The 72089-nt window shown below is 38.2% G+C and overlaps 1 pseudogene; it reads left to right on the top strand.

Annotated features, from left to right (window-relative positions):
* Positions 1-44632: 44632 nt before the first annotated feature.
* On the top strand, positions 44633-45612 carry LOC149159005 (uncharacterized; annotated as a pseudogene).
* The last annotated feature ends 26477 nt before the right edge of the window (positions 45613-72089 follow it).

Here is a 72089-nt window from a genome sequence, read left to right as displayed (position 1 = left end):
AGGTAGAACAGATGGATGTGAAGACAACATTTCTTCACAAGGATCTGGAAGAGGAAATCTACATGAAGCAACCCGAAGGCTTTACAGTTGAGGGTAAGAAAGAACTGGTATGCAAGTTAAAGAAGTCTCTGTATAGGTTAAAACAGTCACCAAGGATGTGGTATCATAAATTTGATACATTTATATAGGGACTTGGCTTCACCAAAAGCAAAGTAGATCAATGTGTGTATTTTAAATTAATTGGTGACCATGTTATTTATCTGGTCTTGTATGTGGATGATATTTTGTTGGTTGGAAATGACAAAGAAATTATCCAGGATTTGAAGACCCAATTGTCCTCCAAATTCGACATGAAAGATCTTGGTGCTACAAACTATATTTTGGGCATGGAAATTAAAAGATATCGGGCAAAGAGGAAGCTCTGGTTAAACCAGAGGAAGTATGTCGAGACAATACTGTAGAGGTTTAATAGGCAGGATAGTAAACCGGTGACGGTTCCTATTCCTGTAGGTGTGAGGTTATCTGCTGAACAATGTCCCAAGACACAAGAAGAGGAAGAGGACATGTCTCGTGTTCCTTATGCAAGTTCAATCAGTAGCCTGATGTATGCAATGGTCTGTACTAGACCAGGAATTGCACATGCAGTGGGAGTATTGAGCAAGTTTATGTCAAATCCAGGAAAGGAGCATTGGACAGCAGTGAAGCGGGTTTTCAGGTATTTGCGTGGCACTAGTGATTATGGTATGTGCTACCAAGGAAGACTAGGATTGGACAGAGTGTTGGATATTCGTGGCTTTGTTGATGCAGACTGGGCTGGAGATCTGGATCATAGGAGATCTATAAGTGGGTATGTGTTTAACCTATTTGGAGGTGTAGTCAGTTGGATGAGTAAGAAACAATTTGTAGTGGCACTATCAACTACAGAGGTCGAATACATGGCAACCACTCATGCAAGAAAGGAAGCGGTTTGGTTGTAGAGATTGTGTTTAAGTATGGGGTTAGTACAGGAAGCTATAAGGATAGACTGTGACAACCAAAGTGAAATTTTCTTGGCAAAGAACCCTGCATATCATTCAAAGACAAAGCACATTGATGTTCAGTATCACTTTGTGAGGGATATGATAGAAGACAAAAAGGTGTTGTTGGTAAAAGTGGACACTTTGAAGAATACTGTAGATGCATTGACAAAATCTGTGAGCTCTAAGAAGTTCTCTTACTGTAGAGAGACAATTGGCATTTCAGGGCTGGGAAAATGACTAAGCTCTCTTATGGCCCCTTGTGGAAAGAAAAAAACAAGTGGGAGAATGTTGGGTTGTGTTATATTCTTTCCACGTAGTTAACAGGGGGTTTGAGGGGCACCCGTAACCCCACTTTATGGGGTCCGGGGCAGTGCCCCAGAAAATTTTGGTTTTGGACCATATATTAGGTTGGGCAGACCCACCTATGGTTTTATGCATGATTTTTGCACATGTTTTTTGGACGCGATGGTTTTCAGTCCATGGTATTGGATGCTTTGGCATGTATAAATATGTATTGTAACATTGAAAGGAAAATAATGAAAAATCAAGCTGGTAGTACCGATTTTAGGATCCAGGGGAAAATCTTTGTGTATATTTGTTTTATGTGTTCAGCTTTTGCATTATTTATTTTCTGTGTTTTAGAATTCGTATGCAGGTAATTTCTGTACGAGGTTAAAACCTACACAAATGTAGGTTTTAACCCCATACAGAAATTACCTGCATACGAATTCTAAAACCAGAAAATAAACAGTGGCAAGAGAATAATAGATAAACAAATATACACAGAGATTTTCCCCTAGATCCAAAAACTGGGACTACCATATTGATTTTTCATTATGTTCCTTTCAATGTTACAATACATATATATACATGCCGAAGCATCCATAAACACCAATCCATTAACCCTAGATTATAACATAACCATAGTTCCCTTGACCGGATCTACAAAACACCATGGAAAAAAAAGCATCGTGCCCAAAACCATGTGTGAAATCCATGCACAAAACCCTAGGTAGGTCTAACCACCTAATATAGGGTCCAAAAAAAAATTCCCCAGGACACTACCTCGGACCCCGTAGAGGGGGGCTGCTAACCCCCACTGCATCTAGCACAACAAAGGCAGGGCTCAGCCCCCCCTCTAACCCCCCAATTTAACTACTAGGGTTATTCATGGAAAGAATATAACACAACCCAACATACCCTACATTTGGCTACATGTCCAAATTGTAGTATGTTTTAGAGTGCATAAGCCGACAATGTTCAGTTGGAGCGAGGGAGTACTAGAAAACATGAAAGAACATCTTACCAAGGAAAAGGATGGATGGTTGAAGAACTTTGTGTATGGTTTGATTTTGAATTCATTTGCCTTGGAGCAAGTTCCAATACTCTTCCCACAACATATCTCATTAACGCCCTTAGGTCTGAGAGTCCCACGAATGAGGAGATGGGTGGATCTCATGTCTAGACATGCAGGTTCATCATCTATGAGCTTCATACTAGTCTTCTTCCCATGGTTTCACATGCAACTCATTATGATTGAAGATTATCCATACACATGGATGGATTTCCTTGGAGACCTAGAGCTCATGCTTCTTGATGGAGCACGACGAGGTACCATAGGTAAAACAAAAACATTTTGATCGTTTTTTGAGGTTTAGATTTATTTATTTTTTATTATTTTTATTTATTTATCTGAGACTAACTATTGATTTTTACATTCAGACATTGGACCTATTTGGCCTATGGGTTCATCCTATCTTCAACATGTTGGAGACACACAACAGGAACTAGTTGAAGTGCAGATTGCTATAGGGGACAAGATTTATTACATGATCTTAATGTGGCCAAGACTCTTGCATAGGTTGAGTGACACATGGAGGGATTGACCCAAGGCATAGTTGAGACAAGGGTTGATCAGATCCCTATGAGACTGCAACATCATACTATTGGTGTTCCTAGTCATATCAACTGACTACTATGCAAGATGGCTTGCGTAGTGCCTTGCTATCATAAGCATCATCAAGACTAGTCTACTAGGAGGTTATGTAGTTGTATTCTGACTGCATGTATATTTTTTGATATGACAAATCATGTGGCCATATGTGTCTCAAGCAAAACTTTTTGTAAAACCAAACTTTGATATATATATATATATATATATATATATATATATATATATAGCTATTGGTGTTTCTTATGCATTTTATTATCTTCTTCAATGTATGTAATGTGAATTGAATTGAATTTACATATGTCGCAAATGTTTGTCTAAAATGTGATTTGCTAATGCATCTGCCAATTTGTTTAAATTTCTAAAAATGTGTTGATATTGGATAAAACCAAAATGTATTTCCAAAAGGCAAACCCTTAAGAAAATATGAAGCATAGTTGGAATTCTAAATGAATAGACATTAGTCAACTATAGTACTACAAGTTGTGATTCAAGTCTGATAACTATGCGGTAGATACCATGAGAAATAACATCAGACAATAGCTCGATCACTGCACTATACTCAACGATATTATTTGTATAGTGACCAATACAAATCCCTTGTAAACTCACTAAATCACCACTCGGATGATATATAGCCCATGCTGCGGAAGAAAGATTTTGAGTACTACGACTAGCACCATCAGCATAACCACCATATGGTTGAAGGTATTTTGACATCTGCAAACAAAATGTAAATAGGATTAATAGAGACCATAAGAAACTCCAAAGGTAACACACTACGAACACACTCAACACACCTATATACAACATGTACACAATTAACTATGAAAAAATCACTTAAGCATAATATTTTTTAAGGTACAACTCATTTCTAAGTTGCACCAATGGAACTCCATCGAAATAAACAAGCTCATAGGCCCCTTTAGCAAGAACATGTTTAACAATGTATGGGCCTAGCCACATTGGCTCGAAGTTCCCATTCCTAACTTTTCACTCTTGATCATACAACAAGACAAGGTCAACTTTTGAGAAGATGCGAGGCTTGACATTCTTGTCGTATTGTGCCTTAATGCATTTCTTATGGGCCTCATTGGCCATTGTGGCATCATGTCAGGTTTCATCTAAGCGTGTCAGATGTAAGAGACACTCTTCTTTTGCAGAAGTGGTAGGGAGGAGTTTGAAAAGAAGTTTTGGAGACGGAATTTCACACTCAATAGGAAGGATTTCTTCCAGACTGTATACCAATTGGAAGGGTATGAACTTGGTAATGGTCTGAACAAAGGTTTGATATGCCCACAAGGCTACATAAAAGATAAAATTCCAATCTGATTTATGGATTCCTATCATGCACTGAAGCATTATTTTCAAAACTTTGTTGATGGCATCAACTCGCCCACTCACCTGAGGGTAGTAGGGAGTTGAACTTTCATGGGAGAGGCCCAACTTGACAACTAGTTCAGACATCATGTGGTTATAGAAATATTTCCCATGGTCTGTAACTATAGCCTGTGGTACACCAAACCTTGCAACGAAATGATTGAAAAGGAAGAGAGTAGTTGTTTCGCTGGTGTTATTGTATGTAGGCATCGCCTTCACCCACTTGGTAAAATAGTCTACCGCCACAATGATCTGGCCATGACCCCTGGATGAGTGAGGGTTACATGTCATAAAATAAATGCCCCATTTGACAAAAGGTCCAACGATGATAACATGGTGCAAAGGAGAAGGTGGAGGACAATTTTTACGAGCATATATCTAGCAGGCATGACACTTTTGGACCACAAGGATGTAGTCATCAAATATAGTAGGCCAAAAGTAGTTAGCGCACAAAATATTCTATGCGGTGGCATAACTAGACATATGTCCACCACATGCCCTAGCATGGCATTCATTTAGGGATTTCTTGGCCTCCTCATGGGCGAGGAACTTCCAACAAATCTCATTGATATCATGATGATAAAGGGTGTTACACAGCAATTTTTCACCATCCCTGCTACCCCTCTCCCATGTCTTGGAGGACTCATTCCGGGACCTATGAGAAGTGACATGGCCTACAAACACTTGCATTGCATTCCTCTGAACATGAGCTTTATTTTCCCTGAAGATCTCTCCTGCTGAAAAACCCTAAAAATAGCCCTTTTTCCATTGGCGCGGTTCCATAGTGCAGCCCTCGCGCCAATAGGGGAAATATTCCAAAGAGGGAGTGCCAGTTGGCGCTCTATCATAGAGTCACACCCGCGCCAACCATAATCAGTGGTGTTTTTTAACAAACCAACAACGGAAGTTTCATCCTAACAAATTCCTGGATTGAATCTATCTTGAGTTGGGTGGGTTGGCTACGAATTTCCATAGAGAGGAAGTGGTTTGCCACCTCTCATGGAAGCTTCCTTGATGATATGGCCAATCCCATGATTATTGGTGATGGTCCCAGCTCCCTTTCCTCCAGTTATAAAAGCTTGCCCATTTCCTTTGCAAGCTAGTTTTTGGAGTTGGATAGTTAGAGAGTTGGATAGTTTTAGTTTCCAGAGATTCAGAATTCCAAATTCCCAAGAGTTTCATGCTGCAAGAGCTTTCTTGATTCCCTTAAGGCCAAATCCAAGCAAGGAGATTATTGTCCAAGATCCAAAGAGAGAGAGGCTTGTCCTTATTCCCGATAGGCTTTGCGAGACATGTGCTGCTGACCCGCCAAAGGAGAATCTAGCATCAGAACTTTGGTTGTATTCTTCTTTGATTGATTATTAATGAACGACTATTGGTTATGGTTCCACTCCTGTTATTATTTGTGATGATGATGATTTATGTCCTTTCTGACTGACATATAGTTGCATATGTTGGGTTTTATGCTTGTGTTTGTGTCGTTATTTGCATGTGTAGGTGTCTATTCACGGAGATCGTGGGGATTGTGATCTGCCGGAGCAAAGGAACGGGAGCACCACCTCTTATACAAGCACTAGCGTTGGAATCCAGGTAGGCCTTCATCACTGGTCTATTAATTTGCAATTAGGAACTTGCGCTGTAGCGTTGTATGATTGTTGCTAGACCCGGTCTGGGCTAGTAGGGATCGCCTTTGTCCGCAGAGGGGATTTACCTCCTCAACAATTTGGCAACTCTGCTGGGGATCTTGTCTTGATTTTTGGTTGTTTCTTGGTTTTTACCTGCTTTGTTAGCCTTCTGGGTTGAGTTCTTTTGTTGTTTCTCGCCTCTTGGCTTACCTGGTTATTGTTGGCCTAGCTTTGGATCGCTTATTTTTTATTTTTGCATAGAAAAATTTACTGGCGTGCTTTTATAGCGTAACAGTCGCGCCAATTGGTGCTAGTTGCTCATATACAACCCGTGCCAATCATTAAAAGGCACTAGTTGCAGCCTGACAGTCGCGTCAGGCCTGGGGACTTTTGAAGTTTGCTCAGATTTGAGCCTCCTGAGCTTGGTTTTTGTTCTGGGTACCTTTTCTCGACTGCTTGAGTGTGTTGGAGTCTTGTTTGACTGGCTTTAACCTATACCCTTTGGGTGTTTGCCTTTTTCTATTGATTTCACGTTTCTAGCCCTAGGGCATCTAGTGGCTTTGTGTGTCGATCCTTCCTTAGGATTTTTGGTCTTCTATTGGTCTAGTCGACTTTCTGATCGCTCCCTTGCACTCTTTTAGTGGTTGTTAATCATTTCATTGCATTGTTTGAGTGACCTACCTCTTTTTCACTTGAACTCCGCTTTGTTTCGTTTTGGGCCTAGATTACACGACTCATTTGTGTCTTTGGGACTTTTCTCATTTTTGAAGGACTGCTTTGGCATTTAGGGATCTGATTGTGTTTGCATTGAGTGAGATTTGTGTTTTTACTCTTTTATTATCATTTCTCAAAGTTTGTTTAGTGCATCTTGCCATCAATTTTTAAAGAAAAAACAATCTCTTTTGCTTTTCATTAAGTTAATGTGAATTAGAGCTTTTCGTTGTTATTAGTGATTAGTGACTTTGAAGAAAAGTTTGTTAATTTCCATTAGCTGCATTAGAGATATTGTTGATCATTCTATGATCATTTTTTTTGTGTGAAATCTCTCAACTCTCTCATAGTTAGCATTCATCGAATGAAATGATATATTGTGGCATATAGTTTGCATTTAGGAAATTTTGAAACATTACATACGGTAAGGCCTGAAAACTTAAACATAATCCAAGATCAACATTAAAATGAACTGAATAAATCTAACAACGCATTGGAACATAACGCACACATTTAGAGGTCTAGGCTAAAGACGTGCTCCAGTGTCGTTAAACCTAGTCACTTTTGTTTCACTCAAGGTTGGGTGATTCCTCCTTCCGTGACTCAATAGTGGTCTAACACGGATTTGAGCTCCCACGTACCATCGAGTATATGGAGAGACCCCACTAGGTTATCATCCTTTATCCATAGGAAGCTGTGTCTACCACCTTACAAGTTGTAACGCACCGAACACAGCATTCGGGAAGATTGACTGCCGTACGGAAAGTCCTTGGTTTTCATATGACTGCCAAGGTGTATATGCAGTTTTACGTATTTGTTTGGTAAACCTTTTTGCCTAGTTCTCCAGAGTAGTCACTTTCGTTCCTTTTTGGACTCCCTAAAAGAAAAGGTCCATCTGAGCACTTGTCACTTCAGGCTCATTAAACATTCGAAGGCAACTAGAGTCATATTTTTGTCCTTTTCTCGACTCTTTAAAGATGAAAAGGTCAAGTTATGTCCTTGTGTCTTAAAATTTATTCGACTACGTTCACATCTACCCTGTTAGATCTTGTTTGCATTAGCTTGAGTAGGGTTCTTTCTCGTTTTCGATGGCAACCTTCCCCGAGTCTACCGGCCAAGGTTTTCCCCCAGATGGAAACCCTAGTCCATTTCCTCCTTTTGGAAATGTCGGTGCTCCGTATATGGCAACTTTGTCCTTGCCTGGGTTAACCATCGGGTTGCCTGTTTGGTTGTTCTCAACCTCTATGGTCTCTAATGTCTCAACTACTGGTCAATCAGTTCCTCCACCCGAACAACATCATGTTGATTCCAAGGTGGACCTCTCCCCATCTTTGCCTGTTTCTACGTCCTCATCTTCTACTTCGCCTGGTGAAAGTCTGGATTCAAGTAACCAGGTGGCTAAGAAGAAGAAGAAGAAGAAGACAAAGAAGAAGAAGTCTCATAAGCAAGAGGCTAAAAATCCAGTTACTGCTCCAAATCCATCCCAGGTCGAAACACCTTCCGCCCCCCCGCGGAAGGTTAAGTTTCCATGTAAGTTGTGCAAGGGTGACCATCTTTTTCGTGATTGTCCTGGTATTCCCAGGATCCTAGAAGTATGGTCTCGTGATCTGGCTCGTCCCTCATCGTCCTCTGAAGCTCATGGCGATACCACCCTATCAACTCACAACATTCAGAAGAAAAGGAAGATTCGAATCCCCTGTAGACTATGTGAAGTCAATCATCCCCTTCACCTTTGTCCGCTCATGGATAAAGCTTCCGCTGTTTTGGAAAGTCTTACAGCTTCTTCACCCCAACTTCCTGTTGGTTATCAGAAGCTCTCTTCTGACCCCCTCCCTGTGGACAATGAGATTGACTTAGATTCTTCTCTTGTCCGGGCTCCTCTTCCCGAACCTGGCTGTGCCGAGCCTGCTCCAGACCAACCATTGGTCGGAGATAGTATCGACTTGGGTTCACCACCTGTTGATTACTCTGTTCTGGAGGAGCATTATGATTCTAATACTCATGTTCTTCTCGTCTCGTCAGATTCTCCTGAGTCTCAGAACGACCCTCCTATCCTCGCTGATCAAGAGGGTCCTTCTTCGTCTCCTGTAGTGCAGGGGGGCAATCATACGATTCCCCCACCAAGTAGTTCAGTCGTTTCCTTCAACTGGAGTCATTTGACTACATTCCGCCTTCCATCCCATGTGCCTTTCCAGATTACAGTACATGCCTATGATAAGGTAGTACCTGGCACTGTCTTGGATGAGGGTGCATCTGTCAGTCTTATGCCTTTCACTACTTGGCAAGCTTTGGGCTCCCCACAGCTTGTGTCGGTCGCATAGAATCTGTTGGCATTTGACAGAGGAACCAGTCAACCATTAGGGATCCTCTCGAAGTTTCCTGTTACTTTGGGAGGCAAAACCGTCTATATAGACGTACTATTTACCCAAGGTGCCTTAGATTTCAGTCTTCTCCTTGGCCGTGGCTATGTTTATGCCATGGGGGCCCTTGTCTCTTCGCTTTTCCGTGTGGTTTTCTTTCCACACGACGGAAGAATCGTGACTATCGATCAATTATCGTTCTTTAGTCCCTCGGTGCCTCCTGTGCAATTGCCATCCCCTCCTGGTTTTTATCCACCAGTTGTATCTGCCCCACCACAGGTCAACTACGTGGCTACTTATCCCGTGCCTGTATCCAATGATGATGTCGTCATGCATAGTGTCCTAGGGGCATTAGGTCCTAACTTCCAAGATGTTTTCCTTCCACCAGGAGTGACACTCTTGGAAGCAACGACTTCCTGTTCATTATGATGAAGGTCGTTCGGAGCATAGTTCCTTTCCTATGTCAGGCTCCTTAAAAAAATGAAACTAGGTCTGGTCAAAGCATAGTTCGCTTTCATATGTCAAGCTCCTTAAACAATGAAACTAGGTCTAGTCGGATCATAGTTCGCTTTCCTCTATCAAGCTCCTTAAAAAATGAAACTGGGTCTGGTCGGAGCATAGTTCCTTTCCTATGTCAAGCTCCTTAACAAATGAAGCTAGGTGTCACGAGGATAGTTCTTTTAAGTGTGTCAACCCCATTAAAATAATGAAACATGAGATCGTGCAATTCGAGTGCGATCACAATATTGTCAACCTTCACTCCATTTTCAATGGACTAAAGCTTGGGGGGCATGTACCTCGAATTGAGACATCATGCTGGGGGGCATGCCCGTTTTCCCTTGTTTTCAAGCATAGTTTGCATGTGTGTGCTTTTAACCTTGCATAAAAATAAAATCCATTTCCAAGCATAGTTTGCATATGTGTGGTCATGTGTGCTTTTAAGCTTGTGTAAAAATAAAATATGTGATTAAATACATTTGACATTGGGTCGTTTGTTATGCAACTGATACATTAGATTACATTTGTGTTAGACATCTGCATAGCATATAAAAACATCATCACATGTAAAAGATCCATCCAAAATAGGTATATGTGTATATATATATATATATATATATATATATATATATATGTGTGTGTGTGTGTGTGTGTCGAAATGTTTGCACAGCGTGCATCACATAGATCAAAAAATAATACATGTTCGTCTTAATACATCCGGAGACGACATGTCTCTCAAAAAATATGCATAAAAATAAACCTAGGTGTCTAATCCCTATGGTGCTCATGATAGCACGTCACCGCACGCACTAGGCATCTCAAGAGACGGTGGATGCGACTGGGCACTCCCACTGTATGCCTCTGATACGCTAGTGGGACATCCGCCAGCCGGGCATAATCCAGAATCCCCCGAGAAATTCCCTCGAGGTTCTGGATTAGCTCCCCTCCCTCAGCACCCTCTTCCCGAGGGTCAGCTACAGGCTGGTTTCTCCGCGAAATAGGGGACATGCCGGCTGGTCTCTCTGGGCCAACATCTTCATACACATATAACTGTTCTTAGAACAAACATGTATTAACAAAAAAAATCATAACAAAAAAAATCAAAAAGAGGTCATACCTAGCTCCTCATCCCACTCATCTCCCTCTAGCAGTGGGAGATCCATGTCACCTTTGAAGTCAGTCCCTGCATACGGCCAATCCTCAACCACGATCAGCTGGTGACGGAGCCACCCAAAGAACTCTGGCCTCCAGGACATCTGTTGGCCTCCTCCCCCTCTGGGCATCAATGCTGCCCAGCGAGCCATTCTCGACTCTCATGGCACCGGATCAGCTACGATGGCCCCCTGGCCCTGAAAGATTGGTAATCGTTCCATAATGAACGATGCCAAGATAGAACCATACCCAAACTGCTGCAGTTTTCCTCGCTTAGCTTTTGTAAGTTGTCTGTTCATGTTGGTAGTCACCGCTATCGCCCAATCAAAGATAGTGGGATTCAGACACTCTGTGGCCAGTATGAGTTGGTTCTTTGTTGCCTCGTGGGGTGCCTGCGCCCCCACAGCCCTGTGATGGTAAATAACACCGCCTTGAGTGTTAGATCCTGAATGGTGGCAATATCCACCTTTGCACTCCCGGACCCGAATTGTGCCCTTGGGCACACCCGTTCCATTACCTCGCCTATCTTTTCGCCAGATGGCCTGCTACCTGTCAATAGGGGCACCAGCCCTCTGCACGACAGTCCCGTGATGAAGTAGATATCAGATACATCCAGTTCCAACACTTGATCTCGTATACGGAACACTTGCTCGTGTTCATCCCAAAGATTGATCAAGTACTGCAAGAGCTCCGGTTGAGCTCGTAAGTAAGAGGTCAGGAAGAATTTTTTTAGCCCGAAATTTCTAAGGGCTTCCATGCAACCTTCATCTGCTATGGCCAATTCGTCCACACTGTCATGCTCCCTTTCCTTCCATTGGACTACCATTTTGTTCATTTCCCTACGTCCACATGATGAAAAAATATTGATTAGATCTTTAGTAAACCTAGAAATGTATTGAAATCGGTTTAAAAACGTTGAAATTTGAAAAACAAATACACTCGCCATTGGCACGACTGTTTTTAAAACAATCGCGCCCATTGGCATGGGCCTTTGGAGTGAAAACTCCCATTGGCGCGGGTCCGTGCCCGATACCCGCGCCAATGGGCGCAGCCCTAGTTTTTCAAATTCCCTCCACAGAGGTCGATGGAGCAAGCAAAAATGACTAAAAAATGGACTAAAATGAATTATGAGAAGGTGCCTCTTACCTGGAACTGATGGCGCTCTGAATGGTCGCACGGATTTGTCGCAATCGTCACCCGAAGATCGCACACCAAAAGCACTACTGTCGCTCTCCAATGAGGTAAAAGTAAAAAGTAAATTTGATTTTTACCATTTTGACATATTTATGGCTTTTTAAACTCAAAATAGGTTTTTAAAAGTCATTTTTTAAGAATATTTTAATATATTTTTGTCGAAAATAGGTTTTACACTTGCTTTTGTGCAGTGACAGGTTTTTATGCGACGTAGACGGTGAAACGAGTTGTATTTTATACTTTTTCGGACTCGGTAAATATACGAAAAAGTCATTATGGAGTCATCTTTTTGCTCTTTTCTGACTCTCTAAACATGAAAAGAATGCCGAGTTATTCCTCTCGACTCACTAAACGTAAATGAGAAGCACTCGTCTTTAAACTCTTTTCCGACCATGTAAAGACGAAAAGATCGTTGGGCCCTTGTCGTTTCAGGTCCGTTAACGATTACGAAACGACGTGATTTCGATCGCTTTTTTACTTTTTTAGGTCGAAGTCATTAATCATGAAAAGTACTCCTCGATCGTAATGGTCGGGCGGTTCTTTCGAGCATTGTTTTCTACTTTTTCAGGCTCGAGAGACACAACTTTACGAAAAAGGAAACCCTGGAGTTTACTTTTCTGCTGTCTTTTCGAACTCTCTAAACATGAAAAGACATCGAGTTCTTCCTCTGTCAGACTCGTTAAAACTTGATGACATTGGATTCCGTCGAAATGGCTCTTTACAAGCATATGCTATCCCCGTCAAGCTTGTTGATAAAAATAACTGGGCTACTCACCAGAAATGGTGGGGAAAATAGAACCACAATCATTGTCTTGTCGACAGTATGTCGCTCTTGAACATGGCACTTGTTTGCATTCGTGTCTGGGTGGGGACATCTCATATCGTTTTTCACTTGCCTCCGTGGGTTTGGGTGATCCCGTTTGACCTCTCATATGCTCTTTGCCTTGTCGCCATGACCTCTGATCGATTGATTTCAAATACTGCCAATTCCACGGTCGTGCTGCCGATATGTTCAAGAGAAGTTGACCTCTGCGAAATAACAACCTCCCTCTGATAACTCACATAATCCTGATTCACAACAACCTTATCTTCCTCTGTCTTGTGTCGATGATGTGGGAAACACTATGGCCCACCTTCAATCAAGGTCACTTCCTGTCAACTTCAGCTCATTATCCAGGAAGTTGATCTAGAGACTCCCTTCTGGTGCCTTGGAGCCTGCATGCCTCAATGGCAGGTTCTTCGCGTTCGATGTGAGGTTTTCATCATTGGCCTCCGATTGAATGATTCTACGGGTGTTCGACGCTGGCTCATTGATTCACACGCCATAGATTGTACCTATAGCACCTTGAGGGCCATTGTCATTATTGGTGGTACCTCTCGTGTCTGTTAACAGCTTTCACCATTGGCTGGTAATTAGACAATGTTCCTGCATAAATCACATGGAATACCATTTGTCGACACGTTTCGAACCAACTAGTGTGGTTCATCGTCAGGACAAGTTGAAGAAACAGATCCAGCTTAGCATGATAAATAGTGTGAGCAGAGTCCCCAACGGCTAAATTGACTAACGACTAATTTTGACCTTAGGACCCAGATCAAATCCTTATTTATTAATTTAATTATAATAATTATTATTATTATTTTTCTTATGGAAATAAGTTAAATTAGGAAAATTTGTTGGTTTTAAAAAGAGAATTTATTTATTTATCTAAATTAAAATTAATATATATATATATATATATATATATATATATATATATATATATATATATATATATAATAATAATAATATTAGGTTATTAAGGTAGGATTAATATTTTTAATGGTTGGTTTGATAATTTATTTATTTATTCAAATTATTAAATAATTATTATTAGTATTCTACACACACACACACACACACATATATATATATATTTTAATTAAAATCATAAGTTGACTAGTATTTTTATTCAATAATAATTCAATGGTTAGTTTATTTTTATGGAAGTTAGTTAAAATATAAAAATAAAATAATTTTAAGGTTAAAGATGTAATTATTTATTTATTTAACTTATTTATTAACAAATATATATATATATATATATAAAATTAAAGTTATAATATTCGGTTATTAAGGTAAAAGTTAGGATTAACGGTTAGATTTTTTTTTTCTCCGTAAATCTAGGCTAATTTATATTACAAAAAACAAAATTTACATCAAAGTTACACCAGGGCTGTGGCCCTGCATCTTCAGCGGGATTGTCTTCATGAAAAACCTTCAGAGTAGCATCATTACAAAAATGATTCGACACAGTAAACTTAGAAGCCGCCACAATGGATATGTGAGCTGACACGGTGGATTGACAAACCGACAAACTGACACGGTGGACTGACATAGTGGATACAAAGTCCGATATGGACGACACATAGACAGAAAGACAAAGAGCACAGTATATCGACATGGAGCAAAAAGAGTTGCTTTCCTGGCAGCATTGAGCGTGATGACAGCGGAGTTAATCCTCATCGGTCGTTTGGGGCTCCTCCTTCGCCGGACCTTTAAGCTTCTGCAAGACCTCCCCATCCTTCACCTGCCCTTTGGGCTTTTGTGAGACCCTCATTTCCGCGCTCAACGCTCTCTGAACCGGAACACTAGGGCCTGCTTCGTCCATTTGAGTGGCTGGGGGAGCGTAATTTGGGGGAGGCCCTCGCATATCGACCGCAGGGACCTGCATATCGATCACTGGCGCGCCCAGATTATCCAAAGGACCTCTGTGGTTATTGCAGTGTTCCACCATGACTGAAACTATCAGAGTATTGTTTTCCAGCGTACAAGGAATTCGGTAACGAACAGCCGGGTGCTCCAGATGCCCACATTCCGGAATTTCTCCCCACCCACGCATAGCTCCGCGTCCTACAGGTCTGTTTGAGCTTCTGATGTGCTCATATGCTATTTCCACCGAGGAGGAGGGCGAATTGACAGGGCGCTGGGTGGCAGAGCTGCCCCGTGAACCACCCCTGCGACTACCCATCCTTGGCCTCTCCCGCGGCATCGTCAATTCAACCTTCGAACCAGAATCCCACAGAGAATTTGTGCTCAGAATCTCCTCCGCTATCCTCTGCTTGGAATGTTTGCAGGTATGTATCCAGGCGACCGGGGGAGCGTAAATAACGAGTGCCATATGCCTTGAACCGAGCTGCGCAATGAATGCACATCGAACCAGCCATAAACCCAGCATTGAAGCCGAGTATGCGGAGCCTCCCATCGCTTTTATTGCCTCTGCGGTCGGGTGCGTCGTGGCATGTCCGGGCTTACGACCGCCCACGTGACTTGCCTCCGCCGACACCTGTCTATCCCGCCTGTTCTCCACCCGCATCCGGGAAGGATTAACGGTTAGATTAAAAAGATACTTTATTTATTTATATAAAGTATTTAATAATTATTATTAAAATTATATATATATATATATCATAGGTTGAGAAAGTAATTAAATAATTTATTTATTAATAATCAAATATATATATAATTTAAAAATAATATTTAGGACCAATCCCTTAGAATACATATAAAATTTTTTTTTAAAGGGTATTAAGTTCAAAAAATTATTAAAAATTATAAGCTAAATATTATTTATATAAATATATATATTATTTTAATAATAATTATTAAATAATTTATATAAATAAATAAAGTATCTTTTTAATCTAATTGTTAATCCTAACTTTTACCTTAATAACCGAATATTATAACTTTAATTATAGAATATATATATATATATATATATATATATATATATATATATATATAAAAGTTAAATAAATAAATAATTACATCTTTAACCTTAAAATTATTTTATTTTTATATTTTAACTAACTTCCATAAAAATAAACTAACCATTGAATTATTATTGAATAAAAATACTAGTCAACTTATGATTTTAATTAATATATATATATATATGTAGAATACCAATAATAATTATTTAATAATTTGAATAAATAAATAAATTATCAAACCAACCATTAAAAATATTAATCTTACCTTAATAACCTAATATTATATATATATATATTAATTTTAATTTAGATAAATAAATAAATTCCATTTTTAAAACCAACCATTTTTCCTAATTTAACTTATTTCCATAAGAAAAATAATAATAATAATAATTATAATTAAATTAATAAATAAGGATTTGACCTGGGTCCTAAGGTCAAAATTAGTCGTTAGTCAATTTAGCCGTTGGGGACTCTGCTCAGACTATTTATCATGCTAAGTTGAATCTGTTTCTTCAACTTGTCCTGACGATGAACCACACTAGTTGGTTCGAAACGCGTCGACAAATGGTATTCCATGTGATTTTCGCCGAAAAATCTCTCATAAACTTGATATGGATCACAGAAGCCTGAACTCTATAATGTTCCTGCATGTTCGACTTCGACTCCTATATTCGCATGCTTGAACTTGTACTTTGTTTGGATCGAGATGGAGTGCAAGACCCTGGATTTTGTCTATTTGGGTCCAGGCTGCGATTTTGTGGATTATTATGATTATTACATGACTCATTCACTGGATGGTTGTGACCATGTATAAGTCTATTTATCGATCCTCACTAGATGGTTGCGCCCATACCTTGGATCTAGATTATTGTGTACTCTGCTATGGATGGTTGCGCCCATACCACATATATCATGTATTTGAGATATCAATTGTACTTCTCCACGCAGGTTTTCCAGCGGCAGTGTTTTCAGTTGGACATGTTCTCGTAAAGCATTTCATCCCTCTCTCTCTCTCTCGGGCCTCATGCTTTAGGGGGCATCTGTTACACAACAATTTGTCACCGTCCCTGCTACCCCTCTCCCGTGTCTTGGAGGACTCATTCCGGGACCTATGAGAAGTGACATGGCCTACAAACACTTGCATTGCATTCCTCTGAACATGAGCTTTATTTGCCCTGAAGACATCTCCTACTGAAAAACCCTAAAAATAGCCCTTTTTCCATTGGCGTGGTTCCATAGTGCAGCCCTCGCGCCAATAGGGGAAATCCTCCAAAGAGGGCGCGCCAGTTGGCGCTCTGTCACAGAGTCGCACCCGCGCCAACCATAATCAGTGGTGTTTTTAACAAACCAATGGCGGAAGTTTCATCCTAACAAATTCCTGGATTGAATCTATCTTGAGTTGGGTGGGTTGGCTACGGATTTCCATAGAGAGGAAGTGGTTTGCCACCTCTCATGGAAGCTTCCTTGATGATATGGCCAATCCCATGATTATTGGTGATGGTCCCAACTCCCCTTCCTCCATTTATAAAAGCTTGCCCATTTCCTTTGCAAGCTAGTTTTTGGAGTTGGATAGTTAGAGAGTTGGATAGTTTTAGTTTCCAGAGATTCAGAATTCCAAATTCCCAAGAGTTTCATGCTGCAAGAGCTTTCTTGATTCCCTTAAGGCCAAATCCAAGCAAGGAGATTATTGTCCAAGATCCAAAGAGAGAGAGGCTTGTCCTTATTCCTGACAGGCTTTGCAAGACATGTGTTGCTGACCCACCAAAGGAGAATCCAGCATCAAAAATTTGGTTGTATTCTTCTTTGATTGATTATTAATGAACGACTATTGGTTATGGTTCCACTCTTGTTATTATTTGTGATGATGATGAGTTATGTCCTTTCTGACTGACATATAGTTACATATGCTGGGTTTTATGCTTGTGTTCATGTCGTTCTTTGCATGTGTAGGTGTCTATTCATGGAGACCGTGGGGATTGCGATCTGCCGGAGCAAAGGAACGGGAGCACCACCTCTTCTACAAGCACTAGCATTGGAATCTAGGTAGGCCTTCATCACTGGTCTATTAATTTGCAATTAGGAACTTGCACTGTAGCGTTGTATGATTGTTGTTAGACCCGGTCTGGGCTAGTAGGGATCACCTCTATCCGCAAAGGGGATTTACATCCTCAACAAAGGGTGTCACCAATTATAATATAATTTTAGCTTGATATCAGATATGCCATTGATCTGATTGAGAGGTATCAGAACGAAAAATCTGGTTTGGAGATATATGATAATTTCTCCATACCACAAGTCAGATGATGCAATCAGGAACGACTCATCTGGAATAGAATCGGCATGCATTGTTTCAGTATTGGTAGTGGGAAGTTTGAATATCAGCTCAACAAAGAATAAGTATTTTTCAACTTAGACGTTCCATAATCTAAGGAATGATCAACCCAATTGATCGAAGGGAAGAGATTAGAATGTGTCACATAGTCTGAATAGATGGCTTCATAGTCGAGCTCAATGGGACCGAGTGGCATGCAGTCACCAAAAGAGTCAATATTAAATTCATCTGGCACTCTCCAATGGTCAAATTATGTAGTACAAGAAGATATTATGTTGATATAGGTGATTGTATTGGAGTTGTTGGGAGAAGGAGGAGGAAGAGAAAAGGTCCCCATGAGGGAAGAATCCTTAAGCAATCCCATCCCGACATGCAGATATGGATGTGGGGTTTCTCCCACTATATGGATGCTTCCAATAACTTGAGAATTGGTGGAAGAGAAAGTCAGTTGATCAATGGCTACTATACCTCCCTTATGAGGGAAAGAAATCATTCTGAAATATGTCGAAACAACAACAACCATAGTAGAAACCCACATACGACCCAATAGAAGATTATAATCTAATGGTACTTCAATAAATTTGACTTCTACTAACATTTTCTTTCCACCCAATTCTACTTGTAACGAATTTAGAAATTCCATGAGGCTTGAAGCCTCTTCCATCAAAATCCTTTAGAGTAGTTGGTGACTGATTTAATTGGGGAGAACCAATGGCCTTCTAGCAAGAAAGTGACATGATACAGGTTGAAGCTCCTTCATCCACAATGGAGCAATGGATGGTCTTACTTCGAATGAAAACTTGAATCATGAAAGCTAATTGGGCTAGATGTCAAGGTGTATAATTCTCATGGTTAAAAACTAAAATGTTGGAATATGAGGGATCAACACATTAAATTTCTAAAAGAAAAGCCTTCTTTGGGTGGGACAATTATGCAACACCTCAAGAGTTGACATAGCTAAAGGAGCTTGAGTGAGATCCTCAACTATGTTATAATTCTGAGCAACTCTTGCATGAGTGTTGAATATGGATTTGGATAACGCCTTTGGGAGGCTTAATTGTCAATTTGGTAGGAAACCCATTTGGATTAGGGTCTGATGGAGATGCGGTAAAACTAGTAGGTTGATCAGTTGAGAGATTCACGTTACCATAGTTTTTATTCCTGGTGACCACCATAACATAATGTTTTGGCCTAGTGGAGGAAAGCATCATAACCGAGTTAGAGGAAGCGAGATACCGAGCAACCATATTAGTCTCTTGATTTGGAAATGGATATGTCAACACAACAAGTGCATTGGATGACTTAATGAATTAATTTACTTCTGCTCGATGTGGAAAACCACAAAAGAAATTCTCATCATTACAAGTTAGGCATGGATAATGAGGTTTCCACTTTTCTTCAGAAGGCTAATTATTTTGTTTCTCCTGCGAAGGATTATCTTTCTTCCTTTTACCTTTTCCTTTCTTCTTACTTCTTGGTTGTTGATATTTGCCTTTGGAGGATTGAAACACACTGATATCGGAAGTAGAAGCCACATAAGTAGTGGAAGGAGGGTTTTGGGTAGCCACAATTAGAGTCGAACTAGATGGTTTACTCACAGACTGATGGCTAGTATAACCTATCAGGCCATCAACGACATGTGATTCTTTACTAGAAGCTTGAGGAACATTATTGGAAGGTCGCAGATAATTTGGTATTTTCTCATAAAGTGTGCTAGATTGAGTATAAATAAGATCAAGATATTAAGCATGAGAAATTTCTTTCTTTGTGGTTACAACTTCACCTTTAGCAATGTATTCTATTATGGATGGTAGCAGATAGTTAATAAATCAGTCAACTAACCGCTGATCATGAAAAAAAGTTTTAACCAAATGATGGCGATGTCGCCACTCATGAATGTGATCATAAATTTGAGTGGAATCAGATTTTTTGAAATTGGTTAAAAGTTCAATTCCAATCTCATATCGAATGGGAAACTAAAAATGCGTTAAGTATGTGGTGGCTAAGGCGTTGAAATTATCGCACAAAGCTCGTGGTAATTCAATATACTATTTTTTTGTCGTAAAGGTAAGTGTGCACTGGAAAAAAAGTAAACATATAGAGTCATCAAAGAGAGAGTTTTAAGAACACCACAAATGATAAGTCATAATGTGTGTATATTGGCCTTCTCCAAGATTTCCATTGAATTTAGGGATATCACTGGGAAATTTTGTGGGATAACCGACCACCAAGGAGAATGGGAAATGGGATCATTAGTAAGTCGAGTTAGATCCAAAAATGCAAGAGTTGCTAAAAATGGCAACTTCCTATTGAGGTATGGTGGAGGATGCCCTAGGTAAGATGGTATAGTCTAAGCAACACTAGGTATCTGCGCTATGGGATAAGGAGGATTCAGATAACTGTGATGCACATAACCTTATTTCCCATCTCCAAGGTAACCTTGTAAAGGCTGCAACGGTTAGGTTTGGATTTTCTAATCTTTGTAAGGAATTTGAGGTATACCTTGATATAGTTGATATGGTTGTGTTATCACAAAATCACTACTGAGGGCTGCAACCAAGCAAGATTTCATGTAACTCTTTCAACCTAACTTTAGATCAAAGCTTAGCCTCTTTGATCAGAGAGGGCTCTCTCACAAACTCTTGATAAAAATCATTCATTACAACAGATGGCTAACTCTTTACTTATTCATGAAAGCAAAAGCTGATTGGATACATGTCAAACTGGTTCTCATTGGGCTATGGAGTCTCATACACTAAGTAAACAAGAAAAACATAATCATTTCATGGAAGTCAAGGCTCTTTGCATTAAGTGTCAAACATGCTCCATCAAAACCACAGCTTGCCAAACACACAGGAAGTCAGAGCATAAGATTATGAATTCTGAGTGATTGTGTTACAACAAGGCTGTAAAAGAACATAAAATATAAAACACCATCCTCATATTTGACCACTATAATCCATCGAGAATCTTGAGAAGAAATCAATATTGTTTTACTATTACTGTCACAAGTCTTACAATGGCCCAAAACAACTCTGTTTTTGTATAAAATGTCCAACCCCTTCTACATCTAACATTGGTCCATATATAGGCAAGCAAACTAAACCACCTCCAGCTTCCTCCTCCAGCATGAGGGGAGCCTCGAAGGTGGCTATTGACTATCCCTATCTAGTGCATAACTAACTTATTAATTACATAATGACTAAACTGAAATTACAAATGGTTTTCATTTAATCAAAATCCACAATCTTTGCTCCTCGTAGCATGATGCTATTCTGGCTCTTGACACATGTCCTTTTGCTGCTTGAGTTGAGATGACTGAAGGAAAGTACACTAAATGAGTTGGCCTTGGATTCCAGTCACGTAGATGGCTTCATTAATTAACCAAGGAAGGTGCTATGTTTTCATGGCTTCTGTCTCCCCACATTCTCCTAAAGTGTAGCAACATGTTCCCAAATCTTTTAATAACCCCAGGAATGGAATACTACCATGTTTTTGAATGTGCTGTAGATGGTATTGATAAACAGATATCTCTCTTCCACAACTCCCGCTCACAGTATCACACTAACTGCTCTGCGCTTTAAAATCATCACGCGCTACGAAACTGCTGTGTGATTTAAAAAATACACTCTTCCTCTCTGGTTTTCTAAATAATCATCAGGGTTCATGGCTTAAGCACTTGATTGTTTTAAAAAGGTTTGCTTGCAACAAATATTTCTCCTGAGGAAAAACTTGTCTCCTCTGTTAAGGGACTCTTGGAACCTCCCACAACATCCATGTAAGGTAATTTACTGCGTACTGGACCGTCCACAGAAGGTGAATAATAATGTCTTGATCCTTCTGTTGGTATGGAACAAAGCCCTCGCATATGAGTCCAATTCCCCATAAGAACTGCTGGAACATTCTTAAAAGGTGCGCGTTAATCTCTTGAAGCATCTATTATAGATGGCTGTGTCCTTTCTCAAAAATTCCATTCTCTAATGTCAAATATAGATGGAAAAAGACTGTTGGAAAATTTCAACATTGAATGCTTAGACTACCAATGAATGTGACATTGGGAGCTCAAACTTTCCTTGAACGGGCCTTTTGATCATCTAAAATCAACTGTGGCCACACAATAGAAACATCTGGGATCACCATAAAACCTGCTCATCAACTTATTTCAAAAAGTTCATGCTTCCTTTTTTCCTTCCTCTACAACCTTAACTCCACCTCTATTGATGGCTTCCTTTAGATATGCTTATTGATGTGTTGCTTTCAGCAGATGAGTTTATAACAAGTCTCGGTTTGTGCCTTGACTTTGTCAAGTGAAGCTTTCTTACAGGATATAGTATCTGAAAGTTGGGAGGTTTCATTTTGAGAAACTTCTCCAGTTTCCAAATCTTGAAAAGAGGCAAGCTTCCATGATCACTCTTTCTTCATCATCTATTGAAATTGAAACTCGAGCAAATCTAGCCAAAGTACAGTCAGGAACTCGGTTGTCTGTGAGAAATGCTGCTACAGTATTACTACAATTTCTGTCAAGAATGCTGTCACTGCTTTTATCTCATTTGCCTCCTAGAGTGGGAATGATCATTGGCATCTTCAGTGATGTCATTTTGTGTGAATCCTTCGAACTTAATGATGTTTTTATCACCAGCATATGAGTTATATGTGAGATCTAAATGATGAGGCTAAATAAAAAGGTCCCCTGTGCCATCATGTTCTCCAGAAAGCAAGGCGGAATTAACAACTCCATCGGTGCTAGCCAATATCAAAAGCTTCTTTCTTCCATCCATTGTCAATGCCTCAACCAGATTTAGGCTCGATATGCTCATCTCTTAATAAACCACCCCAAATTATACTAAGCAACAACATAGCAGCTATCTGCTTTTAGAGCTTCAGAGTATTTCTGAATTCCTTCATGGACATTTTCTACAAGTTTGAAACTGGTCCCAAGGTCTGTCAAAACAATTGCCAAGTACTCCGCAGCAAGCTTGTATGTAGGATCCACTACAAGAGCCTTCTTATATGCCTCTGCTGCTTCTAGCAAGTGCCCTTTATCTTATTCTTACCTCCGCTTCTTCAGCGCATCATACATGGATACCTTTACCACAAAAGATTGTTTATCACATGATGCTGACAGCATAGAATCGCTAAGTAAACGTTGAGCAATTTCATCAAGAATCCGTTTGTGTAAAGACAAGTTGTTTTCCCTTGTATAACAGAGTTGCAAGAACGCATCTGTTTCATGATACCATGAACCATGTCGAAAATGCTTCTGTACAGCAATATATGCTAAGTGAAACGTGTCCCAATACTCCTTCCTTCCAAAAGGTATGTAAGCTTTTAAGAGGCAAACGTTGAAGCTTAAGATTGCCAAGTTCTACAAGTGAATCGTGGAGAGCGCCGAGCAGACATATAAATTCACCATACTATCGAACAACTGCCATCACTCGACATAGCCTGCCGTGTCAAGATGCCCTTTTCTTAAATTCAATGCATGCATGCGCAATTTGGCGTGTGGCAACCTTTGAACATCTGGCAGCTATAACGGCGCCACAATAACTTGAACATGATTAACTACTTCTCTGCTCTAGCGTTCAAACATTACTGATAAATCCCCATCATTTACATTACTAAAATGCATATCAAAACAAGATTCATGAATCTGCTCACACTTATTCCAGAAAGAAACAAATCCACCATTACATTAATGACATCAACAGGTCCATAATTGAAATAAATGCAGTCTCTGTTTCACCCAGATTTTGCATGTCAAAGTTAGTTTCGGGACAATCTTAAAGCCAGCAAACATCGAAGCGGCTTCAACTGCATTCCTTACATTGCCTTTCTCATCATACTGCAAATAATCAAATTGAGACCTGGTGTTCCTAAAAATTGGCTTGGAAAGATCCACCTCTACCTTTGTTTTTAAAAAAAAAAAAATACTTCACGAATGAACTGTAGGCCATATCATAATTTCTTTAAGTAACTCAGCCGGGGCCTTGAATGCCCACTTAATGATTTGTTTCTTGACATCCTTTCACTGTTTTTGATATAGCAGTTCCGTCCTCCAATCTGGCCTCATATTTAACCAAAACTTGATCAGCTTCTTTTGGGTGCTCCCATTTCTTATACTTGAAGTATTTAAGGACCCCGAGTCAACATATGAAGTCTGAATACAAACATCTGTAACAATATCATCTGTTAGTTCAGTGCCAACGGCAAAAGTCAAGTTTGCTTCAATTTGTCCGGGAGGGAGAAAGCAATGTGTGCTTGAAATCATAATCCTTGTAATAGCTGTCCAGCTTAGGGTAAACTTGTGGTAAATAAAAGCGAAGATGATTTAGCATAGACAAGTATTTTGGATTTCGATACTTGAAATTGGAAAAACCCGCTGCTAGAGTAGTTGGATGATCTGCCTTAAAATAATCTTCCTTCATTGCTACAGATTCAAGCTGCCTTAGAACTGGACAATAGGAAGAATTTAGCCATTTGAAATCATCAACATTTTCAACATGTATTGTAGCTTTGCTTGGAGGGTTTTCTAAAAACCACATCTTCATAGCCCCAAAATTCAATCTATCCGTTACAAGATGAAAACCATGTTTTTCAGGTTCCTTGGCATTGCAATGAGTTCATAGATGATGGTCACAACTTTTCTGAGAGAGGATTCCTCATCACCTCCATATGCTGGCTTTACATTTTCCCCTGTTGTAGGACTCACCTTGCCAGCTAACATCCCATACAGTTCAAATGCCATATGATGGTAGATATAACAGAGGCACTCTGGCATAAACCGTAGGTTTGCAGCCTTCCCCCAAATAAGAAGGTATAATCCCATATAAAGAATTTTCCGCTGTTGCAAATCCTGTTGGATATTGGGTAACCAAAAGCTGGATTCACGTCCTAAATACTTGTGCCATTTCCTATGAGATTCCCACTTGATGCAGATTTCTGAAAGAAAGCAGAACTCTGTACAATAGGCACGCTATGATATTGACCTCCACTAGATACCAGAACTTTGACCAATATAGTGGGATTATAGAGAAAGCCTTGAAGATGAAAAACACAGCTGTATTATTTGTATATTGATGATAATAACTTGCACTGTGACATGTTGCGCCAAACATTCCCACAGAACCCATAGAAGACAAAAGTGATATGTGTGAATTATGGCTTCGGACAAATTCCCAGTTTTGTAGCGCGCTACGAAACCACTAAACAGTTAGCGCTGCGAAACTGTTAAAAGAATTCTGGCGCTGCGAAACTGCTAAACAGAATTCAGGCGCTGCGAAAACACCCTGACTTTAAGCTAGACTAAAAAATTTTGACAACAGCATTTTTAGTGATAACAGTGGCTCCACTTGGGATAGTGTGCCCTTGTGGTGCGCTAAGAACCTGCAGCTCCAGTGCCTTATAGAATTTATTTGACAAACAGAAACTTGTTTGACCATCATGACTGTAGGAGAAAGAAAGCTACATCTACTGAAAAGAAATGCTCAGTTAACCTTGAGCTTATTTGCATTTACCTACCTACCTACCCTAACCATTTCAACTTCTTCAGCTCAATCAATATGAAACTTCCAATGCAGCCAATCATTAGCCTCATCTGATATTTGATTTCTTTGACTGTCCCGGAGTTCAGAGCCAATGTGATAGTGTGAGGACCGCTGCCACTAAAATTGTCTCTGACTGTATCGGATTTCAGAGCCAATGTGATAGTGTAAAGACCGCTGCCACTGAAATAGTCTCTGATCTTCATAGGAAAACTGAAACACTGGAGAGTAAAACTCTTCCATGTAATCAGCTATAGGATCCCAAAACACATGATCAGCTTGTCCTTCCTTGAAACTTTCCAGCTGTGCAAACTGATCTTCAACAACCATGTATAGCTCCTTAAACGTGAAAGAGAAAGGAAGTGGCACTCTCTCCTTGTGTTCTGTCATAGAAAGCTGCTGAAAATAATGATCATGATAACACTCTTCATTTTCAGGCCACTGATTCTCAACCACACAAGACCCCTCTGATGTGCTATCCACTTTTCTATTTGACAAGTTATCCAGCTGCCTTTCTGAATCATTCCAACAAACAATGGAATTTTCCTCACTATTATGATTATTATTTGAAGTGAGATGCTGCAAGGAATTACAAAATTGAGCAAGCTTTTCCTCTGTCTGAGTGTCATAGAAAATTTCCTCCAATATTTCTTCTTGCTGGGTGCAATCAATTTCGTCTTCATCATGATCTGAAGCCTGACAAATCTGCTGCATCTCTACATCAATATCTAAGGATAAAACATGGTTTTCACAGGTAAACTCTTGCTGCTCTTCATGCTGTGCTTCATGGAGTGTTATACCTTCTCCTTGGTGCTGAAAAACATTGTTATGAAGAGCCTCTAAAATTTCTTCATCTGTAAATTCATCATCACCATAACAATCCTCCAAGTACTGAATAAGATTCAAAGAATGCCTACAGCAATCTTTGAGCAGCAACAAAGAAGGATAACATTCTTTATACATTTCACAGAACACATCATGGAAATCAGCAAGAGAAGATAATGAACCATTTTCCAAACTTTTATACCAAGACCATGCTTCTCCTTCTAAAGTAGCCATAAACATCCTCATGAGACAATCTTCAGGGAAATGAACCTTAAGACTGCGTACATGTATGTGAAACTTAACCAAATGGAGAGCAGCATCATCCTTCTTTTCATCTTTGAATATTGGAAGATCATCTAACCAATCAACCTTTGGCATAGGATTTGGAAAACCAGGGATATGAGACCGATTCATAGGAGCATACCTGGCATTCTTTCTTGCAGTGGAATCCATCTTGAAACTTCATCAAGCTACTGATCTTCTAACAGTGGAGTCACCTTCTAATTTATTCTTTGATGTGTGGAGTCGCCAAGGTAGTTTTGCAGCCTTAAAAATCATTTGAACTCCTGCTACCTTCAGAAATTCAATCTTAAGCTCCCGGCAGACGCACCAAAATGTTATCACAAAATCACTACTGAGGGCTGCAACCAAGCAAGATTTCATGTAACTCTTTCAACCTAACTTTAGATCAAAGCTTAGCCTCTTTGATCAGAGAGGGCTCTCTCACAAACTCTTGATAAAAATCATTCACTACAACAGATGGCTAACTCTTTACTTATTCATGAAAGCAAAAGCTGGTTGGATACATGTCAAACTGGTTCTCATTGGGCTATGGAGTCTCATACACTAAGTAAACAAGAAAAACATAATCATTTCATGGAAGTCAAGGCTCTTTGCATTAAGTGTCAAACATACTCCATCAAAACCACAGCTTGCCAAACACACAGGAAGTCAGAGCATAAGATTATGAATTCTGAGTGATTGTGTTACAACAAGGCTGTAAAAGAACATAAAATATAACACACCATCCTCATATTTGACCACTATAATCCATCGAGAATCTTGAGAAGAAATCAATATTGTTTTACTATTACTGTCACAAGTCTTACAATGGCCCAAAACAACTCTGTTTTTGTATAAAATGTCCAACCCCTTCTACATCTAACATTGGTCCATATATAGGCAAGCAAACTAAACCACCTCCAGCTTCCTCCTCCAGCATGAGGGGAGCCTCGACGGTGGCTATTGACTATCCCTATCTAGTGCATAACTAACTTATTAATTACATAATGACTAAACTGAAATTACAAATGGTTTTCATTTAATCAAAATCCACAATCTTTGCTCCTCGTAGCATGATGCTATTCTGGCTCTTGACACATGTCCTTTTGCTGCTTGAGTTGAGATGACTGAAGGAAAGTACACTAAATGAGTTGGCCTTGGATTCCAGTCACGTAGATGGCTTCATTAATTAACCAAGGAAGGTGCTCTGTTTTCACGGTTTCTGTCTCCCCACATTCTCCTAAAGTGTAGCAACATGTTCCCAAATCTTTTAATAACCCCAGGAATGGAATACTACCATGTTTTTGAATGTGCTGTAGATGGTATTGATAAACAGATATCTCTCTTCCACAACTCCCGCTCACAGTATCACACTAACTGCTCTGCGCTTTAAAATCATCACCTACAGCAGTTTCGTAGCGCGCTACGAAACTGCTGTGTGATTTAAAAAATACACTCTTCCTCTCTGGTTTTCTAAATAATCATCAGTGTTCATGGCTTAAGCACTTGATTGTTTTGAAAAGGTTTGCTTGCAACAAATATTTCTCCTGAGGAAAAACTTGTCTCCTCTGTTAAAGGACTCTTGGAACCTCCCACAACATCCATGTAAGGTAATTTACTGCGTACTGGACCGTCCACAGAAGGTGAATAATAATGTCTTGATCCTTCTGTTGGTATAGAACAAAGCCCTCGCATATGAGTCCAATTCCCCATAAGAACTGCTGGAACATTCTTAAAAGGTGCGCGTTAATCTCTTGAAGCATCTATTATAGATGGCTGTGTCCTTTCTCAAAAATTCCATTCTCTAATGTCAAATATAGATGGAAAGAGACTGTTGGAAAATTTCAACATTGAATGCTTAGACTACCAATGAATGTGACATTGGGAGCTCAAACTTTCCTTGAACGGGCCTTTTGATCATCTAAAATCAACTGTGGCCACACAATAGAAACATCGGGATCACCATAAAACCTGCTCATCAACTTATTTCAAAAAGTTCATGCTTCCTTTTCTCCTTCCTCTACAACCTTAACTCCACCTCTATTGATGGCTTCCTTTAGATATGCTTATTGATGTGTTGCTTTCAGCAGATGAGTTTATAACAAGTCTCGGTTTGTGCCTTGACTTTGTCAAGTGAAACTTTCTTACAGGATATAGTATCTGAAAGTTGGAAGGTTTCATTTTGAGAAACTTCTCCAGTTTCCAAATCTTGAAAAGAGGCAAGCTTCCATGATCACTCTTGCTTCATCATCTATTGAAATTGAAACTCGAGCAAATCTAGCCAAAGTACAGTCAGGAACTCGGTTGTCTGTGAGAAATGCTGCTACAGTATTACTACAATTTCTGTCAAGAATGCTGTCACTGCTTTTATCTCATTTGCCTCCTAGAGTGGGAATGATCATTGGCATCTTCAGTGATGTCATTTTGTGTGAATCCTTCGAACTTAATGATGTTTTTATCACCAGCATATGAGTTATATGTGAGATCTAAATGATGAGGCTGAATAAAAAGGTCCCCTGTGCCATCATGTTCTCCAGAAAGCAAGGCGGAATTAACAACTCCATCGGTGCTAGCCAATATCAAAAGCTTCTTTCTTCCATCCATTGTCAATGCCTCAGCCAGATTTAGGCTCGATATGCTCATCTCTTAATAAACCACCCCAAATTATACTAAGCAACAACATAGCAGCTATCTGCTTTTAGAGCTTCAGAGTATTTCTGAATTCCTTCATGGACATTTTCTACAAGTTTGAAACTGGTCCCAAGGTCTGTCAAAACAATTGCCAAGTACTCCGCAGCAAGCTTGTATGTAGGATCCACTACAAGAGCCTTCTTATATGCCTCTGCTGCTTCTAGCAAGTGCCCTTTATCTTATTCTTACCTCCGCTTCTTCAGCGCATCATACATGGATACCTTTACCACAAAAGATTGTTTATCACATGATGCTGACAGCATAGAATCGCTAAGTAAACGTTGAGCAATTTCATCAAGAATCCGTTTGTGTAAAGACAAGTTGTTTTCCCTTGTATAACAGAGTTGCAAGAATGCATTTGTTTCATGATACCATGAACCATGTCGAAAATGCTTCTGTACAGCAATATATGCTAAGTGAAACGTGTCCTAATACTCCTTCCTTCCAAAAGGTATGTAAGCTTTTAAGAGGCAAACGTTGAAGCTTAAGATTGCCAAGTTCTACAAGTGAATCGTGGAGAGCGCCGAGCAGACATATAAATTCACCATACTATCGAACAACTGCCATCACTCGACATAGCCTGCCGTGTCAAGATGCCCTTTTCTTAAATTCAATGCATGCATGCGCAATTTGGCGTGTGGCAACCTTTGAACATCTGGCAGCTATAACGGCGCCACAATAACTTGAACATGATTAACTACTTCTCTGCTCTAGCGTTCAAACATTACTGATAAATCCCCGTCATTTACATTACTAAAATGCATATCAAAACAAGATTCATGAATCTGCTCACACTTATTCCAGAAAGAAACAAATCCACCATTACATTAATGACATCAACAGGTCCATAATTGAAATAAATGCAGTCTCTGTTTCACCCAGATTTTGCATGTCAAAGTTAGTTTCGGGACAATCTTAAAGCCAGCAAACATCGAAGCGGCTTCAACTGCATTCCTTACATTGCCTTTCTCATCATACTGCAAATAATCAAATTGAGACCTGGTGTTCCTAAAAATTGGCTTGGAAAGATCCACCTCTACCTTTGTTTTTAAAAAAAAAAAATACTTCACGAATGAACTGTAGGCCATATCATAATTTCTTTAAGTAACTCAGCCGGGGCCTTGAATGCCCACTTAATGATTTGTTTCTTGACATCCTTTCACTGTTTTTGATATAGCAGTTCCGTCCTCCAATCTGGCCTCATATTTAACCAAAACTTGATCAGCTTCTTTTGGGTGCTCCCATTTCTTATACTTGAAGTATTTAAGGACCCCGAGTCAACATATGAAGTCTGAATACAAACATCTGTAACAATATCATCTGTTAGTTCAGTGCCAACGGCAAAAGTCAAGTTTGCTTCAATTTGTCCGGGAGGGAGAAAGCAATGTGTGCTTGAAATCATAATCCTTGTAATAGCTGTCCAGCTTAGGGTAAACTTGTGGTAAATAAAAGCGAAGATGATTTAGCATAGACAAGTATTTTGGATTTCGATACTTGAAATTGGAAAAACCCGCTGCTAGAGTAGTTGGATGATCTGCCTTAAAATAATCTTCCTTCATTGCTACAGATTCAAGCTGCCTTAGAACTGGACAATAGGAAGAATTTAGCCATTTGAAATCATCAACATTTTCAACATGTATTGTAGCTTTGCTTGGAGGGTTTTCTAAAAACCACATCTTCATAGCCCCAAAATTCAATCTATCCGTTACAAGATGAAAACCATGTTTTTCAGGTTCCTTGGCATTGCAATGAGTTCATAGATGATGGTCACAACTTTTCTGAGAGAGGATTCCTCATCACCTCCATATGCTGGCTTTACATTTTCCCCTGTTGTAGGACTCACCTTGCCAGCTAACATCCCATACAGTTCAAATGCCATATGATGGTAGATATAACAGAGGCACTCTGGCATAAACCGTAGGTTTGCAGCCTTCCCCCAAATAAGAAGGTATAATCCCATATAAATAATTTTCCGCTGCTGCAAATCCTGTTGGATATTGGGTAACCAAAAGCTGGATTCACGTCCTAAATACTTGTGCCATTTCCTGTGAGATTCCCACTTGATGCAGATTTCTGAAAGAAAACAGAACTCTGTACAATAGGCACGCTATGATATTGACCTCCACTAGATACCAGAACTTTGACCAATATAGTGGGATTATAGAGAAAGCCTTGAAGATGAAAAACACAGCTGTATTATTTTTATATTGATGATAATAACCTGCACTGTGACATGTTGCGCCAAACATTCCCACAGAACCCATAGAAGACAAAAGTGATATGTGTGAATTATGGCTTCGGACAAATTCCCAGTTTTGTAGCGCGCTACGAAACCACTAAACAGTTAGCGCTGCGAAACTGTTAAAAGAATTCTGGCGCTGCGAAACTGCTAAACAGAATTCAGGCGCTGCGAAAACACCCTGACTTTAAGCTAGACTAAAAAATTTTGACAACAGCATTTTTAGTGATAACAGGTTGAATTGAGGCTTCTGTGATCCATAACATTGATAAGAAATATTTCGGTGTAAATCACATGCAGAAAATATTTGTCGACGCATTTCGAACCAACAAGTGTGGTTCATCATCAGGACAAGTTGAAGAAACAAATCCAGCTTAGCATGTTAAATAGTCTGAGCAGAGCCTCCAACTACAACTTTTGAATTTTGACAGTTGATATGGTTTCCCTATGGGATTTTGTATCATCCTAACATAAGGTTGGTTGGGTTGTGCCTGTGCCATACCATATGTTATAAAACCAGCTCACAAAAATATAAAAAAGATAGATCAACGCCTTAGAAATAAGCCTCTTCGAGTGGGAAACCCCCTTTACATTACACAAATGAACAATTCTTAGATGATACAAATGACAAGACCCCCTTTCTATATATAGGAGTCTAAGGGGTCATAATATAATCAGAGCCAACATAACAGTAATAATGTAAGGGAAAAATAATAACAATAGTGGGCTTCTATGGGGCACAATAATAACAATACAGGGACTACATGGGCACAACAATATAATAAGGGGGTTGTACTAATAACAATAAGGGGTTACACTAGTAGTATAGGGACCTAACATGCCCCTCTCCTTCAAAAAGTGTTGTCCTCAACGCTTGAGTAGTTCTTGATGCTTCTGTATAAATTCATGTCCTCCCGTGTGGAATCTTCAATGGGTAAGTTCTTCCACTTGATGAGATACTTTGAAATTAATCTATTTCGTAGCTTTCGATTTTTCAGTTTTGTGACTGCTTTAGGTTCCAATATGATTTTTCCTTCCTTGTAAAGTTCTCGCAATACTGTTTGAACTGGGATCTTCTGCAACTTTTGAATGAATTCCCACTCCTTTGGGCATATGGATATATGTAAGGCCTGATGTTTGGAGGAAAATTTTTTGGAAGCAAATGAATAGCATTCTCATGATAACAAATAGGTGGGAGGCCTCTAGGAGTCTCAAATACCTTGGAATGATTGTCCAAAACGTTTTGGAGATCTAGAGAAATACATGATTTCGATCTGGGATCCTCTAGTGAACATAATTGTGCAATTACACCCCGTTTTTCTTTATTTAGAAGATTTTTCATGCTATTAGAGTTGATTACCTTTCTAGGTTTTCCTTCTATACCCCTCAATTCAACTTCCTTTCCTTCCCAAAAAAATTTCAAGAAAAGTTCTTGAAAATTAAAAGTTGTCATACCCAAAGATTGTAGCCATTGGACTCCTAGTAAAACATCAGCACCACCCATTGGAATGGAAAGCATTGGGCTATTCAATACATATTCTCCCATGGATAGCTTGATATTATGGAACTTTCTAGAGCAATTTATGGTTCCTCCACTTGCAACCATCACTTGACACTCCGGTGCTGGATATAGGAAGCAATTCAATTCCTTGGCTATCTTACAATCAATAAAATTATGGGTACTGCTTGAATCAATCAACACTCTTACCTTTTTCTTCTTGATATGTCCTTCTATCTTGATACTTTGAGGAATGGTAATTTCTTCCAATGCATTACAAGATATGGTCAGATTGATTTCTTGAGACTCAATGTGATCTTTCAATTCTTGAACATTTTTCTTCTTGATATGTCCTTCTATATTGATAGTTTGAGGAGTGGTAATTCCGTCCAATGCATTACAATATATGGTTAGATTCATTTCTTCTTTCTCGATGTGATCTTTCACTTCTTTAACCTTTTTGTTCTTGATATGTCCTTCTATCTTGAGAGTTTTAGGAGTGGTAATTCTTTCCAATGCTTTACAAGATATGGTCGGATTCATTTCTTCTTTCTCTAGGGTTGGTTCCTGGTGTATATACTCTTCTTTTGACGTTTCTTGATCCTTTTATTCCTCCTCTCCACAATCAATGTAAAATAATTTCTTCTTGGCACACTTATGAACTTTAATGTATTTGTTATCACAATTGTAACAAAGCCCTTTTTCTCTTTTTTCTTCCAATTGTTGTGGTGTTTCTCTAAAGAAGGTGTTGCTCTTTGTATCCTCATAATGTGTTATTATTTCCTCCGTGAAAATTGATCACGTAACAAGTTGTTTACGAGAACAAAGCCCTTTATACCATAAAAATTGATCCAGTTCTAAATATGAAGATGCGATACATACCTTTTGTAACAGTGGTACACCATGTAGATCAAAATATTGCTCCATATGTAGTATCCAATTTACTAGATCCTTTCCATCAAACTTCCTCATATCGCCTTTTCTTGATTTCATGAGCTCGATCTTGAAATGATTGTAACTCCGTACTTTCAGATCTCAAAGTTCTAAAATTGTATCTTGCAGTAGCCCTCTGAGTCCTCTTTCTAACCCCGCAAGTCTGATCAGAATTTGATTCTACAAGAAAGAGTTATGCCCAATCTCCTAAGATGACCTGATTATATAATGTTTTAGTAGATCAAACTTGTACGACGTGCCACGTATCACTGTTTTGACCTTCGGATCTGAAACCTATGTACAAAACACTACAGTCCGTCCTCTTTCTATAACTTCTTACAACATTTCAATTTTTTTCTTCGAGAGAAATTTATGACGATTTTCCCAAGGTCACCTGTTTAGGATGTAATTCGAGAGTCTGCAAAAACTCTAACTTCATCAGATCATATATCTGAAAATACAACGAGACAAGATTTGAAATTCAGACCCATGATTCAAAACGATTTCTTCTCAAATGGGTATTTTCTTTAGCTTCTAAAAATTTGTAGCGAAAAGGTTATAGCGAAAATACCATGATGACCTGTTTTGGATGAAATTCTGGAGCATGCAAAAACCCTAACTTCCTCATAACATATCTCCGAAAATATAGTGAGACAAGATCTGAAATTTAGATGCACAGTTCAGCAAGAATTCTTCTCAATTGGGTTTTTCTTTTAGCATCTAAAACATCGTAGAAAGCAAGTTATAGCGAAAATACCATGATGACCTATTTGGAGCAGCGAAACCCTAGAATCCAAACCTCTGATACCAAATGTTATGAAACCAGCTCACAAAAAGATATAAAAGATAGATCAACGCCTTAGAAATAAGCCTCTTCAAGGGGGAAACCTCCTTTACATTACACAAATGAACAATTCTTAGATGATACAAATGACAAGACCTCCTTTCTATATATAGGAGTCTAAGGGGTCATAATATAATCAGAGTCGACATAACAATAATAATGTAAGGGCACAATAATAACAATAGTGGGCTTCTATGGGGAAAAATAATAACAATATGGAGACTACATGGGCACAATAATATAATAAGGGGGTTTTACTAATAACAATAAGGGGTTACACTAGTAGTATAGGGACCTAACACCATATACATTCTAACCCACTTGAATTTGAGGAATGCCCTGACCAAACGATGAAGGTTGTAAGATACCTTAAAGAAGCTAGGTAAATGGTGCTTGGGAGGCCCCAGATATCGGTAGAATAGGTTGAGTTAAAGAAGCATCCTATGAAGGTTGGTTTAAATTAATTTGAGCTTGAACGGGTTGGGGTATAGGTTGATGCATAGGAATATGAATGCAGATGGAACAGGTTGAGAGATTAGAGATGGAGTCGCAATCGAACCAGGTTGTACAGGCAATGTAGGTTGCCAAAAATTAGCAACAATTCCTGAATATGGAGGACTTGAATAAGGTTGAGCATTAACCTATGATATTTGGTAAGGAGATTGTGATGGAGTATGAAGAGAAGGAAAATGATGGGCTTGATAAAAATGAGTCCCTCTCAAATGGATAGGAGAGGAGGGTCGAGGCTTTTCCTAAGGAATCTCTTCAATGCTAACAAGACCAAGTGGAAGTGGTTCACTGTTGGGTCCAAGATATATAGGTTGTGGTTGGGTCTAAGACAAAGGAAGAGAAAAAGAAGGTCCTGAAGTAACAATTTAGATAATTGAGGTGCCTTAGGTTGTATAACCTCAAGTTGTGTTGTTTCAGATTCAATATAGTAAGGTTTAGTAGCCTCAGGTAATGAAATCTCAGGTGCTTCTATTTCTATTTTTTCAGACTCGCTATCAAATGAGTAAGTACTCATAGGAAAGGATGATTCTAGTATATCTATTTCAAGTGAAGGACCAGAAGCAGTAGCTCCCAAAGTACTAGATTCGATACTTTGCATATTTTTGTTCTTCTGTTGATGACGAGGAGTTTCCTCGGGTGGAAGAGGAGGTTTGTTTTCCATTCTAAGTGAACGACGGAGTGGAGAGTGTTTTTATTCCATGTTGGTTTAATAAATTTTAAAAATCAACAGCAAAAAATAAATAAAAAAGGTAATCTAGGAAAAAGGGTTTACCAAGTACTATGAATTACAATATACCACCTTGGAGAAGTAAGGATTTGCGTATGGGCAAGAAATCTGCTTGAATGTTGTGTTCAGTGTAGCATAGTATACAAGGCGGTCAACTCGGTTACCTAAGGTGAGGATAGCAACCTAGTGTGGACTTCCAAAATATACTCGACAGTACGTGGAAGCACAATTTGTGTTAGTGTTGTCTAATATGTAACTATACGATGAGAGAATTCCCATATACTTTTTATGCATAGAGCACCATCTGATATACCTAAAGGTAAGTAGAGAACGGTCTGATACACTTATGTATGTGGAACAAGATATCACTCCCAGAATGCAACACTGGAAAAGAACGATAACTCCTATGTTTATAGATGTTAGAACACACCTCTAGCCTAGAACTATAGATTTTTGTGTTAATGTTTCAAATTATTCTTAAGATTTATTGAATAAATTTTAATTTTTATCTTCAATTATGTTTCAGTTTTCAAGGCTCGCCGTGAATTTAACCTGAATATCCTAATGATGCAATCTAGCATGAAAAATGAAATTTTATTTTCAATGAAAATCTATGTATGGGAGGGAAGAGAACAAAGAGTGATGAAACATACAAGATGTAACAAACAAAAATTGTTAAATCAATTCCCCTAATTCAACTGTTCCAATTTCCACTTTCACACACAAAACCCTAAATTTAATGAAAAATGAAAAATAATGAGATTTTTCTTTTCAAACCACTTAATTTCCAAATGAAATGAAAACTAATATGTGTTTTAAATCACTAATAAAACAAACTATACAAAATGATGACTGTAATATCAATTCTTTCAAGTAATCAATGACCAAGCAAAATTTTTCTAATGACCTAACTAACAAGAACAAAGAAAAATCAAAACAAATTCTTATCAAAGGCTTCTAAAGCCAAAAGAAAACAAAGTGAATAATTTTCAGAGACCAAGGCACACTCGTGATAGAAGGAAAACTAGCTAGAACAAAGCAGATCAGAGAGAAAGGCATAAGAGGCATTTATTTCCATCTAATAGGGATCAACGTAGGTGTAGAAAGGGCATCGGTGCTCTACAATGCAGGTGAAAAGAAGGAGAAGGTGCATTGGGGCACTCCATCTCTAGACAAGGGGGAGTGTTGAAGTAGATCCAGCCAAATTACAACACAAAAAATCAAGTCAAGCTCAAATAAGGGTTTTCTTGGGGTCAATCAAAGTCTGAGTGGGACAATGAAAGTTGGTTCAAGAGGTGAAACAAGTTCTAAGGTCAAGGAAACCACTAAGGGAAATAAATGATCCCCAATGCAGTCGCCAATTTGTTATGTGAAATTTATGATTGTGGACAAAAGTATCTTCCCTATACCTAGTGGACTAGTCTAAAACAACAGAAAGCAAAGAATATAGAGTTTCCCTTAGAGAAATTGAAGAATGGGAAAGAGGCTTGGAATCTGTCATAAGATTTAGTTTCTTCCTGGCTTGTAAGATTCAATCATAGCTCTAAATACCATAATTAGAGCTTGCACATGCAACCAAAATAAGCCAAGGATCCATAACATCTATGTAGCATAATTCAATTACTCTATTCAATGAATCAGTGAGGCATTGAAATACGTGAGTGTAAATGGAACACAAAACATATAGGAAAAAAAGATAATGTTTGTATTAATAGAAATAGGAGAGAGTTTATAGCCAAAAATAATAGTTGATCATGTAGAGATCTCCCCAAGTTGACTTGTCCTTTCCTATCACAAAGAACACCTCAATGTCACCCTAATGCATGAAGATGATGAATATTTTAGATTCAAGGAAGCAACATGAGGGCATGATCAATCTCCAAAAGCCAACCTTGATGTTGTAGACGGTAGTAAATTTATAGGATAGGGATGGTAGTTTAGGATTTACAATAGTGAGTGTGAGATCCACTTGTGATGGGAGGATGAGCTCAAGGGATAAGAGGTGAAGTCTCCAATTTAGGATTAGATAGGATTTCAGCTTCTTATCCAGGGTAAATGGTTAAAACAACCCCTAGAAGCTTTTAGAAGAGGAAGCTTTGGAAAAAAAATTATTTTTCTCAAATTTCTAGAATCAACGCACCCCCAACAAAACGAAACTAGTGTTGGTGCAAAAGGGAGCAACCAACACTGAACGCAGGTCTCCAAAGGGACAGGGTGTGCTCGTGCTTAAAAAAATTGATTTTTAGTAGTTAGACCCAGAAACACAGTTATTTGGAAAGTTCATTCTTAGGGCTTTATGTAGGGATGATGACAACATGTTCACGAATGTGGATTGATCCAGTTTGCAGGCCTATTAACTAGATGTGATAAAATGGCCTTTACCACTTGGTAATCTTTTTTCCTAGTTTACCCCTTTTTATTTTTATTTTTTGTCTTTAATTTCTAAAATCAATTAATTGACCGCGGAACAACATCCTCACTGTGGAATAAATCTTTAGTGGATCTTAGGTTGAGACTAATGGCAACAGTTCGCAAGTCTACCAATCAAGGAAACCCCTCTAACGGGAATCCTGGTCCTTTTCCTTCTTTTGGAAATATTTTTTCTCCTTATATGGCATCATTGTCCCTTCTCGGATTTACCATTAGTTTTTTGGTTTGGTTATTTTCAACCTATTTGGTTACGAATGTCCAAAATTATTCTGTACCAAGTAGTCCTCCACCTAAACAACATTAACCTCAAGTTGCTCCTAAACTTGACCCTTTGCATTCTTTACCTGTTGTTTCTTCATCCCTTTCTTCCTCTTCACATGTTGAAAGTCTTGATTCTAGTAACCAGGAAGCTAAGAAGAAGAAGAAAAGGATGAAGAAGAGGAATCAAAATAAGCATGGGGGAAACCAAGAAACCATTAATACCACTGGAAATAATATGGAGAAAACTTCCAATCAGCCCCAAAAAGTTAAATTCCCTTCCAAGTTATGTATGGGTGGCCACCTTCTTAGAGGTTGTTCAGATATTCCCAAGTTACTAGAAGTGTGGTCCATAGGCTCGCATCGACCTTTGTCGTCAGCTTCTAGAGATCATGTTGGTGACAAACCATCGACTCGTGATAATAAGGTTCAAGGGAAGAAGGGTAAAGTCAATTTTCCTTGTAAGTTATGTGAATCAAATCATCCAATTCACATTTTCCTTTATATGGATGAAGCATCCAAATTGTTGGGAAATCTTACTATTTCTCAACCACAATTTATGGTTGGTTATCGCAAGCTTTTTCCTAATCCTCCACTAGTTGATGAAGTGATTGATAAAAATCCATCTTCATTCAATCCCACTCTCTTTGACAATGAATCCCATTAGTTTGTTCCTCACCAATCATTGGTAGAGAACATGGTGGACTTGATTCTACCATCCATTGGTCATACATTTCCTGTAGAGAGTGAGTCTCATACCACTCAAGTTCTTCTCGTTTCTTTATATTCCAATGAAATTGAAGGAAATCTTCTCGTTCCAATCACACATGGATACAATCCTCCCATTCCCATGGCATGAACAGACAATCCTCACATTCCCACAACACAAGGTAGTATTTATCCTATTCCCATAGCACAAGGGGGTAGTTATCATTTTTATATGGAACCCCATCCAAGTAGTATGGTCACTTCCTTTGATTGGAGCCGACTAGCAGGATAGCGTATTCCTCCTTACGTGCCCTTCCAGATCATAGTACAAGCTTATAATATGCCCGTACCTAGCACAGTTATAGAAAAAGGAGCTTCTCTAAGTATCTTGTCCTCAACTACTTTGAAAGTTTTAGGTTCTCCGCAGCTTGTGCCTGTTACCCAGAATATGTTGGCTTTTAACAAAGAAACTAGTCAAGCATTAGGGATCCTTCCTCAGTCACCTATTACTTTTGGAGGAAAGACACTCTATATCAATATGATGGTAGTAAGGCCCTTTGGATTTTAATTTACTCCTTGGGCACAATTATGTTTATGACATGGGAGCTCTTTTCTCTTCACTCTTTCATATGATGTGTTTCCCACATGAATGAAGAATCATGACCATTGACCAAATTTCATTCGTTGGTCTTAATTTTCCTCCCAATCAACCATCTTCCCTAAATGGCTCTTATATGCAAGTGGTATCTCCCCTGCCATGGATTAATTATGTGGTAACATGTTCCATGCCCACATCTACTAATGATCTAGTAGGTGATGTTGTGCATCATGTACTACGAGCATTGGCGTCTAATATTTCCCTTGGATCCTTTGATATGTATCCCTTCTAGAAAATTGTTCTCCCATCTGATGAGATCTTATTGAAAGACATAGTCTCTGGGGAGCCATGATTAATATAACCAGAGTCCCCGAAGCAAAGTTCCCTTTCCTTGTGTCAAACTCCTTAAGAAATGAAACAAGGTTCCTAGAGCAGAGTTCCTTTTCTTGTGTCAAGCTCATTAAAAAATGAAACAAGGTGTAGTGAGAAAAGTTCTTTTCCTATGTCAAGCTCGTTAAAAAATGAAAAATATTCCCCTTCAATTTCGCGCCCTTGATTAGATCTCGTAAATCCCGAGTCGAGTGTTTCACTTGATCTCGTAAATCAACATTTATTCAATCCACCAATTTGTAACCAATAGTCTACTTAGGTGAATGGAATGAAGCTCAGAGGGCATGTGACTAGAATTGAGTCATTATGTTGGGGGCATGAAAACTTATTTCAAGCATAGTTTTTCTCTATTTCAAGCTTGTGTAAAAATGAAACCACTCTCAAGCACAGTTTTTCTCATGTTTCAAGATTTTGAAAAAATTAAAACAATCTTCAAGTATTCTCAAGCATAGTTTCCACATGTTTCAAGCTTGTGTAAAAATGAAACCATTTTCATCATATCTATCATGATTTCCATTTTTATCATCCTAGTTTTTCCAGATGAGCCTTGGTTTTCTCATTCCATCGTCACCATCTACTTGGTCAATCATATGCTTTCACTTGATTGTTTTACCATTTCTTGAGGAACTGCTGCAATGAGTGGTCTTATTATCCAACCTCTTGACCTCTATGTGTTTTGAGTAGTTCCATCATGATTAGAACTAGTTGCAAACCCTTATACCACTCGTTCCTCTAGGAGGATTTATTTTTCATCTCTTTCTAGACTCCCTAAACATGAAAAGATTTTCAAGCACTTGTATTTTTGAATTAGTTAAAGTAAATGAATAGACGTCTACTCAGTATAAGTTTAACCCTATTCCAAACTAAGATAGAGTATTTACAAATTTAAAGAAATACCTTAGTCAAACATGGCTAAGAGGTTCTCCTAAGTATCATTCTGCCTTTTCAGACTTAAGAGACTATTTACAAAAATGAACCTTTAGAGTTTTCTTTTTCACCTCTTTTTCAAACTCTCTAAACATGAAAAGGAGTCAAGTTAGACCTTTGCTGGATTCACAAAAGCATAAGAAAATTATGGACCCTTCACACATGATGGGATTGAACCACTCCTTCTTAGGTTTTGTTAAAAATACTCAGAGGGATTCATTTGAAGGATGAACTCACATATAAAGCATATGTTATCCTCCTCAAACTTGTTAAAAAATAAAGAGGTATTGACAAAAAATGGTTGGGAAAATGGGAAAATGCATTACTCTACCTCTTAATGGTAGCGAGTCACTCTTGAACATGATACTCTTCCACCCAATATTCGTTGTTGTTAGGTTGGGAAATCCACTTGTCTTTTTGGTTCATCACGCCATATCAAAGCCTTTGCATTCAGTTTGGGTCAATTTTACCAACTCTATTTAGTTTCACCGATATGTTCAAGAGAAGTCACTCAATTGATATTTTCTATGATACTCTTAAGCCTTCATTTCATGTTTTTCATTCCTAAAATAGTTCCACGTCAACATCATTATGTCTCAAATCTTGATACCGGTTTTCTGTTGTTGATGGGGGATTCATCAAGGCCCTCCTACAATGGGTCACTTCTTGTCGACATCATTTCATTATCTAGGAAGTTGACTTAGAAATTCCCTTTGGTACCTTAGGGATTGCATACATCAATGGCAAGTTTCCTCACTTTCTATGATAGGTCTTCATCATTGGCCTTTCACCAAAAGATTTTTTGTGGTTTTTGACTTCAACTCATTCATTAACACCATATAGATTATACTGCAGTACCTTGAGAACCATTAACATCATCGGTGGTTTCTCTCATGTCTATTAATAACATACATCATTGGATGTTAATCATATGTTGTCTACTGTGTTCAACTCCAACTCATTTATTCACATGGTTAGACTCATACATTGAATGATCAAGTAAATGAGATAGAAGACCCTAGATCTAGTTCCATCCATTCAAGATGCAATTTTAGGATTAATGTAATGCCCCACTTAAATCTTATCATGCAAATTTTATTAATGTTTACATTACCTGAAAATATTGAGAAATATTGGTGAATACCTTCATTTTGGAAACTATAAATTTATTTACTAATATAAAATTCATTATTTCTATTTTATTCAAATTCCCAACTTGCCTTCTCAAATTGAATCTTAGGTAGGATATGGTCTCCTTCCATTATTTCAAATTATATATATATTCATCTCACATTCCCAAATGTACTCTCACATTTACTTAGGAGAAGACATGGTCCTCTCCATTTAATTACATCTCACATTCCCAAATGTACTCTCACATTTACTTAGGAGAAGACATGGTCCTCTCCATTTAATTAAATCTCACATTCCCAAATGTACTCTCACATTTACTAGGGAAAAGACATGGTCCTCTCTATTTAATTACATCTCACATTCCAAAATGTACTCTCACATTTACTTGGGAGAAGACATGGTCTTCTCCATCTAATTTTCAATATATATATTTATCTCACATTCCCAAATGTACTCTCAGATTTACTGGGGATAAGACATGGTCCTCTCCCATTAATTTCCCAATTTTATATTCATATCACATTTCCAAATGTACTCCCAAATTTACTTGGGAGAAGATAAGTCAATTGTAAGGATGGAGGAGAAGTTAATGACATTAATGAGAGGTGGTTGAGGTGGAGAAGAGGGAGGGTATAAAAAGGGAAAGAGGAAGGGAGAAAAGGGCATGTGGGGTATTGCTTTGATTTTGGGGTTGGCTGTGATTTGGGTTGGATGTGATTTTAGGGTTTCTGTGATTTTGGAGACCTAAGGAACCTGTGGAGGTTTCTAGGGTTAGTTGAGAGGATGGAAATATTGTTTATGTTAGTCTGGATTATTCATTTTGGACACACTACATCTGGTTGGACTTGGGCTCAGAGGGCTAGGGAAGCTGTGGAGGTTTCCTGGGCTAGGAATTATTTCCTAGTTAGTTGGGAGGTAAATCTAGTCGGTAGTCGAGAGGAGCATTTCAGCAGGAGCAGAAGATCAAGGGCATCTCCATCCACTGGTATAGCTATTCCTCTATGCATAGCTTACTCATGTAAATTATTGAAATGAAATGTTCACTATAAGTTGTGAGGATTAGAATGCAAATGGTAAATTTTCATTGTTTAAATGTCCTGTAAGAAATTAAATTATTGCCTCTTATTGTATTTAATTTCCAGAGAAAATAGATCTATTAGAAGACCCTAGGATAGGGCCTTACACATGGTATCAAAGCTTTGGTTCAAAATCTGGACCCAAAACCCACTAAACCCAAATTCTGCTATAAAGAGCTTGTAACCCTCATAAGGACTTATAATGCTAATATATATATATATATATATATATATATATATATATATATATATATATATATATATATATAACAATTGGTTTTTAGATTGAGAATGATACATTAACTTTTACCTCTGTTAAAGAAACCAAAGACTTAAAAAAATGGTTTCGCTTAACAGCCAGTTGATCATTCCATTAGCGCTCTCTTTAATGCAAAACCACTGTGAAAAAGAGCAAGATCACAAACACAATCCATGCTTCAAACATGAGATTGCTCTGGTATTTTAGGAATGCTAAAGTCGATTACAATTTTTATGGCTCAATGCTAGAGGAAGAAGTTGATCTGGTTCCATCATAGAGTCGAGGCCATTAACATTTATTTTAACACCAAGATAACTGATATTCTGCCTGAATTGGGTTATATAAAGAGTTGTTATGGAAGCAACACTGGGCAACGCAACGAAACACTTCACTTATTGCAGATGAAAGGCATTCATGCAAACTTCTCCACTTATGTTTTTCTCTTGTAGCTCTGCTTAAATAATAAGTCTCCATCCCAAGGGAAATTAGTCCATTCTCACATCATTCAATGGGATTTAATCCAAATATGTATTTAGGTAACGTACTTGTGATAATGTATATCAAGTGTGAAAATCTGGAGGATGCCCGTAAAGTGTTTGACGAAATGCCTAAACAAAATGTTGTCTCGTGGACTGCCATGATTTCAGCTTATGCGAGCCATGGATTTTTTAAGGAAGCATTGAAACTTTTTTTTCAAATGAGACAACCAGGTGTTCAACCAATTAGTTCAGTTATTGCAAGCATAGAGCAAAGGCTTGTGTGTTTGTGAGGAGAAACAAAAATGCATGAAAAATCAGATTCAGAGGTGACCAGTTTGGTACCTTCATCCCCAACCTGCTCACCTAGAAGACCTATATACTATGTGTAGAGTCCTTCCCGGGATTCTCATGATGGGGAAAAGATGTCATTTCAGTCCACCCCTATTCTCAGCCCCATGGGGTCACCCCCTCATTCAAATTTGTCCCTCTGGCGCCATTCCAGGGAGTCATCCACTAGCAGGTTTTCGGGGTCATTGAAGCCTGGCTCCCGGAAAGTGCAGCCACATGATGGACGCCATGGAAAAGGAAATAAGGGCTGGAACCAGTGCAGTGTCATAGAAGAGGAAGGACCGTATGATGAATTTGACAATGAGAAGAGCTAACCGAGGCAGTGTTATGTTTTTCTCTTTATCTTGTGTTTTTCTCTTCTTTTCATAATGTCTTCACTCATTCCGTGGGGTGCCAGCAGGCCCTACAAACCAAAAGTCACTGCGCAGAGTATTATCTTCCATGATTTCTATGTGTCGAAGGGGTCAAATGCAACCGGAGTGCCCACCAAGATGATATCCTTAAACGCTACTTTAAAAATGCGCTTCTACAACCCTGCCACATTCTTTGGGGTTCATGTGACTTCCACACCCATGGATCTGATGTACTATCAACTTGTAGTTGCCTCAGGCTAGGTACAGAATTTTTATCAGTCTAGGAGAACCCATCGCACTATAGATGTAGTGTTGTAGGGCAAGAAAGTGCCTCTCTACAGAGGTGGTGCTAGCTTGACTAGCGTTGATGCAGTGGGTGGCATTCCTTTAGACTTAACATTTGATATCAAATCCAAGGCTTATGTCTTGGGTAAGCTTGTTAAAACAAAATTCAGGAAGCGTGGTTACTACAAAATTGATTTGGACTCGGTGACCCTCATGAAATCCAGATCACTGAAGAATTCTTGCAAGTATGATTAGTGCAGAAGAATACAATGTCGCAGGCTCATGTTTATAAAAGTTATACTAATGCGATTATTTTGTTTTATTCAGTGTAAAGATTTTTTTTTAGCTTTAAGGCTAATGGACTTAGTTGCCGTTGCCCCTTCATCGGGTCTGGCCAAGTAGTTTGTTTATGAAATGACTTCTAGTCAACATTTGATTGTAAATGTAAAGATGCCTCTGTATTCAATTGAGAGAATGCTAGAAGAAGAGATCGATGATGGGTATTTTTTAGGTAGTAGACGATGAACTTAGTTTCAAGACATTAGGGATAATAGGCATTCCTTATGATGGGAATGCTAGAGTCTAAATAAAGCTTTAACTTTAGGTTCACAACTAATGAATGTATGGTTGATGGAAGACAAATTAAATTAATTATTTAATTCCTTGTATTTTGCTTCGAAAGCAATGAATGTCACATGAATAAACAAATATTTTGGAATTGGAAAACCCGAGATTGATTGGTGTAGAAATTGAAATCCAACACATTCTTAAGGTAATTACCATTGCCCTTTCCAAAGAGTTGACATCTCTCAAATATCCCATAATGAGAATCAAGGTTTTCATCTAGCAAATCCAACAATCCTACCAGGAGGAATTTCTACTTCTCCTAGTTGTAACAAGGTATCAGTCATTGATAGATTGTTTAAAAGCTGGATACACTTCTGCCACGAATATCTAAAATGGTGCATAACATTATTTTTAGTTATAAAATGAGTAAATAGATTAGTAGTTTGATTTCAGATGTTGACAAAATGGTGAAATGGATCTCACTGTTTGTCTTGGCCCAAACTAGAATCTCCTATTTGGACAATCAATGTAGAGGGAAAGTGTCCAAGGCTCCACCAGTTCTTCTACAACCACCTATTTGCTAGATACTACGCTAGCTGTGATTTTTTTCATTGTGAAACCCGAGAATATATGTTTTCCACGCAGGATCCATTTTGCATTCCCTTTCATGTTTCTCATTTGGGGTAACATGGGCTTGCAGTGCTTCTATCAGTATCTAAACCTCCCTGTGTTAGACTAGCAAGCTGATCAACCATTTACTTGATTGGATCATCACCAATGGCATGATGTCAAAGCTGCTAAGCTATTTTATTTTCTTGTGGACATGAGCATGTGTAACAAAATTATTTATTGTGTGATTTCATTGGCTTCAAATTTATCATTATCTAGTCCTTTTAGATGCCTGTCCTATGGACATGGACGGTCCAGAAGGTAGAGCGGCATTTAAATTTGATCGTCACTTGCATCTTTGAATCTGATAAGGCAAGTTAAGACTGGTTTGAAGGTAAGTAACACTTCTTCACTTGTTTGAGCAGGCTTAATAATTAAGAATATGGGTTTCTTCTCAAGAAATCACAAGTTCAAATCTAGAAAGGGGTAGAGTATGTATACCTCTGTAGACTTTAGCAGTCGAATGATCCTCAATTACATCTTTGATTCTGATAAGGCAAGTTAAGAATGATTTGAATTAGACTTGCTTGAGTGGGCCTAAGGGTTAAGAACATGTGTTTCTTTCTAAGAGGTCAGAAGTTCAAATCTAGAAAGGGGTAGAGTATGTATACCTCCATAGACTTTAGCAATCAAATCAGAAAGTGTTAGAGTATGCATGCCTCCATAGTCCCACAAACAAAGAGGTCTCATACACCAATTTGATGTTGGTTTTGTTGTGATCTTAAAATAGATTAATAAATTATTATTATTAGTATATATATCACTCTAAAATGAAGATCCACCCAGTAATATCCAGTAGGGTTGGCTCAGCTAAGCAAGATATGAACTTGAGCTTGCAAGCAGTAAAGAAAAATTCAGTCCAGAAATTGGCCTTAGCTGAGGTTTTGAATGGTCGACTTCCATTGAGCATCATTAAAGAGAAACTTTCATAGCTGAAGTTCGGTGGCAAAGAGCATCCAAGAATTTGTTGAATACAAGAACTTCTTAGGAGAGGTGGAGGAAAATTTGCAAAAAGTTAAATAAGGAGTATTTAGCAATAGGGATTATCTTCCTTAATAACTTTGGCAGAATGAAAATTGTTGTAGGATGAGTTGGTTGGTCCCATGTCCTAAAGGATGGTTCTTCATTCAGACTACTTTGAAAGGGATGGTTTCCAGAGTGGTAGATTTTGAACTAGTGAAATAAAAAAGAGAGAACTTTTTTGAAAATGGGCTAAGTGGGAATGAAAGTTCCAGTTTCATTGATAATATGCATAACAAAGCCAAATTATTGGAGCAGAAATCTCAACTACCTTGAAGAAGACTCATAAAAACTCAAGGGTGTAGTTGTAGCCTGTAACATGATCATTTTCCCTTTGGATGTCCGCTAAACCTGCAGGTGTTGCCATAAAATAAATCTAGGATACTGGCTTCAAATTATATTATTGGTGCTGGGATATCGGTTTCATTTATCTCTCCCATATGTTTGTAGTGTAAAAAGATATAAACAATATGAAAAAAAATCCTATTACCAACTTCGGTCTCTAGAATTTTGGTATTTGGAATCAACTTGCAAAAAAAAAATATCTCACTCATATTCCTTATTAATACAATTTTATAGCCTTAGTGCCTAAAGTCAGGAAGAATGATAAAAATCAGGGATTAGAGACCCATTTCTTTATGCAAGCAGCAATTCTTATAGCAAATTATTACAAACAGAATCATTGTATGTTAGAACTCATCTCTGTAATCAAACAAGGTTAAAGGGGCTTGTCATAATAGTTAAAGAGGCAGTCACAATGCCTATGATAGTATGAAGAGGAACTTTTGATATGCATGTAAATAAAATGTGGTAGATTTCTTTTCTACTTTAAATGGAGTTCATTAAGGTTATTTTCTCTCTTTTAATAACAACAATATATTATAATGGTAGTGATTTGATTTAAAATCAAAATTTACCTAGATATCAAATTAATGTATAAAACCTTCTCTTAAATTTTATGTTATATGGCATGTTATGTATTTTAAAATGGCTAGTAGGAGTTGGTATTTTCAATGGTATTTAAATAACCGAGAATTTCAGAGTAAGTCATTGATTTTTCATAAATGATTTCATTGTTATGGGAGAAGTCCTCTAGGCAGGTAGATGGTTGGAAAACTACAATAGTATTTATTATTAAGCATTGGACCTGGGATTAATTTAATATATTTAAGCTCACAAGACACTAATCCATGCAGGCTTAGTGTATATTGTGGAAATCAATATTAATATTGGAAATCAATTAAATATATTGGCATATTTAAGATCACTGAAGTCCAAAGATTGAATGTCTTCTTAAACAAAATTTTAGCATGCGGGGACTTGGATAGTACGACTCCTTAATTTGGCTTCTAGAATGGTTACCCTGATGGCAACGCTTGGCAAAATGCTCAGTAATATTTTTCCACTCCATGCTCTAAAGAAGGGAATTAAAATGACAAATAAAAGTATTTGTTGATTATTTATGTCTCCTCTTAATAGTTAGAATCATAATTTCAAGCCTTTTGGATTGGACTGCTTCGAGATTTTGGTAATCAGATATCCAATGTTAATGACTAAAATTGAAGAAACAAAAAGAATTTGCATAAAGACAAACTTTGGTAACAAGTTTCAAGCCTGTGGATTGGACTACTCTGTGCCACCACTGATGCAACTTGGATATTTTGGTAATCAAACATCCAATGCTAATGTCTAACTTTGAAGCAACGAAAAGAGTTCGGAATATGCTCTGTTTAAAAGACAAACTTTAGGTACAAGTTTTGGTTAACAAATATTTGCAATATCATCCCATCATTAAGCTCATGTTTAACATTGAAGGAATAAAAAGTGTTTGGAATATACTCTATTCAAAAGACTAACATTGGCTACAACTTTTGATTAGGAAATATTTGCAATATCATCCCATTGTTAAACCGGTAGGTTCTCTTTCTTTTTCTTTTTTTGGTAATTTAATATTGTAAATTGAAAGTAATTTATAATTTTATTGTTTTGTTTTCTTAGGGTTTGAAGTTTAGGTTCTTGCTTTGGAATATTAGAGCGATTTCAACGTCTCTAACTTAGAAATCTTTAGTTAAGGTGCAGAGCATGAGAAACTTCCAGCAATAAAGAAATTTTGCAAAACCATTTTGGAGATGATGAATAAAGAAAAATTGCAGAAACCATTTTGGGGGACTTTGACGAAAGTGATCAGATTAGAGACAAGAAATCCAGATAAAGGAAAAACTACTCTCCAAACCCCAAAACCCAGAAATGTTACTTTTGTGAAACCTGAGAATAAAGGTAATGAAATGTATCTTTAAGACATCCCAAAGGATGGTTGCGTTGGACATTACTACAAAGTATGCAAAGAGACCCTCAACACCAAAACCTGAGACCCAATTACCAATCAATCTTATCAGATTGTGTTAAAAAGAACTTCAGCAGCTCGAGGGTGGAAGTGTGCAGCAATATTTTCAACGAAAACCCTATTTTGCAAACTATTTTGGAATTGTACTTTCTTTCCAAAATGTGTTAGTGTAATATGCAATATCCTTTAGAGAGCTTAAACATTTTTTTGGATGGTTTAATTGGGCAGTACTACCTGTGGAAGTATTCAAGTTTTGTTGTGCAAGCACTATACAAATAATGATAGAGAGGACCAACTGAAGTAAAACTTCAGAGGGAGCTATAGAATCACTGGCATAACTCTTGATGACTTGTCTTGCCTAATGATTATTACATGAAGGAAGCCCATGATGAAGGATGTTGATCCAATGACTCTGATGATTCGTTATATCTCTGAGAAGATGCATGGAAACTATATGATTATGATTGGATGACTTTGGCACATGAACCAAAGAATTAATGATAGGAAAGTTAGCAGGTTATGGGCAAGGTCACTTTCCCGACATTCAGAGGGATCTATGGTCAAGCTATGATGATTGGTTTGTGAAGATGTAGCTATTCTATTTCAACATGCAGCCCAAGTTCATTAATTGTATAGTTAAGTCTGCCACATCACAATGATTAAATTTGGCTGAAGGATGTGTCACTTGAACGTTTTGAACAAACTTTGAAATGGTCTCAAAATTCTGATTGAAGAATGATGTGAACTATATTTACATTGAAAATTGCAGTTTTGTTCCCACTAATCTGTACCTGAGGTCTTGTTTGTTGCCCACCTCAGTGTCTATTAAATATATGGATGGTGTGAACAATATTTGCACTAAAAATTGCAGTTTTTGAGCCAGTAATTTATACCCAAAATGTGTCCCAATATAAAGAATGTAGTCAGTTATATTTTACATACGAGGGTGGCTTTTAATTATGTTGATAGCAGATTATCATTATTCTTATTTAAGATACAGTAGATTTTCCATTCGGATAGTAGGATTATCTTTCAGATAGTATATTTGTCATTCTTCATGGAGGAAGTCACAATAACAAATCTCAAGTTTGAGAAGTAAACGACTATGAAGCTTGGGAATTCAGATTAGGATGTGTTGAAATATCCTGTATGTCACGTTAATGATTATTCTATGAGTGGTGGAATTATCTAGTGAAAACATAGATTGAATAACATGTACTTGTGTAAGGCTTACTGTGATAGTTGTTTTTAATGATCTTAAATTAAATAAGAAGATCAATTCGTAGAGAATTTGGGATTTTAGAATGAAAGCTTATTTAGTCAATAAAAGACTAGTGAAAATATTAGAATACACTTTTACCCTTATTCTAGTGTTTAATAAAAATGCCGTGAAAAATAATGTGTCTCTAGTTTTGGATAAAAGGAACCTCAACTTTCTTTGCAACTTTTGTGGTCACTAGCCAGTTGTGAAAGGAGTGAGCATCTTTAGAAATGTGGTGCCATTTAGAAAGGAAATATTAATAGCAAAAGGGCAAAGGCAATTATTCCATTCGTTTATTTATTTCTCATTTGTCTGGTCATATTGTGAGCTGCAATATATATCATGAAATTTTTTTAGTACTAGTAAAAAATGATTAAATATATAAAACTTTGACATTTAGAGGACATTTTTCTCAAATTACAAAAAAAAAAAATAAAGTACAAATATCATGAGGGAAACAGTTTCTGAAGTTTTGAGTCTTTTATTTTCAAGTTAACTAATTGGTTTGGAAGATGAAAAGGTAGCAAATTGGAAGAGTGAGACTTTTATATTCACTAGGGTATTTATATGCATGAAACTTATACTAGCACCTTCAAGTGGAATTGATAGTGCACTAATCAATTGCTTGCCAATATTTTGGTTTTGGTACCACCTTATAGCATATCCGGGTTCAAATTCTATTTTCCATGGTGGACAGTTGAATCTTTTTCAACTCTAATTGTTATTGAGGGGTTTCACAAGGTCGTCACATGAGCATCTGTGATGCCCATTTTGACTTAGATAGCTACCCATGCTAAGGCTCTATTTTACAGCCCCGTGTTATTATTTATGAACATTATGTAATATTGATGCAATTGGTTGGACACATTGTTATCGGGAAAACTGGTGTCCATTCAGAGCTGCTAGTCCCACAAGACAGGTAACTATCTTAGAAACAAACAAACTAAAGTTACTTGTGTTTTCCTTTATGAGAGATAGATGAGAGAGAAGTAGAGAGTACCAACCTCAGTCTACGCTAGTCTCCTTGCTCATTTCCTCTCTCCCTTGATAGAGCTTTCACCACTCCTTTCTCACTTGTCCCACTTCAAAGAACACCTGTAGAGTCAAAGTAGAAAAATACCATCAAAGCATAGGGATCTATAACCATAAGCAATGTAGGATCAGATGTACATTAACCATATAAATGCATATACAAATACAAGATTCAAAGATATACAAGAATATGGAGGAAAACTCAAATAGCTTTATTGATAGAAGTAGTAGAAGAGAGGATTACAACCAAGCTGTCTGATCCAGCATCATCCTCCCAGCATGAAAGCCCTCTTCACCTCATACAAAACAATATCACCCAAGAATGTCTTCAAAGAAAAACCAACAACACTTCCTTGAAAATTACAAACTTCCAGCCTCTGGATCTCTGGGATGAGGGATCCATATATAGATGTTTGTAGGAGAGTGAGTCAGCTTCTGGGATTTTGATTAGTGTCATTTCACTGATAGTTCTTGGTTACACTTGGATATTTCATGATCTCTTACTCATCCCTGGGCGAATTCAGAGAGGCAAGTGTCATATGAGCAGTTTCTAGAAGATTCTTTGAGTTTCAACCTAGTAAATTGCTTCTGCCATTTGTTTTCTCTCACTCATCGCACCCCATAGAAGGGATTTTCAGTATGCATCGCACCCCCCATTTGTAACAGGTGAGATGCATCACATCCTCAGCATGGAGCAGTCTGTATGTCCAGTTTTGACCAGTTCTAAGCAGTTTTTCAGGGAGAACTTCTAGGAAATGATGTAATCAGTTGACCTTGTTCCTTTAGGGTAGGAAACAACACTTTTAGGGGTTTATAAGCCCTTGGTTTATGGACATATGTGATTGGGGTTGCAGTGCCCAAATATGTCTATAACAGTTGCCCCCTAAAGCATGAGGTCATAAATCTTCTGATGTTGGGTGAACTGCTTTATAATGAGGATCTGAGGTTTTTCGAACTGGAAGGTGACTTGTAATAAGATACAATACAATACATTATCTTCATAATATTTTCATGATCTAGCTGAGGCGAGCATTCCCATGCTCAGCTTTATAAATTCATTTTCATGTACATAAGACAGATAATCGTCTGTGTGGAAAACTGATGATTCTGGTAGAGCCATCATCCCTTAGTTTGGGTGATTATTTGTGCAGCTGTGATGTACATTTGATGTCTTCATTTTCCTAAATATATCGCAGCCCATATGGATGAAACTAGAACTGGGGTCTTCAAACTCGTTTAATCTTCACCCGAAGTACAAGTTGATCCATGTGAAAAGATGTTCTGATGTCGAACATTGAAAGACATCGCCTGATTACCAACCAATGATGTAAGTTGTTAACAGGCACGAGAGGAATCACTGATAATGATAATGACCCTCAAGGTACTGCAGTACAATTCATGTGGTGTGAATACATGAATCGATGTTGAACACCCTACAAAATATTTCGGTCGAAGGCCATTGATGTAAACCTGTCGCCGGAAGTGAGAAACTTGCAATTGAGGCATGAGAGCTTCAAAGTACTAAAAGGGTTGTTCCTAAGTCAACTTCTTGGATAATGAACTGATGTCGACAAGAAGTGACCCGTTGTAAGAGGGCCTTAATGAATCCCACATCTACGACACGGAATAAAGAAAATGATTTTGTGGAGGTGAAAACGATCTGATGATACAAGGTTGAGGGTGGTGGTCATGAAAAATGGAGAGTGAAGGTATTGCAAGGAATGAAGCGTTAGCTAGGTTGGTGAATTCTATGAGCGACTTCTCTTGAACATATCAGTGACACTAAAATGGATCTTTAGAATTAACCCCAAAATGGATGGTACAACGGACCAATGGTGATATGACCGGTGAACGGAATAACCCAACCCGACTCAATAATGGTGATGGAGTAAAAGTGTCATGTTCAAGAGCGACCTGCTACCAATGAAGTTATTCAAGTTTTCTTCCCTTTTTCCCCAGTCATTGCTAACCAGTACCTCTTTATTTTTGTTAAGCTTGAGGAGGATAACATATGCTTGTTCTATAATTTTCCCTTTGGGCAAACCTGTCGCTATGTTTTAACGAGCCTAGCGATAGTGAAACTCACTCTTGTCTGCATGGAAAAGTTTGTCGCTATTGTTTTAACGAGTTTAACAACAAAGATAACTCGGTCCTTTTCAATTTTAGAGAGTCTAAAAAGAGACGTAAAGGCAACTCCAGTAGTCCTTTTTCATAATATAATCCCTTAAGTCCGAAAAAGTATAAAATAATACAAAAGGGATGACTTTTCGATAGTTTTAATGAGTCGAACAAGACAAGCATTCGATATTTTTATGTAATGATCCCTCAGGTCTAGAAATATTAAAATCTAGAGGAGGGATGGCACTTCCAATCACTTTAATGAGCTGGAGAGGCCAATTGCTCAGCAATATTTTCATATTTTACGAGTCAGATGAAAAGAGCTTAAAGGAGACTTGTTTTTTGAGGAATGAGCGATGTTTTTGGATAGCAACTGGTTCCAGGTAAGTTTTGGAACTTTTTGATCATGGCAGTGTAAAGAAGGTGGCTAATAGAATCACTCGTCATAGTTGTTCCTTAAAAGGGTAAACAATCAAATGGAGGCATATGATCGGCTAAAAAAGAGTGGAGGTGATGGTAAGAACACGACCAAGGCTCAAAATTTGATAATTATGTGATCGCAATGGTTATTTACCGAAGGTGGGTTAATTTTTTAATGATCTTGAACTCTGGGGGAACATGTGCTCATTGCTAGGTTTATTTTTTAACAAGCTTGAACTTCGCGTAAACCTACTCGTTGCTAGGTTTATTTTTTAACGAGCTTGAACATCGCGTAAAACTGCTCATGTCAGTCGTATAATAAGGATGTCTCATCGATACATTCATTTGTTAGGGAGCTTGCCCCATTTGAAACTTCGCTTCGGAGCCTTTTGTATGTAAGCTAAGAATGACCAACCTATGAGTTTAAAGGGTTGAGAGCCTATAAACTAAGAAAATAAAAGGTTGCTTTTCACTTGCATGCAAAAGGTTTGCATGGCCCCAGGTATAAGTAGAGTTTCCAGGTTACCATACGGAAGTTCTTGCATTAGCAAGATTTTTCCATCTGCGTAACAGAGAAAACACTTCCTTGGCGATGTCTATCGAAATGGACAAAGGTGACTGTTGTCAGTTCCAATCACATAACCTTTGACGGGGGAATCCTTTTCCAGTCTAAATCCATTTTCCTAAACAGACAGGGGTATCAGACTAGTCATATATCCCACGCAGAAACCTAGCTTATATCTGGGGTTTTCCTGCCGAATCAGACCAGGGTGCATGCCTCCTGGGTTTCAGTCACAATCACTGAATCGCTCGCGCTCATCAGGTGGACGGAATGGAGATTGATGAGACATTCCTTGTGCAAGAAGACTAGTCGGGGATGGCACTTGACTAGTAGCTGTGTTTGAACTGGGGAATGAAAGCTGGTCTACGAGCTAGACCACTATGCCTTCATGCGGAAAACACATCACTTGAAAGAGTGAGGAAACAATAGCTCCCATGTTATAAATGTAGTCACGTCCAAGGAGTAGATTGTAATATAAAGGCCCTTGGACTACCATCACGTTTAGATGAATGGTTTTCCTTCTCAAAGTTATAGGCAAATTTGGAAGGATCCCTAACGGTCAACTGGTTTCTTTGTTGAAGCCTATCAGATTTTGAATCTTAGGCAGAAGTGATGGAAAACCAAGCGCTTTCTAAGTAGTTGAGGAAAGGATACTCACAGAAGCCCCTTCATATATGATAGTACCAACCATGATCATTTTGTAAGCTTGTACTATGATTTGGAATGGTACATTAGATGGTAGGCAGGGTCTGCCTAGTAGATTCTAATCAAAGGAAACGACTAGATTGCTTGGAGGAGGGACCAAGTAAATGGCCAGATAAATCTCTGATGAACTTCCTTCCTACGGTAAAGGAATGGGTATATTTCCCCCATGTTCATCGGATTCTGTGTTAATGAAAAGAATTTGAACAATGTCGTTCTCATTCTCTTTGGTGATAGTATCATCTGAAGGTGGACCTTCTGAAGACAAGATTGGGTCGACCGCTATCTCGACCTATTTACTTTCGTCCAGTGTGGACTCAAAGGGTCTATCTTTAATGATAGGTGCTTCGACCGACAACAATGGTGTGTCAGTCGAATTTTCAACTAGCGATGGACTCGGCAAGAGTTTCTTGTATCCAGGAGGAAGTCATTGCGGTGAAGCAGGATGGTTATCCAAGACTCTTTCAGCTTCATCTAGAAAAGGACAACGGTGGAGGACATGATTGCCTTCACACAGTCTGCAAGGAAATTTAGATCTTCCTTTCTTTCCATTGGCTTCATTTTCACTAGTTGATGGTGTGCTCTCAACATGATCGTCAAAGGTTGAAGACACCAGATTATGCAAGCAGGGAGACCAGTCCCTTAGGATACGTGGGATGCAGGGATAATCTCGATGATAGTGGTCCCCCTTGCAAATGACACATGGAGATTTAGGCTTGGATGGTACAGTGTGTGGATTTTCGCCAGATGATGCATGGTTGCCCCCTTTCGTCGTTGGATTCTTCTTCTTCTTCTCCTTCCCTTTCTTCTTCTTCTTCTCAGTTACTTGATTTTTAGCATTACGATCTTCAGCAAGCGAAGAGGAAGAAGGAGAGGGAAAAACAAACAAAGTAGAAGGTGGGGGAGCAACTTCAGGATCATCTGGTTGCTGATTTGATTGCTGAGGAATTGCGGTGTTTTGAACGACAGAGGTTGAGAAAAGCCATACTGGCAGGCCAATTGTGAGTTCTGGAAGGGACAACGTAGCCATGTGTGGAGCACCAACATCTCCCCAAGAGGAGAAGGGACTAGGATTTCCCCCAAGGGGAAATCCTTGATTGGTAGACTCCATTTTCTCAACCTAATACCAACGAGGGAACAGTGACATTATTTTGATTAAAATAAATTTTATGACACTTTGACACAACTTGCTTTTTCAATTTTTAAGAGTTGAGAAAAAGCTAAAGATGACTCTAGTCACCTTCGATTTTTAATGAGCCTGAAGTGACAAGTGCTCAGATGGACCTTTTCTTTTAAGGAGTCTAAAAAGGAACGAAAGTGACTACTCTCGAAATCTAGACAGAGGGATCACCAAATCAATTGAAAAACTGCAGAATACCTTTTACGGTATGGCATTCAATCTTCCCGAATGTTGTTTTTAGTGCATTGCGATTGATAGGGCAGTAGACACGGCTTCCTACGGATAAAGGATGTAGCCTATTGTGGTCTCCCAATATATACCCGACGATGCATGGGAGCACAAGTCCGTACTGGCACTTGTCATCTCAAAGAGGAGGAATCACCCAACCTATGATGAAAGCGATAGTTACCAGGCTTTACAACGCCGGAATATGTCTCTAGCCTAGACTTCTAAATGTTGTGCGTTAGGTTCCAAAGCGTTTTTATGTTCATTGAGGTTTATTTTACAGTTGATCTTTCTTAAGAAGTTTTCCTTTAAGGTTCACCACGTGATGTAGATATACAATTCCTAAATGTGCAATCTAAGATGATAAACAGTCGTTCACCTTCTTTTTGCAATGAAAATCCTAGCTACTAAGGAAAGAGAAATGAAATTCTTTTAAAATAGAGCAGAGAGCACACAATAGATGCACTTTTCCTAAATCAATTTCAGCATGCAGTCTAAATGCAAATGCACATGCATGTATTGTTTTTCAGTTTCCTTAATGTGAGAATGAAAAAAAGAAAACTAAGTATAGATCTGAATTATTTTCTTTCAAAGTGACAGTACCAACAATTTTCTCTTCAAAAACGAAAGGAAGGCTAAGACGACACTTTGCGATTTCGAATTTCAAATTGTTTTTGACACTTGAAATACTATTAATTCAAATCAAATACAATGGCAAAAGTGTAATCGACTATCTAAAAGAGGAATTCTTTATGACACTCTTTTTCTTGACTGAAAACGACACTTGTGACACTTTCAAATCAAAAGACGACAGTTCGATTAAGCTACAATTTGCAAAGTAGAAATGTAAATGATGAAAAATACATAAAAAACATTCACAATTCCTTATGATGGAGGCTGAAATAATGCAAAGGAAGATGGTTTCAACAATGATGTACTGATCATAGACAGCAAAACTACTAAATAAAGCTGAAGACAATGAAGAAAAAACCAAAATCTGGAGGCAGAAACAGTCTTAGTCAATCATCGCACCTGTAACACAGGGAAACAGAGATGCATCTCACTTGCAACACACGGGAGGTACGATGCATCCAGATTGCCAATGAGAGACAGTGCGATGGTCTAGGGACGAGACTAAGCTTGGTTTTCACTCACAGTTTGCAACTAAGTTTAGGGATTTAGGCCAAGCTAATGATAGTCAATGTTAGGGCCTAAATCTACCTCACGCTGAGAAAGGTAGGATCTAGGGTAACATCAAACCATGCTTAACCTGGTAGCTAGCCCTACCAGGTCGAGAGAGGGATCTATCCTTGTCAATCTAAGAAAATATGGCTTATGAAGCTTGAGATGACTGATGTAATGACTGATTTTAGGCTAGGTATGTGTACAGAGGTGTTTGATTGAATTTGATGATGTTTTGTTGGCTCAAATGTGAAAGGCAGATTTGGGTCCAGGGAATGAGGCTCAGTTTTGCAGAGATCTCTATGGGGCAAGGTAGGAAAATGGTTTGGTACTTCAAATTGACTGAGATAAATAGCTTTTAGACTAGTGAGGAGTTTAATAGGGCATGAAAGTCTCAAGGATCCTCTCCAAACAGCTGAAAACATAGATAACTAAACAAACCCTAGGTAGAGCACTGCACTTTCAGTGTATTCTACCTTTTATCCTTGTTTGATTTAGTTAAGATGAGGCAAAGAGAGATAATGGCATACATAAATCACATGTAAACTTACAATTACAAAAGGAAACACAATACCAAAGCAATATGCCACAAGAATCCCATAAAGTGTTGCAAACCCTAGTCTATTCCTTTGCCAAACCACTGAAATGAGTATACAATGAAGCTCCAAGCTTTCCCAAAAGTCCAACCATGCCAATGACTGAAAAATTACAAGATATAGGCAACCAACAACTAATCCTAGCCTCTAGGGGTCGATCTCATAATTTTAGGAGTTTTTCCAACAAAATCTAAACTAAGAACTAAAAAGTAGGCAGTGGAACAGCTTGCCTCTAAAAACGAGGAAACTGATTCATTTAGTTGCAAACTACTTTTTGATGGATGAATCTACCTCTATGAGTGAAAATTTAGCATAATTACATCAAAATCCATCATTTAATATTAAATTACATCATGATTTTGACAATTATAAGCAGAAAATTCAAACTGTGAAGAAACTACGCGAAAAATAGAGTTTTTTGGCCAAAATGAGCAAAATTCCTCCAATGCGCCGCACTGATTTCCCTATGCATAACGACTTTTTGCAGCTGATTTTGGAGGTCTTTCTTGTGTCCAAATTTTCTCCAAGTGGGCTTGTTGGAAAGGTCTACCTATCTACATTCCAGAACAAGTGAAATTTCTAAATTTGACCTCCATTTGCCCCTCCAAAACTAAGTTCTCCCAACACTGCTTCCTATGTGTCCAAAAAGGGGTAGAAAGGTCATTTTTGAGGTGTTTTTGACCTTTTTGGAAGCTCAATACCTGTCAAAATTTCTTGGCCATTTGTGGGCATTCATATCTTTCCATGAAAAATCCAGAAATACTGAGTTTTCTCAAAAGGAGGTCCCTAGAAAAAGTGCATGCCAAGTGGCGCGGCGCATCAGGCAGAAAAACCTGTTTTTTAAGCCAAAATTATCAAAATTTGCAAAAAGTGTCCCAAATTTCTTGAAATTTGGGCTGAGTGTCCTTCATCAAGTGTTGTGTTGGGCCAAGGAAGCCTCAGCCAAGATCTGAAGTCTATCTTGCTCTTTTCACTTCCTCGATGCCTTCTTCAACTTGGCCTTCAAAATCTTGATTCTTGCTTTTCCCACCTTCTTTCTCACCAAGTAATGATATGCCATGTGCCTCAACATAGTTTTCTCTCTGTTGACCTTCTCTAGCATCTTTTCCAAGTGGATATTTTCCCTCTCAAGCCAAGATTCATGATCAACATTGATTTCTTGTTCAAGTGATGTGAGCTTGACTTTCCTCCTTTTGGCAGCTTGTCAGTTTTCCCGTATGTTTTGTAGATCCATGATAGTTTGTTGATCCTCTAACTGTTTGTTTCTTTGCTCCAGATATTTGATTATCCACTTGGCTCTTTCTAGGTTGAGAGACAAATGTTGATTGTCATCTTGTTGCTCTTGAATGATCTCTCTAAGCTTTGAGCTTCTTGAGCCCAAATTGGTGTCATCATCCTGAATAAGAATAAAATCTATCTCCTGTCCTCCTGAAGGCCCCTCATCATGTAATGGCCGCTTTACTTTGTCCTATACATACTCTGATGATGGAGGAAACGAGACCCCTTCCAACCTGGGTGGAGATAATACTCGTTTTTCCGCTGCAAACAATCTTCTAGTGCCCTTTTGATAGGTGACAAACACTGGTACACTAGTGGTTTTTGTCTCATGAATCTCCTGCTGATGTGAAGGTCCTCCTGTCTCATGAAAAACTACTGGGGGTACTTGAGGACATGTGAAGACCTCATGTGAGATGAAATCCTCCCATGAGATGTTCTGTAAACCAAGCTGATGCAAGACCACAATTTTGATTAGTGCAAAATGATATATACTGTTTAACTGTTGTTGAGGAGGCTTCCTTTGCACTAAGGTGGTCATCTTCTCAATGTTTCAGAAAATAAAATAGGGGAGATTCATCATTCTCACCCTAGTGAAGTGCATCAACAATCTAATGTGATAGGCATATAGGCGAGAAAACCGGCCCTCACAGCTGAAATATTTAATTATGAGTTTCATCAAGGGAGCATATGTGTCCTTCAGATATCTAAAGGGAAAAACTCTGCTAAGATGCCTCTGATAACTAGCCTTGATGTAAGGCTCATAATTCTCTCTATCAATCTGCTACCTTTTATTCCACTATTCACCAACATTTGGAATGCCAGGTGCTTGAGAAATAGTCTTGGGTGTCAAGGTGAATGTGACACCTGCTAGAGTGACTTGGCCATTGTGAAGATGGAGCACAAACAATCTGGCCAACTCATGATGGTACTGGACTCTCTCTGTCATCTCATAGAACTGATAACAAGACTGGTGTTGAAAGCATGGGACAACAAGAGGACATGCCAGCAACTCGGCAAGTGAAGTAGGCTCTTCTCGTACATGTTTACCACCCTTGTGAGGTCTCCTTGGTGCTTGTATTTCTCTAGAAGAATCACTGAGTGTCTCCTCATCTCGATCATAGGAAGGATTTGACTCCATGTTTGCCAATGTTTGAATTTTCTTAATGAGTATGAAGAGATTTATGGTTTCTTTAAGCTTTTGCTGTCAAGGATGAGAAAGTATGAGGGATTGTGGAGGAAAAGTGTATGAGGGGTTTTGGGAATATTAATGTCAAGTTTATGTGGAATAGAAAGGTTTAGAGAATAGTATTTAGACTTTTGGGATGAAAATTAGGGTTTGGGAAATTTTAACTAGGGTTTGGGATAGTGGGATTTAGGATTAGTAATTTGGGGATATGGGCTTTAGGAAATGGGTTGATGAAAATGTAATTAGAGGGAGGAAGTGAAATGGCTAGGAGTAAAATTGGTAGCAGAAAAAACACAATTCGTAAACCCTATACAATTTTTTTTGACCAAAATTGCAAGGAGGTAGGGTTTCAAGTTTTTCTCATTAAATCACCATAAACATCAAGAGAAACTCATTCACTGATCATGGAGGAATGTTTGACTTACTTGAACCCCTGTGGATTGAGCAAATTTGGCAATTTGGATGAATTTGTGGGTGAAATCGGGCTTGAAACCCTGTGCGTCGTGCCACAAACCCAGTGTGCCGCACCACTTCAATGTGCCGCGAATGTGTAAGTTTTACACTGTAGAGGGCGACCCAATGCGTCGTGCCAGATGGATGTACCATGCCCACGACCCAATGCGTCGCGCCCCTGAAACTTGCCCCAAATTGCTGCAGTTTTGCCTCCTTTGCGATTTTTGACCTTTCTCTTGTTAACTCCTTTTCCTTTGGATGCAAATGAGATTTTTGAACATGACAAATGGTTTATATACAAAAGATTTTAATTTTTCACTTATCAAAAACCCACTTTGTAATGTTTGCATTTAACTTACTTTTAAAACTCTATTTTTGGGTAGTTTGCTTTATTTTTGCCTTTAATGAACTGAATGCTTTGACTTTTTGTTTTCCTTGCAGAAGATGGAGTTGCTGAAGCTTGGCAAGGTGACCATGGTTTCCACTAAAGTTATTACATATGAAAAAACTGAAATTACATCAAATTTATACGTAAAAACATAAAATACTCTATTTTTCCTCAAAACAGGGTTTCAAGGAAAAATAATCATTGAGCATGTGATTATGGAAATTATTATTACTAGAACTTTATTTGACCTCCTCATGTGCCTGCTAACCGTTATTGAGCATTTTGAAGACCTTATTGATGAAACCCTAGACCTAATGAGACCTAAAACCCTAAAAATGACTTTTCCATATTTAAAGACAAAAATTGACTGCAGATGATCTAGATGAATGAAAATGGGCCAGCACATGAGGGATAATGTATAATAAGCCACTACCATCAGATGATCCATGACCCTAATGGAATGCAGCTGATTGGGTGAGACACCTAACATGTAATGCAACAAGAGAATTTGATCACTAACAGAGGGATGAAGATACCGACACTAACATTGGCTCCAATGGGGATGGTAGCTCCTTGGAGGTGCCAAGAACTATAGATTTCTGGGAAAGCAAGCAATGCCTTCGTCCATTGGGCTATGGAGTCAATAACTTCGACAAACTAAAACCAAACTCTTGACTCAATTTCAGGACTGAAATCTGACTCAAAACTGACTCAATTTCAAGATTGAAATCAACTGAAAGACCTGATTAAAACCATTCAAACTAAAACTGAAATAAAACTTCAGTTTCATAGCCTTCGCCTCAGGCCCCAAACTGAATGAATGATGACAGTACACACTTACAATGAAATAAAATAAACTGGGATGTACATTGATACATATGACAGCAAAAAACATTTCAGAAATAGTACCGTTTGAGCAGCCGACCATTGACAAGCCCACCTGGACAATCTTCTCCATTCATTTCTTTCAGAAGGAAGGCATTTTGGCCCCGATATGCAGCAATTCTAAAAGGTCCTTTCCAAAGATTCTCAAATTTTCCATTCTTACCTTTATCTTCGTTTCTCGCGTCCCATTTCAGCACTATGTCTTCTATTTGAAACTTGTCCGCCTTTGCCTTTCGATCATTTGATTGGTTCTTCGCTGCAAATGATCATCCTCACTGCCAGCTTCCTGCAGAAGTTTAACCACAGGACTGCGAGAGAGGTTGGAAATACTGTGTCAACACCATACATAAGCTCTAAAAGGGACATGCCAATAGATTTGTTTTGACTTACTCTGTCTTCCCAAAGTGTATTAACCAACTTTTTGTGCCAACTCTTCTTGTTTGTTTCCGGCAGCTTTTTGATAATATTGACCAAGGATTTATCTAAGGATTCTGCCAATCCATTCCCTTGTGGATAATATGCAGTTGAGTGCCCCAAATTAATTTGATATTTATTACAAAAGTGAATCATTCTTTTAGATTTAAAAGTTGTTGCATTATCAGTGATCAGCTTGTTTGGACAGCCAAAACGAGACAAAATATTGTTTTCAAGAAATGAAATGATTACCGAATCAATGGCCTACCTAGTGGGAATCGCCTCAATCCATTTGGTAACATATTCTATCGCTGTGAGGATCCACTTGTGTTGCGCTGAAGAAGTAGGATGAATCTTGCCAATGAAGTCCAAACCCCACTGCTGAAATGGAGCACTTACTTCAATCAACTTGAGCGGTAAAGGCTGCAATTTTCTCCTACCTTGAAAAATCTGACATTCGTGGTAGTTTGTAACAGTTTTGTACAAATTAGCAAAGAGAGTTGGCCAATAATATCCCGCTCTCAAAATTTTGTTGGCTGTTGTCTTCCAGAAAAGTTGACCTCCACAATCTCCCTTGTGAAAGTCTTCCGTAACTTGTTTTGCCTCTTCTTCAACTAAACAATTGAGCAAGACACCACCAGGATCTTTCCAATAGAGTGCATTATTCATGATACAAAACTTGGCAGCTTTTAATTTCAGGGTCCTACTTTTGTTCTTAGGCATTCCAGGTGGTGGTGACAGATTTTGGAGCACATAAACAATGTCTGAATGCCAAGGTGCAAGAAGAAAAAATTCTGATACCTGAGCGGGCAACCTTTCTTCATCTTCCTTAGACATAGCAGCAATTAGATTAATGTCCAAGGCATGGAAATTTGACTCAGCCATTAGTTTGGCCAGCCCCGGTCCTTTGATGAGCTTTGTTGGTTTGATTTCCACGTAATATTCCAACAAAGCAGCGATCCATTTGCCTCGTCTCCCTTCTAGATCTGTTTGCACTAAGACATATTTAACAACAGCGTTAGGGACATAAGCAAGGATGTGAGAATGTAGAATATAGACTCGAAAATATTTTAATTCCTTTACCAAAGAAACAACTTACTTTTCAATAATATTATACTTTAAAGCTGCATCCCTTATGGTTCTGCTGAAAAATGCAATTGGTTTCTCAAGCTGGTCTCTTTTCTGCATTAAGACCGCTGCCATTGTATGATCAGAGGAAAATGAAAACAAAATGAAATCTTGAGTATAATCCGGGCTGATCAAAACCGGAGCTGAAGAAAGGGCCAATTTCACCAAATTGAAAGACTTAATTGCTTCCTCGGTCCACTTCACTACACTATCTTTCTTTAACATGTTTGTGATTTCCCTTAAATGTTCTGCAAGATTGGGCACAAAGCGACGTAAGAAATTCATCTTACCGTTGAATGATTGGATCTCCTTTTTACTTCGTGGAAAATCAATCTTCTGAATGGCTTCCACTCGAGCTGGATCAATGCGGATGCCCTCCTTTGATATAATATGACCGAGAAGCTTGCCTTCATCCATGGAAAATAGACTCTTCTTTGGATTGAGAGATATACCATACTTTCTACACCGCTGAAATACAATCTTCAAATGATAAAGGTGCTCTTCATCTGAATTAGAAAAAATTGTCAAATCATCAAGATAAACAACTAAAAAGACATCTTTTTCATTAGCAAATGCAATATCCATGGCCCGCTAAAAGGTCGCACCAGCATTCTTCAATCCGAAAGGCATCTTGGCATAATGGAAAGTTCTCCACGGAGTAGTGAACACTGTTTTATCTCTGTCATCCTCATGGACCAGAATTTGGTTATAACCGGAATAACCATTGAGTAGCGACATGTGGGATGCTCCAACTACTCGTTGAAGTATGTGATCCATCTTGGGCAATGGATAGTTATCTTTCAAAGATACTTTATTCAAATTTCTGAAATCAATACATAATCGAATCTCACCTGTTTTATTACGCATGGGCACCAAATTTGAAATCCAATCTATTATGAAACCAGCTCAAGAAAAAGATAGAAAATATAGATCAACACCTTATAATTCAGCCTCTTCGAGGGGGCAACCTCCTTTACATTACATAAATGAACAATTCTTGGATGATTCAAATGACAAAACCTCCTTTCTATATATAGGAGTAAGGAGTCACAATATAACCCAGCCGACCTAACAATAATAATATAAAGCCATAAAAATAAAAATAGAGGGATTCTATGGGGCACAGTAATAACAATATGGGGACAATAGGGGCACAAAAATATTAATAAGGGATACAACTACAATAGTAATGGGGTAATCACTAGTATTATAGGGACCCAACAAGCCCTTCTCCTTCAAAAAAGTGTTGCGTCAACGCTTGAGTAGTTTTGGATGCTTCTGTATAAAATTCTCATCCTCCCATGTGGAATCTTCAAGGATAAGTTCTTCCACTTGATAAGATACTCCGAAATTGATCAATTTCGTAGGTGTCGAGTTCTTGTTTCTATGAATGCTTCCGGTTCCAATATAATTTTTCCTTCCTCGTCAAGTTCTGGCAATATTGTTTGAACTGGGAGCTTGTCGCCTATAACCTTATTTAAACATGAAACATGGAAAACTGGGTGCAATCGAGAAGCTGCAGGAAGCTCAAATTTGTATTCCATAGTACCAATCTTTTGCAACACCTTGTACGGACCATAATAATTTGGTGATAATTTATTATTATTCTTAGCTTGCCTGAGGGACATTTGCTTATATGGTTGTAGCCGTAGGAAGAATTTTTATCTGCCTGTTGTTTCATTCTATTATGTGCCAACACGAGGTTATCCTTTAAGAGTTGGAGGACTTGTTGTTGATGTTCCACTGCTTGAACCTTAGAATTTTCTTTTAAATATGATGTGATGGATGGTGGCTGATATCCATAAAGTGCCATAAATGGGGTCATTTTTGTTGCTGTATGGAAGGAATTGTTATACCACCATTCAGCCAGAGGCAACCATTTGACCCATTGTGTCTATTTATCAGATACAAAGCAATGAAGATATCCTTCCAAACATTTGTTTACTATCTCAGTTTTCCCATCAAATTGAGGATGATAGGATGAGCTATGAGCTAACTAAGTACCAAGATAAGAAAATAATCCAAAAATTTCCAGTGAAAATGGGATCTCTATCACTTACAATAATCTTTGGGTTTCCATGTAGCTTTTGAATTGTTTCCATAAATGCAGTAGAAACTGTACTGGCTTTAAATGGATTTGATAATGCACAAAAGTGTGCATACTTGGTAAGTCTGTCAACTACCACCATGATGACACTCTTTCCCTCAGACTTGGGTAAACCTGTGATAAAATCCATCGAAACCTCCTCCCAACGTTGGCTTGGAATGGATAAAGGTTGTAATAGACCTGGTGTCTTAATTGTTTCAACTTTATTTTGTTGGAAAACCAAACATTCCGCCACAAACTTTTGAATATCCGATTTAAGGCCATCCCAAAAAAATTCCTTCTTAACCTTGTGGTAAGTTTTTAAAAATCCTGAGTGCCCTCCTAAGGGAGAAATGTGCAATTCCATAAGAATCTTTTGTTTTAGCTAGGAATTCTTACATAGTTATAAGTGATCTTTGTACCATAATGAATCATTTTGCTGGCTAAATGTATCAGACGTACTGGAATCTTGTTGTAACTTTCGAATAAGTGCCCATACTTCTTCGTCATTCTTTCGTTCCTCCCTTGCTTCATTTATCCAATCTTTCTTGGTTTTCCTGCAATACCCCTTAATTCAACTTCCTTTCCTTCCACAGAAAATTTCATGAAAAGTTCTTGAAAATTAAAAGCTATTGTACCCAAGGATTGTAGCCATTGGACTTCTAGTACAACATCAGCACCTTCCATTGGAATGGAAATCATTGGGCTAGTCAATACATATTCTCCCATGGATAGCTTAATATTATGGCACTTTCCAGAGCAATTTATTGTTCCTCCATTTGCAACCATCACTTGACACTCTAATGTTGGATATAAGAAGCAATTCAATTCTTTTGCTACCTTATAATGAATAAAATTGTGGGTACTTCCTGAATCAATCAACATTATTACCTTTTTCTTCTTGATTTTTCCTTCTACCTTAATGGTTTGAGAAGTGGTAATTCCCGCCAATTCATTACAAGATATGGTCAGATTCATTTCTTCTTTATCTAGGCTTTTTTCCTGGAGTATATCCTCTTCTTTTGACCTTTCTTGCTCCTTTTCTTCTTCCTCTTCACAATCTATGTAGAATAATTTCTTCTCAACACACTTATGACCTTTAGTGTATTTGCTATCACAACTGTAACAAAGCCCTTTTGTTCTTTTTTCTTCCAATTGTTGTGGTGTCAACCTTATAGGTTGTGGAAGACTAGGGGCAACAACACTTCCATCTTTATAGTTGTGAGTGGTATGCTTCCTGGTTGCCATAATTTTGCTTTCCATTTTTCTTGCTAACCTGAATGCCTTCTCTAATGAATCAGGTTCCCAAAGGCGAATATCATGTTGGATATTATCATTTAAAGTCCCTTTGAACACATCAATCCTATGCTCCTCTGGAATATTTTTTACCCTTATGTTCAATTTTTGGAACTCCTCAATGTGCTCCATTATTGAACCCTTTTGTTTGAGACTTATCAATTGGCTAAAAAAAGTGTTTCTTTTTGTATCCTCATAATGTGCTGTCAATTCTTCCGTAAAAATTGCCAAGTGATAATTTGTTTGCTAGAGAAAAGCCATTGATACCATACAAACTGATTTGGTTCCAAATATAAAGTTGCAATACGTACCTTTTGTGTGTTTTGCACATTATTGAGATCGAAAAATTGCTCCATCTGTAATATCCATGTTGCGGGATTCTTACCATCAAACTTCCTCATATCGATTTTTGGAATATGGTGGGTCTTCAATCCCACATTAGAGTCTATCAAATCATGATTAACATTTCTTTTGTTCGCATCATGAGTTTCCTTTACTACCTTTTCACCATTAGTAAGTATTTCTTGTAGAAAATTTTTCAAATCTGTCTTCAAATCTGCCATGTCTGTCTTCAAATCTGTCTTCAAATCTGCCATGTCTCTCTTCAAATCTGTCTTCAAATATATCTTCAAATCATCCATCTAAGCTTCCATGCCCTTTATCTTAGATTCCACACCATTTATATTAGCTTCTGTTAGCTTTTGTGAGAGTGAAATTTGTTGCACTTGGTCTTGTAATTTTGATATATCATGTAGCATTTCTTCCTCTTCTTCATGAGTCATGCTAGAGCTTTCAGGTTTCTTACTAAGTGTTTGCATTTTCTTTCCTCGGGGCATCGGTTACAGATAATAATGCTCTACTATGCCCTTTGAATTCCTTCAAAATAAATTTTCAAACCAAGCTTAAGAAAAAATTTAAAAAAATCTACACACCTTTTTTCACTTTGTAGGAGCTCGATATTGCCTCTGATGTATCTTTGTACTTTCGGATCATCTAGTTCTGAAATTGTGACTTGCAGTAGCCCTCTTTGTCCTCTTTCCAATGCCACCATTCTTATCCAAATTGGATTCTCCAAGGAAGCGTTATGTGAAATCTCCCACAGTGACCTGATTATGGACTAGTTCAGTAGAGCGAAATTGTACGATGTGCCACGAGTCACTATTTCGACCTTTGGCTCAGAAAAATATATACAAGAAACTACAGTCCGTCCTCTTTCTACACCTTCTTACGAAATTTTAATCTGATGCTCAAAGAGAAAGTTATGATGATTTTCCCCAGGTCACCTGTTTGGAATGTAATTCAGGAGTCTGCAAAAAGACCAACTTCCTCAGATCATATCTCCGCAAATATAGTGCGAAAAGCTCTGAAATTCGGACCTGAGGTTTAGCGCAATTTCTTCTCAAATGGGGTTTTTTTTTAGCTTCTAAAACATCACAGAAAGAAGTTATAGCGAAAATGCCACGATGACATATTTGGAGCAAAGAAACCCTAGAATCTAAAGCTCTGATACCAAATGTTATGAAACCAACTCAAGAAAAAGATAGAAAAGATAGATCAACGCCTTAGAATTCAGCCTCTTTGAGGGGGAAACCTCCTTTAAATTACATAAATGAACAATTCTTGGATGTTTCAAATGAAAAAACCTCCTTTCTATATATAGGAGTCTAAGGAGTCACAATATAACCCAGTCGACCTAACAATAATAATATAAAGCCACAAAAATAACAATAGAGGGATTCTATGGGGCACAGTAATAACAATATGGGGACAATAGGGGCACAACAATATTAATAAGGGATAAAACTACAATAGTAATGGGGTAATCACTAGTATTATAGGGACCCAACACAATCTGAAAATCTTATGGGGACGATTATACCAACTTTGTACAACCGATTCACTTCCTTCTCTATTGAGGGCAGCAGCTTTGGATTTATTCTTCTTAATTTCTATTGAAATGGCTTTTGATTTGGCTTGATCAGAATTATATGCTGAATTATGCTCATATCATATGCCTTCAAATATGAATAGTCCCATGCAAATACATCAGTAAATGAAGATAATAAACTGATATACTTTGCTTTTACCTGTGGAGGCAACGCCTTTGATAACTTGACCATTATAGGATTTTTTGTTGATCCAATGTTCACATCCTCAACTCCTTTCTCGTTTGGTAGCAAGCTGGGTTTTCGGGCTACATCATCTTGATCAAACAACTCCTCTAAAGGTATTAGACCTTTAGGAATGACATTGTCTTTGAGCTGCAAAACTTCCATCTGATTGACTTCTATATCTGCTTCACCATCATCATGCTCCCCATCGATAGAAGTGTCTTTGAATTTACCTTCTTTTTGCAGATTTTTTATTTATTTCTTTATCATCTTGAAACACCTGCCAATACCTTTGATTATCAGGGACAACCGGGCGATGTTTCACATGAATCTCAAACTTATTGTTTGAATTCATCGAAATTTTCAAATTACTTGTTGTTGTTGCAAGTGAATCTGCAATAACATTCTAAACACGAGGGACACATGTTAAAGTGTAATCTGGAAACAATCTTAAGATATCTAATACTGCATTGTGGTAGGCCCTCATTCTAGGATGCTTAGCTTGGTATTTCCCTTTCACTTGCTTGATAACTAACTCGGAGTTGCCATAGACTGAAATTCTTTTAGCATTTAACTTTCTAAGGATTTTGAAACTAGCAATTAAAGCCTCATATTCAGCCTCATTATTTGAACAGCCAAAAGCCAATTTATATGAACAGACCCTTACATTACTTGGCACTTTTTTTGGGGAGAAAACAGGGTTGAGTATCCAAATGCCAATTCCAGCACCTTCCCTTCCTACTGTGCTATATAAATCCATGCTACACAAGCTAGTTTCGTCCTCTTCCAAATGCTGAAATTATGTTTGCTCTTTTACTTTTCCCTGCTATCCATCATTATTTTTCTACTGTCGGAAGGTTGATTACTCAGTGATACTATCTAGTCTTTGTCTTTCTTGCTTTAAGACGTCTCTGAAATTTTCAGTAATCTCTGGAATGTCTTCTGCTTCAACTACTTGGCTATTTACATCATTAAAACTTTCAGAATATAAAACAAATGATTCTAAATTAGTATGTACATACTTGATTGGATGATTTACCGGTTTCTCCTTGCTAGTGATCAAGTACTTCATCTTTTGCTCCCGGTATAATTTCCTCATCTGACCGAACACGGGAATAGTAGCATAGGAGAAGTCAAGCTACAATGTCCCTTTAAGTTTTGCTACCCAAGATCTAGAAAGAATCATACCAAATATAGGAGGAATATCCACCACAACCACATCCATCAAAACATTTTTCGTTGGAATCTAATCCAAACTGACCACCAAATCTTTAATAAGACCAATGCATCTTACTCTACCAGAATTGAAAGAGTAAAGGTCATGATACTTTCTGGTGATATCCAAACCCAATTTCTCCATGATTGCCTTAGGCATGAGATTATGAGAGGCTCCAGAATCAAACATAGCGTTGTGTAACACATAGTCATGCACCCTAAGGCTGATGTAAAAAGGAGCTACATCACTATCTTGAGACTGACCTTCCAATGCTGGACCAAAGATCAACTTAGGTTGATCATCCTCCACGTTTACCATATCAGATAATGGATCTAAATTCAAAATCTTAGACACCTGACCTTTATAGCTACTATTCTTCATCAACTCAGTCAAAGGAATAGATACTTTTAACTTAGCAATTTCATTTTCTAAGTTAAAAACTGACATTTTCTCT

The sequence above is a fragment of the Pinus tabuliformis genome, chromosome 5_2, assembly GCF_031772625.1.
Source record: "Pinus tabuliformis cultivar Carrire ecotype Pingquan chromosome 5_2, CPIR1, whole genome shotgun sequence".
Lineage (NCBI taxonomy): Eukaryota > Viridiplantae > Streptophyta > Pinopsida > Pinales > Pinaceae > Pinus > Pinus tabuliformis.
This window is presented reverse-complemented; position numbering and strand designations above follow the sequence as displayed.